At 36.1% G+C, this 72,089-nt stretch overlaps 1 protein-coding gene across 1 annotated transcript; it reads left to right on the forward strand.

Annotated features, from left to right (window-relative positions):
• The first annotated feature begins 27,985 nt into the window (after positions 1–27,985).
• LOC149960295 (uncharacterized) lies at positions 27,986–48,915 on the forward strand. The gene is made up of 4 exons (XM_090167436.1): positions 27,986–28,030; positions 28,102–28,244; positions 46,547–46,716; positions 48,542–48,915. Exons 1-4 carry the CDS (start codon positions 27,986–27,988, stop codon positions 48,913–48,915), a joined length of 732 nt encoding a protein of 243 aa, XP_090023562.1.
• Positions 48,916–72,089: the final 23,174 nt, after the last annotated feature.

The following is a 72,089-nucleotide window of genomic DNA, read 5'->3' on the forward strand; positions in this document are numbered from 1 at the left end:
TACATTTTATAGTATTTCTTTATCTATATTTGTGTATCGGAAATGTATTTTAACGTATCGAACGTAGAGTACATTTTTTTTATATTTTCTTTATATATTTGCGTATCAGAGTTGTGTGTTGTCGTATTAAAAGAAGAAAAAGGAACTTTTCATAGTGTTATTCCACCTATTTACATATCGGAAATGTATTTATATTTTACCGTATTTAAAATATAGGTAATTGTTTTTATTAGCTTGACTTAAATAAAGCGTGAAAGTTATTAGTTTCAAAATGATATCTACAAATCTTATCCACACAAATTTAATTTAATTTTAATTTTAGTGTTTTATAGTATCTTTCTGACTATATTTGTGTATAAGAATTATATTTTACCGTATTTAAATAGTAATAAAAGCGAATTGAAAGTTTGAAGAAAATATGAATTAAGTTCGTAAATAAAATCCTTTTATAGTACTTTGAAGGACTCTTAATACGTTTTCAACTTGAATAAAATTAAAAACAATAATCTAAGATACCCTTTAAAGTTAAATTCCTTTAGAGTTTATCAGTAAAACCACTTTAAGTATTTTTTCAATCCTTATACCTATATTTACATATTGGAATTGTTACAAAAGGTTCTTTTAAACGTAACTTAGTACACTAATTAAGTATTTTTAATTTACCGTAATTAAAATATAGGTAAGTGGTTTTTATCTTATTTTATACCTACGGAAGGGATAAATAAATTATAGCAATAAATTTTTGGAGTTTGGAGATGGGTGGGAAAAAAAAATAAGGCTCTTCGTTTTTCCAACTGCTTTTCTGATGTACCCAAAAATGGACCAAAATAGACCAAAAGTACCCTTAAAACGACCAAAGCCACCATTTTCGGCCCTATGCACCCCATTTCGGACCAAAAGTACCCCAAACTGGACCTATTAGCTTTATTGTAATGTTAAACTCCCATAGAGATTCCCCAAAAAGAAAAAAACTTGCGGTCCAATTTTGGGTACATGAATTATTTCGGAGAGGGAATCCATGTTTTAAATTCAAATTAACCGCGCGCCCGGGCAATCCGCGCCTCCCAGGTAATCCGCGCACGCGCGCGCTATCTTCCTGCCTAGGTTATCAAGTATCATACAACTTACATAATTTCCACTTATTTCGTACGATAAAACGCGATCGAGATATTCGTTTTAAGAAATACTCGTGAGATTGGTTCAAGTGTCAAGCGTACTACAATGATATTAAAATGAAGTTTAAAAATATTTCCATTCTACTTTAACAACGAATATTCCATGACGTCAAAACACTCTTAAATTCAAATTGACCGCGTCCCCCGGGGTAATCTGCGCACGCGTCGCCTAGGTTATCAATTTTTACATCATTTCAACTTATTCCGTACGATAAAACTTGATAAGATATACGTTCAAGTGTCTTTCGCGATAAGCAGAGATAAATGAACAAGCTGGCCTGGACACAATATGTTGATATACGAAAAAACAAATTGTCGCGAGAAATATCAGAAATACATTGACTTTTTGACGATTTTACCCTAATTTCACCCCTTAAATCCTGGATCACGACGATCCCGACGATCCCGATCCCGGGACTGACGCCACACCCTTACTTTCCCTCTACTGTTGTTAATTTTCCGGAAAAATAAAATGCGGAAAAATTTCCAGAAAAGTTTCCGGAGAAATTTCTGAATTCCGGAAAATTTTTCCGCAAATCGGAAAAATAAAAATTTGAAACATAAATTACCTTTTAAGGGTTTTTAATGTTTTTAACTTTTTATCGATATAAACATGCTACAAAACATTAATAGCGTTACATTTTTAATCAGTTTAAACTAGTCTAGAGGTTTAGTTTTACTTTCAGATTCGAAAAAATGAGGCGAAAATACCGCTTTATTTCAATTTGCAAACAATATATTAGACTAATCATGGAATGAAAACTTTTTTTTATTTTTTTCGGAAAAATACGAAAAAGTTTCCGGAAAAAAGGCCTCGGTCATTTTCCGGAAAATTTTCCGACTTACAACACTAAAATATAGTTTGTTATCCGATTTCATAGTCAAAGGGGCTAAAGCCATTTTTGTCCTTATTATTTCGAGGATTAGAACCAAAAATATCGTAATTATTTAATAGAAATGGTTTTAATAATTTGTAAAAAGCCCCAAATTCGGGATTTTCCGTCGGATTTTAAGATTTATCATCGGATTTTGGGATTTCTCGATATTTCACGTCTGATTTCGGGATTTCTTGCCGGATTTCGAGATTTCACGTCTGATTTCGGGATTTCTTGCCGGATTTCGAGATTTCACGTCTGATTTCGGGATTTCTTGCCGGATTTCGAGATTTCACGTCTGATTTCGGGATTTCTTGCCGGATTTCGAGATTTCACGTCTAATTTTGGGATTTCTTGCCAGATTTCGAGATTTGGAAAAAATATCCGGAATTTGAAGAAATTCAGGAGGGTTTACGCGAGATTACGCGAGAATACTCGAGATTACTGGAGATTACTGATATTACGCGATATTCATTATAATAACTTGAGATTACTGATAACGTATATTACTTGAGATTACTGATAACGGATTACTTGAGATGATTATTGAATTACGGATATTACTTGAGATAATTATGGAATTACGGATATTACTTGAGATTATTATGGAATTATGGATATTACTTGAGATTATTATGGAATTACGAATATGTCTTGAGATTATTATTGAATTACGGATATTACTTGAAATTATTATGGAATAATGGATATTACTTGAGATTATTATGGAATAGCGGATATTACTTGAAATTATTATGGAATAACAGATATTACTTGATATTATTATGGAATTACGGATATTACTCGAGATTACTGGATATTACTGATATTACGCGATATTCATTATAATAACTTGAGATTACTGATAACGGATATTACCTGAGATTACTGATAACGGATATTACTTGCGATTATTATGGGATTACGGATATTACTTGAGATTATTATGGAATTTCGGATATTACTTTTAGAGTATTATTGAATTACGGATATTACTCGAGATTACTGGATATTACTGATATTACGCGATATTCATTATAATAACTTGAGATTACTGATAATGGTTATTACTTGAGATTATTTTGGAAGTACGGATATTCTAAATAATTCGTGGCGAATGAGTTACATAAAAAACAAGTTCAGCAAACTAAGCTTATTTTTTAGAAAGGCCTATTGTAATGTCCAAGTTTCCATTTAACTGGAGAGTATAAAACGTGACGCTTTATATTTATAGTCTGGCGACCGTCGCTAAGCAGCAGCTGCCGGAGATGAATTTTTTTTAAAGTTTTATCCTTTGAAATGGCTTTTTAGGTTCAAAATAATGGATTTTCAACAACATAAATAATTGATCTGTTAAGCCAGCTTAATGAAAACGTGAACGCGGGAGGAGTTATGTCATAGCTTTGGTGCGCGCAAGCCGCGTTTCCCCTTTCACGTTCCGTTTATAAAATAACGAACATCGACCGACGAAAATCTGTTCATTGAATAATAGAGAAATTTCGGGAAATATTATCAGTTCAATAATAAACGCTAGGAAGATAATCTTCTTAAAAATTGATTAAAAAAACCCGTTCCAAAAAGACTCACGTAATTAGATTGTTAAAAATATTCAATGACGCGAGTGAGGTTTTTACGATAGAAAGTTGTGTGTCAAATTAATGACCAAAGATTCAGCAGTGCTACCACATTTCGGCTGCCCCATGGCAAAACCTTATAACCAACAAATTTTTTAAAAATTAGATTTTTACGCATCAGTATTACTTAGGCATTCACAAGAGTACTGTAAAAGTTTGGGGTAAAAGTCACAAATATTTAACAATTTATGACTTAAAAAATGGTTTTGGATTTTATAATTTTCGCATTAAAAACATCGTTAAAATCTTATAACTTAGCTTTTGAAAAAGTCGAATATCTCCAAATTACGTTCGTGTCGGTTAAAAGGTTTTGCAATGGGACAGCCGATTTATTCTTCTACAATTTTTATTTCACGATCCATTCCAAATAAATTTATTTTAATCTTAATGTCACTACCTTTTAATATTAGAATTACAATTTTACCCAATAAACCAAATTTTATTTTAAACTTTCCTAGTATTATTAATTTTAATTAAATTAGTTAAAGTGTGAACGTATAATTCCCTAGTCAGCTCCAAACAATTTCACTTAATCGTACGCTCTTCTCGAGTTTCATTGATTTGGATTCTGATATGGAAAGTGATGTTAAACTGTAAGGACTTTCAATGTTGTGTTCCAGAGTTACACACGCTACAAACCAGGACGTTGGCCTTGGCTCGATGCTCCTCCTTAACTATTAGCGTTTATACCGGTATTAGCCTACCTGATTATTATTATTATTACTAATCCTTACTTGCTACATTAAATGGATGCCCTGTATAACATTTCTAGATAAGGATAAGTATAGAGAATGGTCGTAATTAGCGATGGTAATCCGTGGCAGTATAACACTAATTAGAAGAATGATTTACATAGGATAGTTTGATTCTGTTTGAAAGGAGCATTCACAAATAAACAGAGATGGGCAAAAACAATTTTCAGAGCCCACACTCCTCTCTTTAGAGTCAGATGTTGGAGCTCGCACTCGCGCTCTGCTCTTTTTTCATCCGAGATTGGCGCTCGCGCTCAAAAATAGCTCTACCACTCTTTTGAGCTGAGAAGGCGCCCATCTCTGCAAATAAACACGTTTACAGTGTTAATTATTAGGAACTTGTACTAATAACTTGGAATTTTTATTTAGTTTATCCTCTCCGCCTGTTCAAAGGAACATTACGGGGGCGTTATAGAGATATATATAGCTCATCTCATCCTTAGTTATACGTTTGATGTTGTATTAGAAAGGGATATGTTAATAGATCCTTCCTAATAGCTCGAATGTGTTCCACACTACTTTTTGTTTTTAATATGCATATTTCGTTATGCTTTCGATTTTAAAGTATTACAAATAAAATCATTTTATGTGTGGATTAAACATTAATCTGGTCCTAAAATAATTTCGTTGACTTTTAGACGGTTATTCCGTGAAATTTAATTTTATAAATTGAGGCAAGTCTAGCCTCTAATCCCGTTTGGCTAGTCTGAATGGTCAAAAGATAATTAAATACTACAATTACCCTCCCCCGGTAAATTTAGTTTCATTATCGACCACACAGCGGCGCTGGGTCCGAGAAGTTTTTGAAAATCTTTCATTTTCGCGGTAATCGGACATCACATTTTCTAGACAGAGATTCCAGGTTGAAAGGGCGTATTTTGACTAAGAGGGATTGTTAACTTATGGTAATAATTATTATTTATTTCTGAATTTTAAAAACTCGACTTTACTGGAGAGCGTGGAGCCATCTATTTATGGCAAAGGAAGCTTAAATTCAAATGATAACGTCGTCAGAGAACCTTTGTAGAGTACTATAGTTAGATAACTTATACTCTATTTAGTGGACTTTAACCTAAATTATGTATCCCGTGAAAAAATATTGTCTGTAATTGGTGTAATTTATGTTATTGACTAATTTACAAAACGATCCAATCAACACGAGGGGTATACCTATCTAAGTACCGCCATTTCGATTTCGTCGCTAGTGACATCTATTGAAAAAAGAGCAACTTCACGTCGAGTTAATTTTAGGCCGGAAATGAAAGACCATTGAAAAAATAAAAACTCGCTCTCTAGTGGGAATTAAAACGGTTTTACGGACTTGGTGTTATCGAATTAATTAGAGTCGCTTTAGTATAGCGTTCGCAAATTGAAGGTTATTTTGCGCAAAAACCCCTGTCTCTTAATGATGGGATATGTGAGTTTCAACTATCGCTATAATTTTTATATTGAACGCCTTCATATGTGGAACTCAGCACCATGTCGTTACTTATAAACCATCTAAAACTATTAGCACTCGAACTCTTTTTAACTTGGTGGTACCATTCAGTTAAGTAGTTTTTATGGCAAATTCGTATTTAAGGGCTGGTACGAAACCCAACATTTCAGTGTCACAGGAGGCGAGCAAAATTAAAATTGCTTAATGGTTCTAAAAGAGGGTGCACAGTTCAAACTCCACCCGAAGTGTAATCCTGGATAGAGCCTTGTTTTAATGGGAGACCAAGGAGTTTTCAAAGGATTCAATGGGTGCTGTAGAATCCCAAGATAACACGACGGAAAATGGAAAAACCATTTTCTGTGGCTGTTAACCTTTTATCATTTGAAATCCATTAATGGGCTCTCGACATCACAAATAATAAAACATATTTGTTAGACTGATGAATTGAATGTTCGTTCAAATTTGTCCATTCTATAACAATGCTAAGATTTCGGAAAAGCAGTTTATTCAATAATGAACGGTTACTTCAGAAAAAACTGTCCAACAGTGTCCAATGAATTATGGAGTTTCGAAAAATATTATTCATAATGGACCGAGCATAATGGACGCATAGGGATTGTTCATTCAATAAAAGACCAAAATAAATGTCTAAACATTGTCGATCGAAACAGAAGAAATAGGTATAGCAAGATTATTTTATTGATATGCCATTTATGAAAATAGAAGAGTACATTGACCAATTATGTCACCGAGAGTAAATTACGTCACAAATACTCTGACTTTCATCAATAAAAACAGCATAACAATTTTTTTAATTAATAAAAAACAAAAATTAAGGTTGTTGTTTATTCTTTTACATCTACAGAAGTATTCAGAAATGAGAAAAACCAGTATTAAAGCAAGTGTCGGCTCGACGTAAATAATTCAAAACCAGAGGCTTAAAGCAACTGTCGGCTCTATCATTGCCACCTGTATTATTAAAAGGCCCTTGTTATTAGAGATGGCCATGAATCTATCCAAATCTTCGAAAAAAATGACTTTCGTGGAGAGCGTGGAGCCATCTATTAATGGGAACGGATGCTAAAATTCAAAATAGCGAAACAATAACGTCGTCAGAGAGCCATTATAGAGTATTATAATTAGACCACTTTACTCTACTTAGTGAACTTTAACCTAAATTATATATACAATATAAAATATATTGTAGACAATTACTATAATTGAAGTTATTAACAAATTTACAAATGAGCCAATCAACGCGAAGCATACTTTTATGTCCCGCCTTTTGGGTCAAAATGTAGCTTCAGCATCTTGTTTCGATTTCGAAGCTAGCGACATCTGTTGAAAAAAGAGCTACTGCACCTAGAGCCGACACTTGCTTTAAGAACTTTCTAATATGATATTCAAGGATTGAAAGAAATATAACTGCTTTATCAATTTTAGTTTCACGACGTGAGCCGACACCAGCTTTAAGCTAAATTTTGACCCAATGACGAGGTGGGACATAAAAGTACCCCTCGCGTTAACTCTAATTATAGTATTTTTAACAATAAATTAAATATGGGATATATAACAAGGACCTTATCATAATACAGGTGCCAATGATGGAGCCGACAGTTGCTTTGAATTTCTTGTATGATTTTCAATAACTTTAAAATATTATGATGTATAACCTCCTCTGTAACGTTTTGTAACAATTGGAAGCAATACGTAATTTGTGAACGCCCCTATAGTGAGTTGCAGGCTAAGAAAGACAAAATATATAGTACAGTCGGCGCAAGGATACCTCAGACCATTTCCGGCCAGTCGACCGCGCGTAATTTAAATTTGACCACTTTACAGTCAATTTCAAATTTCGTGAGTTTCATCGTTTTTTCGCGCCATCTAGGAACCGAAATTGGAATCTATTGTTTAATTTCATGTTGTCATGAGTTTAATTACTGAATGCAGCTAAAGAAGGTTCGATAATTGAAGCTCCAAATATTTTAAATAGCCCAAGAGGTTACTATAAAAAGCATGATAAAGGTTTATTGTTAACAAGTAAAGAGAAAAATATAATTTTAAACGTCTATAGCTCATTAAGACAACTTTACCCCCAAGAAAGCGTGGTAACTATTTTAAAAGAAACTGCCGATTTAACTGGTAAGACGTAGAAATAAATTTACAAAAATAAATAATTATACATACTATTTTATATTTAAGAATGATAGGAATGCCCATAGACATAATAAAGAAATAGACCCAAGATTCTACGGGGGTTAAATACGGGAGTGATAACGAGCAGACAACCGGTATTTGTTCCGTATTCCTGTGGTACCACGTTTAAGCGACGCCTGTCGATTAGGCGAGAAAATACAAAATCATCACGTGACACGTCACACATGTTCGTGTTTGTAATCTTTTAGGTACTCTGACGTGATTCGCGAATATTTTGGCTGTGAAAATTTAAAATAAGGTAAATTTTTTTTTATAATTTTTAAATAAGTCAATTAATTCTTTCAAAACCCAAATAAAAAGCAGCAGATGATCTTATAATTAAAAACATAAAATTATATTTGCGAAATGATATTTTGTCAAAGGCTTAAGTAACTATCCGGTTTGTTGTGGAACTTGTGGTTATGGCTTGTTATGGGAATATTCTGAGATTCTAAATTGTAAACAAAAGTAAATGGAATTTCGATGAAAAGGATGATTCTACTAAAGGTATGTAGCTATTGTCCTTGAAAAAAAATTAGCTTTGACAATTTAAGTCTGATGGCTTGACCCTTCATTTCTAGATTTTTGTCCTTCGCTACTTTGTGGAGTCTGAGCTTGCAATATAAATTAATAATTTTCTGAATGATGATGTTCGATCCTGCCTATAGTTATAAAAAGATTTTTAAATAAGAATGAATATTCATTGAAATAATATGATAGTTTATTCCTACTTATAAAGCGCCACTAAACTTAAGTGGCGCTTTGGACTAGGCGCCCACTGGCTCTCTGTTTCGTATCCGTCCTGCCTTCCACAAAGAATTGTCTCCGTTACGAAGCAAAGGCTCGTGGAAGCCATGACAGAGACGTTACGAGGAGTAGTGAGCGCTTGGCCTAGGCCATGTAGTACCTAACGCTTAGGAATATTTATCCGGTTTAAAATCAGACGCAAAAACTTTAGGGGTGAATTTGATAAACGGGTAGTATTGTTTCATAATTCGTTTTGGTGATTTTTTTTATTAAAAAGTTATAGAAAAAGTGTTTTCTACTAAAAATCTGGTTTTTATTTGGTAAAAAAAGGTTAATTTTAGTGTTTTTACGCATTGCAATAACAAGTAAAACAATACCGGAAAAGGTTTCATTCCATAAGTAGGATTAAATTATCATATTAATTCGATGAATATTCATTCTTATTTAAAATCTTTTTATAACGAAACCTACAATACTTTCTCAATGGACAATTGCTGTAAATCGCGACACATTCAAATCATGATTTAATTTGTAATGATCACTTTTTAAAACGGGATATACAAATTGTAAATGGCAAAAGGTGGGTCACACCAAAAGCCATTCCAACTCTGGTTTGGTTTCCATAGAATTAAAACCAGTAAAAATAGTCAAAATAATTTTTTTATTTAATTTATAGAAATTACATCCAGTTGAAAGTGAAATAGAAAAAACCGGTGATGCTAACTTCTCACCTGTAAATTTTGACCAAGGATCATTTCGTGTAGGTTTAATTATGTTATTATAATTTGAGTAAGATCTCCTTGGTTTTTAGCCAATTTTGTTTAGTTGCTCTCTATAAAAGAAATGTAGTCTAAGAACTAGAACTTGCTGTATTATGAAATATTGTTGGCATGGACATCTTACCAGATCGCCATGAACATGTTTGATCCTGAAGTTGGAATCGAACATCATCATTAAGAAAGTTATTAATTTATATTGCAAGCTCAGACTCCACAAATTAGAGAAGGACAAAAATCTAGAAATGAAGGGTCATGCCATCATCTGGACTTAAATTGTCAAAGCTAATTTTATTTCAAGAACAATAGCTACATACCTTTAGTAGAATCATTCTTAATCCAAGGTAGAATCAAAATTCCATTTTCTTTTGTTTACAATTTAGAATCTCAGAATATTCCCATAACAAGCCATAACCACAAGTTCCACAACAAACCGGATAGTTACTTAAGCCTTTGACAAAATATCATTTCGCAAATATAATTTTTTGTTTTTAATTATAAGATCATCTGCTGATTTTTATTTGGGTTTTGAAAGAATTAATTGACTTATTTTAAAATTATAATAAAAATTTACCTTATTTTAAATTCTCACAGCCAAAATATTCGCGAATCACGTCAGAGTACCTAAAAGATTACAAACACGAACATGTGTGACGTATCACGTGATGATTTTGTATTTTCTCGCCTAATCGACAGGCGTCGCTTAAACGTGGTACCACAGGAATACGGAACAAATACCGGTTGTCTGCTAGTTATCGCTCCCGAATATTTTTGGCAAATCAAACTCCGCGTAAGGTGTCTATTTCTTTATTATGTCTATGGGAATGCCTTATCTTTTAAATTTGCTCGCCACCACAATTATGAAATTAAATAATAAAGATTCCAATTTCGGTCTCTAGATGGCGCTAAAAGACGACAAAAAGAGTAAAATGGCCAAATTCAAATTTCGCGCGGTGGAATGACCGGAAACGATCTGAGGCATCCTTGCGCCGATTGTACTATATATTTTGTCTTTCTTCGCCTGCAACTCACTATAATAGCTGGAATGAAGAACGTATTTAGGCTAACATATAATACGTGGCTGCAGCTATTCGCGACCGATAGGTAGTTTTTTCTCATCGATATTCGTAAATTTGACTTAATAAATATAATTTTTGAATCGTTTGCTTCAATTTTGATCAGTTTATTTATAAGTGTAGAATATTGTTACATAAATGTGACACTTCTAATTCTTCACATTCAAAATGTTTACTGAGAGCTATTCGCAAGGCAGACTGCATTACGGGCTTTGTCGCCGTTTTGCGTCCGCTTGCTAACCCGTCACACGTAGCCTTTGACAGCCCCTCGCTAGGGGGGTATTTTCTTCTTGTGATGACGTAACTCCGTTACTAGCTCTCAGTAAAATATTACCCAAAGTGACAAACTTATGGAACAATGTTATAGACTTTTGATTTATTTAATAAAAACGTTCTTATGACTTTTTAATTTGTGTGTAGCAGACGCTAGATGTTAGGCGCTACCTCGGAGAAGCTAGCGCCGTTACGCCACCTAGACTCTTTTTTCATGATAAAAGGCAGATATTATCCGGCTATTAGGAGATAAATAGCATGCGATCGATAGGAAGTGTCTTCCCTCGTTAAAGATAGAAAGGTTTCGTAAAGAAAGAAGTGAACAGGTTGCTGCCCACATTTTCTTTGTTAACCTGAATACATTGTTTCTGGAACTAATGACCAGGATTGATTTCGCCAGGTGGTATTGAGTTAGTGGTTTTAATAGGGGTCTTCGTAAAATAAAACCACAAAACTCTAGAAAATGTTTTTCTCCGCGTCCCGACCGAGGGGCTAATCACTTCCTAAAAATCTGTACACCGATTACGTTTGGTAGTACTAAATCTGTAATCATTTACATAATCATTTAAGTACAGTCAAAGCAACAGGCTTGTACACCGATCCTTACCAAAATGTCTTACTTTAGTCACCAATTAGTCTCAATGTAGCTTTAAGGATTTTTAAACATTGAAAACTGAGACCAGACTTTTTGGTACTAAATAGTAAAACGTGAGACTAAATTGGGTTCCTACAAATAGCAAATATGGGTTTAAATCAAATCTACCAGAAATCACGTTGAAAATACGTTGAAAAGAGTCTCAAAGCGGGATCTTACATAGAGCTGAAAACGAGTGTCCAATAAGGTTAGCTCAAAGAAACCTAAATAAAACTTGATTGTATCTATATTTAAGTATATTTTTAGTCTGAGTTTTGAACTGTGGGAGACTTATTCAGGAATTATGTCATAGAGTAAGCCACTCACATAGAGTGGAAGGCTGTCAGCGAAACTTGTTAACACTGTGAGTATTCAACGTCTTGTTTTCGAGGCGTGAAATAAACAAGTCGGCCTAAAGATAATGTATCATATCTAGATATACTCTAAAAAATGTAAAAATAACACCAACGCTCTTCGGACTATATTTATTCACGCCTTGAAAACAAGTTGCTCCTTTAGGATTATTGTTTCATTCGCTTCCATTGGGATTTCCACTCTATGTGAGTGGGTTACTCTAAGGAACTGTTTTATTTGGATTACCTAGATGATAAGTCTATAAAATTGTGAAGAATAGGAAGTGTCACACTTATAAAACAGTATTATACACTTATGCTAGATATACACTTATGGTAGATATACATTTATGCTAGATATACACTTATGCTAGATATACACTTATTCCAGATATACACTAATGCCAGATATACACTTATGCTAGATATACACTTATGCTAGATATACACTTATGCAAGATATACACTTATGCTAGATATACACTTATGCTAGATATACACTTATGCTAGATATACACTTATGCTAGATATACACTTATGCTAGATATACACTTATGCAAGATATACACTTATGCTAGATATACACTTATGCTAGATATACACTTATGCTAGATATACACTTATGCTAGATATACACTTATGCTAGATATACACTTATGCTAGATATACACTTATGCAAGATATACACTTATGCTAGATATACACTTATGCTAGATATACACTTATGCTAGATATACACTTATGCTAGATATACACTTATGCAAGATATACACTTATGCTAGATATACACTTATGCTAGATATACACTTATGCTAGATATACACTTATGCAAGATATACACTTATTCTAAGTCGATAATCCTCTCTCGAGAGATATATTAAAAACTTCTAATAACGAATATTATTTTTCATAATTGACAGGTAACCAACATAAGTGGTTTTTGCCCGATGATCGTCTACCTTTCAAGCTCTTTCTCATGTTGGTCAGTCTGGTTAACAGTGGCCTTCACGGCGGAACGGTATTTGGCCGTCAATTACGTGTTCAAGCGTCTCCACCAAGGAACCAGAGAGCGCGCCAAAGCTGTAGTGGGAGTCACTGCCATCCTTAGCTTCAGTTTCAACGTCTACATCCTCTTCGTAGTGGGCGTTACCGAAAAACAAGACCAAGAAGCGAAGTGTGATATCAAAGAGGGACCAATCTAGTTAGTACTCTACTTGCGTTGATGTTTTTGGCTATCTTCTGCTATCGCAAAGGCTTATTCATATGAGCACCATTTTGGACTCGAGTTCAGACAAGGGCAAAATCACTAGTGATATTTAGAAAATTCAGTCTCACTCAAGAGTGAGAGTGGAGCTAAATAATAATCTTAACTGTTTACCACTCTCGTTTTTTGTCAACCGCCGAGTGCACTCTTCACCAAAGAGTGAAATTAGTTAAGGTCACCAATTTCAATCTTATTCTTGGCGGGAAACTCGAAATTTAAGACGATAAATTTGAGTTCTTTTCCCGTGAGCTCACTCTTACGAGTGACGAAAAAGTGAAAACCCCGCTCGTAAGAGCGGAGTTTTTGCAAGGGAGTGGAGTGAGAAAAGTGAGGGGTGAAAATCACTCACTCAAATGCTTTCCAAGTTTTGCTCAACTCAGCTCGAGTACGCTAAATACACGCTCCACGAAAGGTTGTCGAGATTTCGTGCTTTAACCAGGACCGTATGAACCCATGGCAGGGCCCCTATGCTTCGAGCTTCTTTGAGCCCCTCAACCCCTCCCTATCCCTTGTGATGCGTGGGCCCCTGCTCTTGGTTGGCCCCTAGGCTTTAGTCAGTCAGGGGAAGAGTACTGAGACCAGGAATCCATACCTTCACTTGGAATGCTTATCGCGGTAGACTTTCGTCTCGATGTGGCTGACGTTTTTTGACGTCACTATGTTAACTTAACAAACAACAAAGTGAGAGGAGAGCGCGCGCAGAGGGGATTTTTTATCTCGTAGGCGGGGCCAAGCCGTCAGAGTGATCTTACCATACGCGATACGGCAGGATAAGCATTCCAAGTAGAGGTATGGATTCCTGCTCTGAGCAATAAGCCTTTCTATAAAGTCATTACGCTTGCCGAACTTGTTTTAAAGTATCGGTTTCGTCCCGAGATACGTACTAGTTCAGTTCAGTTTTGAAGGTAAGTTCTTCATAAAAAGGGCGACTCATCGAATTTTAATTCATGTCTTGTTCAACTCGTTAAAATGTTCCACGCGCTCTTTCATATTTTATTTTTATTTCGGGAAGCACGCGCGAAATCTCTCGAGCCCATTTACGCTAAAATATCAAGACGCGCGTGGAACTTTTTAACAAATTGAATAAGACATGAATAGAGGTTATGCTAGCGTCTATTGGCTATCATAGTGAAACGTAACTTCTACGACACATCTAAACAAGAATGTTACTTTATATAAAGGCCTTTCGAAAAATTTGACTTTCTAATTCGAGTCCAACGTCTATATATTTATAGCAATTCTTTCAAAATGAATGTACAGATCAAACTGTTCTCTAGTACTTAAAATTATTTTGTAATTTTTAACCTTTTAGTTAATTTGGTATTGTTAATTAAGCAATCTAGTAAGAGAGCCAATTGTTATTGCATTTGATAAAGCCTCGAAGCTTTTAGTGCTTAAAATATTTTGGATGTAGACCAAGAAATTAATCGGGCTGCTAAATTTAATTTTCCGAAAATTTTAAGTACCCAGGAGTTTGCGTTGGGTATGCCTTTTTTAAATGAAATTGAGATTTTGGTAAAATAGAAGGTTTTTTGGCAAGATGCAGTATGTTTATCTCTCGGAGTTGCAGCCCCGGCTTTTCGACGGGAGTCAAGGGTGTGTCTAAAGAGGGACGTTTTTGGTAATCGCGTCTGACAGGAGTGGACTGAGCACTTCACTTTTTGCGACGAAAATGTTTCATTTGCGGAAAATAAGATATAAGTAATATCAGAAGTAAATGAAACCAAGTTATTGAAATAGCACTCAGAATCGGAGGGCGTTTTTCTTATGAAAATGATGAGAAAATCGAGTCAAATAAAAGCTAATTTCCATCCCCGTCGTTTGACGCGATAAATTGCACTTGGGAATTGTGGGTATAGCTACTTCTATGTATAAAAAATGCTTTCATAAAAACAAAAACTTGTTTTCGGCTTTCGAGCGAGCAAAATTTCAAATTCGAGGTCAAAATGTAACTTCATTAGGAAAACGCCTCCAACTACGGTTCATTTACTTTTGGTAATATCATACGCCGCAGCATAAATATTATTCTTACGAGCGAATATATTTTAAATTTAATTTAAGGGAAAACTATTCTAAAAACGGTTTTTGATTTAATATTTACACCTTAAACTATATTTCAATAGACCAAACAATCAAACATACTTAAGAAATAAATAAGGTTTTAGGTTGATTGGTTAAGTGGATGTAAAACCGCAACTCGTAGGGTTTTATAGCTAATTAACTATTTAATTTAAAGAGTATACTTTTAATGGAATCGATAAAACATCCTTCATGTATGAAATTCGACTCTATTCCAATTTATTCAAAACCTAGTTGAATGTGTTTTGAATCAAGTTGGATCAATAAATCAAATTAAGAGTTAGATGTAAATCAAGAAAACATTTATGGTAGCGCGGACTACACTTTGGAAATTGGTATTATCAAAAGTGACATAATTACCAAAAGTGTGACAATCCCTGTACGTTCGTATGCTAGAGATTTAACGAATGTTCGACTCGAGATCAACCACATAAAAGACTATTTATTGTCGCCTTTCTGGATCTTTTCTTAGTCTCTGGTATTATATCGTAGGTAGATGGCGTTAGCATCTCCCTAGAATGACAATACATAAAAAAAAACACTAACTTTGACCAGTGCTACTTACAAGGAGACTACCCGAGTTGTAACTCATCGATTTTGTTTAAATTCACGGATTAAGTAGACCTGCATGTAATTTAAAAAAACCCAAAGGGAAAAAATGAGATGGGCTTTAGTTTTACCATGGCAACCGCAAACGTTTTTGACAACTAAAATATTAATTTCTCTAAGTAAATTAACATGGCAAAATCGAAGTTTCTAAGGGTCCCCCCTTATGAAATTATTGATTTTTTTTAAACAACGATGGTTAATTTTGGGTAAATATCTAATTTTGGGTAAATATCTAATTTTGGGTAAATATCTAATTTTGGGTAAATATCTAATTTTGGGTAAATATCTAATTTTGGGTAAATATCTAATTTTGGGTAGATTGATGAGGGACTATAAATTGGGTAAATTCATATCAAATGTCTAAATTTGGGTAGATCAATCAGGTACTGTAAATTGGGTAAATTCATATCTAATGTCTAAATTAGATATTTACCCAAAATTAAATATTTACCCAAAATTAAATATTTACCCAAAATTAAATATTTACCCAAAATTAAATATTTACCCAAAATTAAATATTTACCCAAAATTAAATATTTACCCAAAACTAGATATTTACCGAAATTTGACCACCTTTGTTTAAATTTTTTTTTGAATAATTTCATAAGGAGGGACCCTTATCTTAGAATCTTCGATTTTGACATGTTAATTTACATAGAGAAATATAATATTTTAGTTGTCAAAAACGTTTTCGGTTGCCATGGTAAAACTAAAGCCCATCACATTTTTTCCCTTTGGTGTTTTTTAAGTTACATGAAGGTCTACCTAATCCCTGAATTTAAACAAAATCGATGAGTTACACCTCGCGGGTAGTCTCCTTGTTAGTTCCTCCGTTCCTCACTAGAAGGCATTAATTGTTGGTTTTAACTTCCTTCCTCCCCAAGGCATACTTTCCCTTCTGCCCTCCCACTTGTATTTCGCTCGTAACATTCATTCATCTAAGCAAATAGAGTACAAAGGCTGGTTATTAACGGATGATTATCATCCCGTAGCGAAAACGACGGTAAGAATTGTTTTGTCAGTGGTGACTAGTGACACAAGTTACTAGTTAGTAAATGTAGTCTGCACTCTGTAGTCATTTAAACCTGACTCTAACGCGATGCCAGTAATCAGGGACGTCATTTTTTGGGGCAAGAAGGGGAATTGTCCCTCCCTTACTGAATTTTTATGAGCTAAAAAATTCACAATTTGTTCTGTCTATTATCCTGAATTTTGGAATAGATATTTCGATTTAAAATCCCAAAAATATTAAATTTGACGCGTTTTTACCCTTTGAAAGTTCTGCCCGCTCCCGAAAAATCTTGAAATGACGTCCCTGCAACGGTCAATTGTCTGGCGAAGACGAAAAGTTTGAAAGGGTGAGCGATAAACTTTCTTCGAAAATCAGAGGGGTGCCTATTGGCAGTGGCAGAAAAAAGAGATAATCCTTTAACGTACATTTCTTCTAAAATTTTCGTAGGCCCTAGGCACTTTGCCTAGTCTGCCTTATGAATAAAGCGGCCCTGGGGGGGGGGGGTAGGGGGAGGAGGCGGTTGCTGCTGTACCACGTTAAAAATAAAGCAGGTGCTAGCGGAAATTGTAAGGCTTTATCCCATTGGAATATACTTTACTTTCCATACGCCTTTGACGAGTGTACTAGCTGACTTTCTGTATTTGAACCATCCTTGGAATATACCAAACACGAGGAGTTATCCTAAATAAGCGACAATAACTTTTTTTGGGGAGCAGGAACACAAGGTCGGTCTTAGTGACATCTAGCATTGTCAAAGATTCGAAACTCTTCACGGTTCTCTTCCCCCTTAATCTTACCTACCACCAAATATGTCAAAGGGAATATGACCTCAACACATTCTGCAGTGTGTTTCAAAAGGAAATGGAAATAATTTAAGCAGTTGCAAGGGGTGAGTTGAGAAGTATGCCTGTTTTCATCCCATTTCCCTACAATAAGTTAAAAGAGCGCCAGAGAGCTTCAATGTGTGGCCTACTAGCCCCTGGAAGTAGGCCTCAACAAGCGCAAAACCAAGCAGCAGGGAAATGCGAATCATTAAGGTTTGGGTTCGTGTGATCGGTAAAAAAGGACTTGAAACACCCTGTAAATGGAGGACACCTTACATGTTGAGCGATAATTCACTAACTAGCGCCAGAAATATCTAAAACCATAAAAAGGAGTGGCCACTATTGGAAGTGTTGATGTTTAACACCAAATACCCAAGGTTCAATTCCCTTTAATAAAAGTATTTTATATTAATATTATTGTTTAGTTTGGTTCAATCAAGAGGATGCATACGGAAATTAATTTATTTATATATTTGGAGCTCAGCCTTGGTGATAATAACAGGTCAGTCTTTAACAAGTTGGAAAGCCAAAATATACCTAATTTCTAATTTTCAGTGAAGCGTAACATTTATCCGTCGTATTCCAAGTGTATACCTCTATAGTTTCCTGGTCCGATTGGTTAAGGTTTCCTTCCCGATTGCGTATTAGAAAAACCGTAACAGTTGTTGAACGATTTTACTTCTTCCGGTTGTGACGTCACGATAGGTATCGGAGAACTATCAAATAGTTAATTTTATAAAGAAACGTGGCCTTCTTGTTGAAATGTTGCTCTTACGTCACAGTCTCTTACTTGTACAAGTCTACGAGCGCGCGCTACAATCGCCAGAGGAATAAAGGCCCATTTTCATGCTCGCTGGTAGCGGATAAAAATCGTCAAAATTCGCTTCCGCCACTCGCAAGCGTGAAAATAAAGCTAAAATATCTGTTTGAAACAGATCGACGCGGAAAGTGAAAAAGTGTGTAGCGGAAGTGGATTTTGTCGATTTTTACCCGCTACCAGCGAGCATGAAAATGGGGCTTAAGGGTCTGTCTAGCGCGCGTGCAAATTGCTCGTGCCAATTATAGGTGTTTTTTTTTCGCCTGTTCTGGGTTTTTTGAGAAGGTTAAAAAGTGTAGCCATATGACGTCATTTTACTTCAATTCTGTCTTGACGAAAAAAACGAGTTGGAGTAGGAAGGGAGTAGTTAAAGGTTAAAGGTTATTTACAAAAAGTTTCCCGTCATATTTTCGTGCAACGAAATGTAAGCAGACGACAAAACTAGATTACTCCCTCTACACCTCCTTTCGAGGAGGAGTAAAAAGTGTAACCCTAATACTCCGGAACAAGCGAACAAAATTCGGGACAGGGTAAATCTTAAACCCGAGAAAAGGCGAATAAAACGTCTTAGGGTAAAAAGTTTACACTTTTTGTCCCCGGACAAGCGAAAAAAACCACCTAATATACTAATAAAACGTATTATCTTGTGACGTAAGAGCAACATTTGAACAAGTTGGGTAACCCAGGCTTAGCGTTAAATTATAACTGGAAATTAAAATAAGTATATTTTCGATTGAGCAAATATATGTTAAAATTATGGTACACACTTACATTATGGTTATATACAAAGATTGTAAAATATTAAGCTTAGTCAATACCCAAGGCTCCACTCTTAAGAACCAGGCTTAGCGTTAAAATATAATATAAAATTAAAATTTGTATCTTATCGATTGGACAAATACATTTTAAAATATGAAAAGGTAATTTCATTATGGTTATATACAATGATTGTAAAATAATCAGCTTAGTCAATACCCAAGGCACCACCGTAGGCCCAAGTCATCTTTTTAAAGTATTTTTTAAAGAATTACGGGTAATTTCCTTCGCCGGCTAAGCTGAGAATTCGCCGGTGCTTTTCATCGGGTGATACAATTGAAATATCCCGCGCTGCGGCTACGATTTGGAGGATTTTAAGCGTAATTCTATGGAGCTGCCACTTGCTTTGAGTAATGGCAAATAAGCTTCTCTCGGGAATCAAGCTTGAAACACACAAAGATGCAGATTTTCAATTCAAAATTGCCGATTCTTCATTAACCTAGTTTTCGATTAAATATTTACTTTTCCCCTTTCAAAATCCTGACGTCACAGTATCATTACAACCAATTATAGGACAATAAGCGCTTCTCCATATTTCAATCACGAATATTTCTACGCGTTGTAATTTAATTTCTTTTGAAGAAAAGTCAGCTAGATAAAAATGACTGACTTAAGAATTTGTAATTAGCAAACATATTTTCCAAAATAAATCATTTAAAAGTATGTAATTTTTAAACTATTCCTGGAATTTTTTGACTGCTTGCCATTTTTCTCTGATCATCGTCGCTTCTGAGGGGAAAATTTCCTGGTTCGGAAAAGCAATAAGAATGAGATTCCTGAATTTCGCGTAAGTTTCTTTAACGTATTTAATTTTGCGAAAGGAACGAATCAACATTTTTGCTTAAGATTGATCGAAAAATTTGACGTAGACCAAGAAGTTATTTTTTTTTATATTTGGGGATTATGATTCTGTTGAGACGGTTCGTGGGCGTCATGGTCTTGTGTCCCTGCCTCGAGGGGGCAAGGAAAACAGTCTCCAGCGAGCGCATCAATCGAGTTGGAAGACGTCAGATTTAGGCAATCAATGAGCAACTTGGCTGATTTGATTTTGTTAAGGGCTAACTAATTGCTTTGGTCCCATTGGGTCGGTGCCCATTGCGTCGATTCTCATTCAACCGAATCCTATTCGACCGACTGTCCCATTCAACCGACTGTCCAATTCGACCGACATTTTGTTTGCTCACAAGAGAAAGCATGAAACCTAACCTAACCTAACGAAATAAACTGATTTCAATTCTATAAACTTTTTTGAATAAATGAGATTCGACCCAATGGGATTGCAAAATTATAATTCGATCAATTGGGAAAGTATATTTATTTATTCGATCCATTGGAAATTCGACCCAATAGGATTCTATCCAACGGGAATATACCTAACTAATTTACTCTTAGAGCTTGAGGGAGTTTGGGAGCAACGCTTAACATAATTATTATCATGCGCATTGTAACTACCTGAGTTAAAGGCTTAAAAGATGACTTGTAACTTTCTAGATGACTTGAACCTAAGGTGTGTATTCTTACTCTGTTAAGCTCCGGTAGGGTCCGAAATGTTTTACTTAACGTCTATAATTAATACAATTTTTTCTTTTTTTATCAAGGGAGTGAAATGACCTAGGTTTGCTAAGTACACTTAAAACGTTTCATCGATGAAGGTTTTTTTTTGGTTAATTAGTCCCAATAAATGGTACCATGATTTTTATTTTGGGGACATTCTTAGAAGGATTTATTAGCCTTTTTTTCTTTCCTAAAGCAAGTAAAATTAGGAACGGATTAACTACCTCCCTGGTCCCAAGGCTTAAGTTTTTATTGGGGCATAATCTCTTCTCATGAAGTTGCTCTTTTTTCAACAGATGTCGCTAGCGTCGAAATAAAAACAAGATAGTTAAGCTTTATTTTGACCCAAAAGGCGGGTTCTTATAGGTAACCCTCGCGTTGTAAATTGATCAATAACATGAATTACAGTAATTTTAAACAATATATTTTATATGGGATTTATAGTTTAGGTTAAAGCCTACTTAATAGAGTATAAGAGGCTAACTGACGACGGTATCATTTTGCTCTTTTAAATATTAGCTTCCTTTTCCATAAATAGATGGCACCACGCTCTCCAGTAAATCGTTTTTTTGAAGAATCAGATAGATCCATTGCCACCTCTAATAACAGGGGCCTTTTCATAATACAGGTGGCAATGATAGAGCCAACAGTGGCTTTAAGCGAGGGGCTAACCACTGTCAGATGGCCTGTACACCGATTACGCGTAGTCAACACTGATAAAGGTACAGACTCTAAAGATTACGCGTAATCTCATTAGTACAGTCAAAGGTACGAGCTTGTACACCGACTACGCGGAGTGACTAGCCCCTCGGCTTTAGCCTACTCAGCCTATTGGTTAATCCACCACTGAGCAAATTATGTTTAATCATTCTGAATATATCAATTTCTACGCTTCCTGCATTTAATTTCAGTTGATTATTAAGGATTGTTAAAAGTTAACACTCCAAAAGTGTTCGGCAATTTTACCTTTTTGGCCCCACTGAAATCGTTCAGAGAATTTAAAGTAAATGTTTGTGTAAGAGACCAACAACGATAGATTACCATAAGCGCTTCATCTTTTCTATTATTCAAAACTTTAAAGCAACTGTCGGCTCTATCATTGCCATCTGTATTATGAAAAAGCCCCTATTTATGGCAAAAAAAATTAAAATAGCCAAATGATAATGTCGTCGGAGCTAGGAGAATGGAAATTATGGAGTAGACTCGGTAGGTATGCTTGGCAACGTTAAACCTTTGAACTTAATACAATATAGACATCTAGCGGAAATAGTTTGATCTGAAGATAAATAAAAAAATCTTTCTCGGTGAAGGAAACTTTTTATGAATGAATAAAATATTCACGCGCTCACTACAAAATCATTTTGTTGAGGCGCGAACGCGCTATTTATTCGTTACCATGGCGATTATTTCTTTCTTTTAGGAAATAAGTGAAAATAAACTTTACTCATGGATAGTAGATTTTAGAGGATCGGTAAAAAGCCTGGATTTTAGCCCCCGTAAACCAATCACACTAAGGGAGTCGGCCAAGGTTATTTGAAAAAAAAAAAAAAAAAAAAACAAGTATCGCTGAGAGTGGACGATACTGTTCGAAAAAAGGAAAAAGATAAACACGAAGTACATTTTTACGTCAAAAGGTATCTTTTCACGTTTTTATAGATTAAATATCATATACTAAATATCAGTTGATAGTTTTTATCGAATTAAAAAACCAAAATTTCGTAACAATATCAACCGCATTAGATTGCCATTTTGAAATTTTAAGGTCACGGGGTACAAACGACCTTGCAAGACTCCCTCGGAGTCTCTCGAGCTGATTGATACGCGATGAGAAATAAAATGCACTGTGGAAGGGTATCGAAAACCTGTCCTCTTAATTTACTGTCCATGCTTTACTACACCAATTAAAAAATCAGATCAGATAATCGCCATGGTAACGAAAAAATAGCGCGTTCGCGTCCCAACAAAATGATTTTGTAGTGAGTTTTTTTTCCCGAATGAAACCGTTAATTTACGTTAAACTATTAAAATTAAATCAATTGTTTCGTAACTTCAAAATGGTGGCCTAATTCGAACACCCTGTATATATATATCGAGTAGTGGAACTAAAAACCAATAAATAACTAGATTATTTTACCAATATAAGGCACCGTGTGATCAAAAAGAGATGTCGAGATACTTGTTGTAAACCCGTTTTGGGAAGCATCACGACTTCAGAGTGGGTAGCTCTGATGGATAAAACATTTTCTTTCTATTTGTGTGGTATAACAGGGTACTCTGTTAGTTAGGGCTCGGCATTCGGATAAGAAATTTTCCGTTCATTTCTTTTCTATCCCTCTCCGAAATTTATCCGAATAAAAACTTATTTTTTTTTGCATATTAAATCGAATAATAGTCATTAATAATATCCACCAATAAACAGTTCATCGATTTTTTATGATTCATTGAAATTTTTGTGGTTTATTTATCCGTTTCCCCGAGCTCTACGGTTAGTGACTCCAGATAGCGAAAATGAAATATCCCTTCCGCGGCGTTAATAATTCCGTTTTCAAAGCAAATATTTCCAAGTTTTCAAAACCATTGAGATATCCATATTTACCTAAAAAATTTACGCGAGTAACCCTGGGAAAAATAGCTTTCATTGATTTCAAAATAATTATCCCTGTAAGCCCGTATGGAGAAAATAAAGCGTCATCTATATTCTCAATATCAAACTATATACCCTTAATTAATCTCTAATAATGTTTGACTTTTCAGGTTAGTTCTTAAACGAAAGCTTAAAGCAACTGCCGGCTCTATCATTGCCACCTGTATAATGATAAGGCCTTTGTTATTAGAGATGGCAACGAATCTATCCGATTCTTTGAAAAAACGACTTTGCTGGAGTGCGTGGTGCCATCTATTAATGGCAAAGACAGCTAAAATTCAAAATGGCGAAACAATAAAGTAGTCAGAGAACCATTGTAGATAATTATAATTGGACAACTTATACTCTGCTTAGTGGATTTTTATTCTTATTTATATATCCCATATAAAATATATTGTTAAAAATTACTTTAATTTAAGTAATTGTGAAATTTAAAAACGAGCCAATCAACGCGAATGGTACTTTTACGTCCCGAATTTTAGGTCAAAATGTAGCTTAAGCATCTTGTTATGATTTTGACGCTAGCGATATCTGTTGAAAAAAGAGCTGCTTCACGTGGAGCCGACACTTGCTTTAAATGAAATACCAAAGCAAGATTGCAGTGATGCTATCTCTAGAACCGAATTCGACCGAAGCTTTACTATCAATTGCTTATTTTATTATAATTGTGTTATCAAATTTCCTTAGATTTATGAGGTACAAATTTCCTTAGATTTACGAGGTACAAATTTCCTTAGATTTATGAGGTACAAATTTCCTTAGATTTACGAGGTACAAATTTCCTTAGATTTATGAGGTACAAATTTCCTTAGATTTATGAGGTACAAATTTCCCTAGATGTATGAAGTTTCCCTCGATTTCACATCTTTGTGGTACACGAGGAATAACAACCTGATTGGGCGGCACTACAACAATTGAGAAAAGGCCTTTACTTCAGTCGTGTGACCATGGTTACAGCTAGGAGCAACAAACACAGCATCCCACACAAGGAGAACGCAACCCGTCAAAAGTCGTGCATTTTCTGGTGTATCGTTTTCATTGGTTATAGGCTTTAGTGCCTGCTGCCGTCGGAAGGGGAAAATTCGGAAATTGTCTTCCCCCGCCCGTAAAACGTTCAGCGTAAAGGCTCGTCCAATGACATTTGTACACAACTCTGCGTTAACATGTTTAAAAGCTAGCTTCGTTCTCCTTGTGTTTGTTGCTCCTTGGTTACAGTGACTTCGAAACAGTCATGCCCCGTTTTATTGCCCCAAAAGTAAACGTAGTTTTAAAGAATCTGAAAATCATCCTTTCAGCAATAACAAATAAAATGTAAATACAGTAAAAATCTCTCGGGGCAGGGCACAAACTCATTAGAAGTTTTTCGCTTGCGAATGCTGGATTCCCTAGGCTACTATATCAATTCGACGCGAAACTGAAAAATTAGGATAAAAGGGATGCGTTGAGCGAATTTTCTCTCGGGGCTTTCATAAATGTGAAAGATAAATACTTGAGGAAAAATCTATTCAATAGGATTTCCACTATCACGACCCCAGCTAAAAAGCAGACAAGTTGTGAGTACCGCTACTGACCAATTCTCACCTTATAATATTTTCTTGTGTAGTTTTAAAATAACGTTTTTATCTTCTTCGGCAATACGATATTTTTTGGGATTAGATTATATAAACTTTGTTATAAGGGGATTTTAAATAAAGGAACTTCAAATAAAAGCTATTCGTTGCGATGAATGAGTTTGAAATATCCCCGTTTCAAAACTAAAATCAATGGCATAGTGAAGAATTAATTTACGCGATAAAGAACTAGGAGCTAGAGACGAGTCGGGTCCACTTTTTTCCAGCCCGACACGACCCGACCCGAAAAACGTAAAAATAAATTTTGGCCGATCCGACCCGACCCGAAATAATTAAAATAAAACTTTTCCCGACCCGACCCAACCCGAAATTTTTTAAATTAAATTTAGCTAGACCCGACCCGACCCGACCCGACCCGACCCGATAAATTAAAAAATCGATTTTTCCCGGAAACGCGACAAGACCCGAAAATAAGTTAATTCCAGAAAACCCAACCCGACGCGACCCGGAAACACGTTAAGACCCGTAGAACCGCCGCAACCTATAGCATGAAGCTTTTTTTAATTTTATTATATAGGGGTCATTCCATGTGAACTCACCCAGTGATGTCACCATGGGTAAAGCGATTTTATTCAAATTTTATACACGTTTTATCCAATATTCAAAACTACTAATTATAAATTGTGTTCAACGAAATCGCCCCCTTGACAAAATGTTGAATAACTTTCTATTAAATCATTATATTTAGATGAAATTTTGGATATTAGGGTATATTTAGGTGCGGAATCGCATGGTTATGCTCAAAGGTTTGTAGACTCTCTAGGTTATATTTTAATGACCCATAAATTGAAAAATTTTGTTTTTTGGGGGGGTAGCGTTCGCTGCGCTATATAGTGACGTCGACAAAAGAAATACAATATTTTTAAAATATCATTTTAAAGTTTACAAAGAGGGCTTTCTATGGATATCAAAAAATCTTTGCGTTTTAAATTTTTCTTCATTTTCTAGACGAAATACTGATATTTTAAGATTTTACAAAACTACTACTTTTTCTGAACAAAGAATAAAACTGGTTTTATTTTTTTAATTTTTATCAACTTATTAATTTTAAACACTTAAATTTCCAATTATTTTATATATTTTAACTGTTAGTAATTGTAAGTATTAAAACCATAAATCAAATCAAATTTACTACAATTATGGTTATTTTTGATGGACTCATTTTTTGCGTCCGCGTCGGCTGGAAGGGTGGGGTAGACAAATTAAATGCTTCGAGCCACTCACGGAAGAACACGTAGCCGAGCGATTTCTCGAGAGTTTGCTATTTTTGCATTAGTATAGATGGTATTTGGTTTTCGCGTCTCGCCTGTTCATAACGCATAGTTGACAGTTGTAAAATAACTAAGAGTAATAAGTATACCTCTTATTAAATTTTATTTACTCTGGTATTTTAACGGTTTAAAAATCAATGAAAGTTTTTTACCACGATATGTTCTATCGGTAAAGTTAATAACGAACCTTGTCACAGAAATGGGCACACTAAGAAGACGGGTTTTGTGGATTTGACTAAAACTGACAACGAAGACATTTGCCTTATTGCGAAGAGGACAAGCATCGACAAAAGTTGTATAAAAACTATATGTTACCATCATTTCGGTGCTCTACTAAAAAGATATTCGTCACGACAACTGAAATGTTGCGATCCCTTTGATGTTCACAAAAAAACAATATCTGGGGCTACTATCAGAAAGGTCATATCCTCGGAAGAGTCAATTATCATCAACCAAATCACGGATAAGGACATAAAACCGGGTCAAAAGCTCTGCACAAACTGTTGCGAGAAATTTTATACCCTTAAAACATCTAGTGCTACTACAGAATTAAACTCGTCACAGAGCGAAGTAACCGATAGTTTAGGTGGAGAAAGCCAGCCACTTTCAAACACAGAAGAGGATAAAAAATTAGAACTCGATGCCTTGAATGAGTCCTTACATGCCTTCGATACATCACCTATAAAGTTGCGTGGTTTATCATCACATCAGAGAAATCAGTATGGGAAACGAAAGGTTATGCAGACTTTGGGGGGGATCAGAACGAAAGTTTCTAAAGTTCTGAATATTGGAGAAGAGGCTTGCGATACGCGTTGTTCTAATTCCAGTGATATTAATGCATTTGTTAACGACTTGAAGGAAAAGGTTCGACATTCCTCTACGAAAGACAAGTGCCAATTGCTTACATTAGTCCCCAATTCTTGGTCGATAGCTAAAGTTTCGAAGGAGTTTGACGTATCCGAACACCTGGTTAAAAAAGCGCGTGGACTTAAAAATAAATTCGGAATTTTACCAGACATAGATCAAAAACGTGGAAATAAATTATTATTTAGAAGCTACAGCGTCTTCTTTTTACGAAGAGGACGAGGTTTCTAGGATGTGCCCTGGAAGGAAAGAGTTTGTTACGCTCCGACAAGGTGGTATTAAAATTCAAAACCAGAAAAAGCTTTTGCTATCCAACATACGCGAGATCTACTTACAGTTTAAAACAATTCACCCGGACTTAAAAATTGGGTTTTCCAAGTTTTGTAGCCTACGACCAATGTGGTGCGTAACTGCTTCGTCCAATGGAATTCATAACGTGTGCGTCTGCGAAATTCACCAAAACATAAAGTTGATGACACTCGCTCTACCAGTTAAAATGGATTACAAAGCTCTTATATTGAAACACGTTTGCACCACAGACGAACGACAATGCATGCTTCACGGATGTGAAAGGTGTCCTGGAAATGAGTTATTTTCAAAATATCTAATCACACTCTTTGAAGACGCGGAAGTGGAATTAGATGATGAAATTACATTTTAATTGTTGCTACATGTGGATGGGCGAACAAAATTACTTGACGTTAAAGAAAGTGCCAGTGATTTCATTGCTAATTTTTCCGAACGTATACAGAGAGCAATTACACATCATTTCATTGCGAAATCGCAGGCTTCTTACCTAAGAAACCTCAAAGAAAAATTACCAGACAACCACGTTGTGACTCTCCTAGACTTTGCTGAAAACTATTCTTTCATCGTTCAAGATGCTGTCCAGGGTTTCCACTCTGAGAACAGTCAAGCGACCTTGCATCCGTTTGTCACATATTACAAATCTGGGACGGAATTGAACTGTATAAGCTGTTGCATTGTTAGCAATGAAATGGACCATGGTGCGGGCACAGTCCACTGTTTCATCACTAATTTCATAAAACACCTAATTACACTTGTACCAAACGTAAAACATATCCACTACTTCAGTGACGGCGCCGCGTCAGAATACAAAAATTGTAAAAACCTCCTAAATCTTGAATTGATTAAAACTTTAGTACAACAACATGTTCAAGGAACAAATATATTCCAAAATTTTTTTTTCAAAAATATTTTTATAATAATAATAATTCTTTATAACAACAGTTTAAATGTTACAACGTCTTAGAGGAACGACTTTTAGATCCCAATATTTTAAGAGTAATATTTGTTAGTTATTTTAAAATGTTAAATACATTTCTATATAATAACTTTATTAAATTTATAATTATTAAATATTTTAAAATTATTATTCATTGTTTTATACAAATAAATAGTAATACTACTACAGAAAAAAGTAGTAGTTTTTTAAAATCTTAAAATATCGGTATTTCGTCTAGAAAATGAAGAAACATTTAAAACGCAAAGATTTTTTGATATCAAAAGAAAGCCCTCTTTGTGAACTTTAAAATGATATTTTAAAAATATTGTATTTCTTTTGTCGACGTCACTATATAGCGCAGCGAACGCTACCCCCCAAAAAAAAAATTTTCAATTTATGGGTCATTAAAATATAACCTAGAGAGTCTACAAACCTTTGAGCATAACCATGCGATTCCGCACCTAAATATACCCTAACATCCAAAATTTCATGTAAATATAATGATTTAATAGAAAGTTATTCAACATTTTGTCAAGGGGGCGATTTCGTTGAACGCGTAAACCAAAAAACTGGGGTTAGTGACTATATGGTCGTATTTTGAAAACTACTTATTATTTTGCTCTCAAAATTGATAATTAGTAGTTTTGAATATTGGATAAAACGTGTATAAAATTTGAATAAAATCGCTTTACCCATGGTGACATCACTGGGTGAGTTCACATGGAATGACCCTTAGTGTAGATTTAGATATGCAATACAAAATATAACAAGAGGCATTTATTTATTGAAACAATTTTTGTGAAGAAAAGTTAGTAGCGAAAAATTTGAACCTTTTAAATTTGTTCTTCGAGGACCAAATGTCAGTCCCGTGCTGGAAAATACACGTTCGTCACTAAAAAGCCCGATGCAATCGGGGGACCGACTCTTCTCTAGGAGCCAAGTTAGTTTTTACTGCCATCCAATTTTATAAATTTCTTAAAGCAAGTGTCGGCTCTAGTATTATTGCGTTCTTTATCGACATATGTCGCCAGCGTGCAAATTTAAACAAGTTGATTAGGCACATTACCCAGCATAATTTACTCATATGGCGTGGCGAAAAAGCATGCTTTTAGCTCATTGGGTAATCGTAATCACGTATCAGAAAGGACTATTTGTAATCACGTGCTCATTCGACCTCGCTTGGATTGGCTTTTCGGCAAACACGTAATTGTCGACTTGAAAATAAACGACAAAACGTTTTTCAAAGTCGATACTAGGTGGAAGCACCTTCCCGGCGATCTGAGCAACCATAGCCATCTTTGATACATAGACCCAATCAAAAATAACTTAGGCAATGATAGAGCCGACACTGGCTTTAAAAAATTTTTAAAATATTAATTAGTAATCATTAAAATTACGTGAAAATAACTAAAATACTACAAAATTATATGAATGAAATTTAATTTTTATGCGACATATCAATTTTATAAAATATAACTTACTTATTAATAATATTAATTAATTAATATAATAATGTTGGTGAAAGATGTTTCATGTTCTATTCATGAGACCATATTTTTGTAACGAGCCCGATATGAGATTTTAGAATTTTTAAGAGACGTTTATGTGTCCGTTTTTGCACGATTATGTTTCCCTTGGCCACTGGGGAGCGCTGTGGCGCAGAGAAACACGTGCCGTAACCGTAAATGTTCCTTTCTAACCAACTTTGATTACGTGCTGTTTGCGCTATAGCTATTTAGCAGCGCGAACAGCGCGTGATCACAGTTGGCCGTGTCGCCCTTGAAGAGACCTCTGGCCTTCTGGGTTAATACGGAATTTACGAAATTGCCTATTTCGGATAACATGGTTTAACACAGTCGTTTTCTGATTGGTCCAAAGTAAAGTACCTTATAGAATTGTTGTAGTAAAGAGAGTGCCAGGCCTGGTCACCCGGCTGTTTCGTTTGACTTATGATTTATACATCAATATGAAAAAATATTAAGACTTAAAAAAGATATGAAAATACTGGAATGAGCCCCGCGAGTTATGCAAATTCTTATGAGACTGAGACGAGCCCTTGTTAGTAACAGAAATAATTATGAGCCCAAGAGAAGCTCAAATGTGTAGGGAGAGGAATTGTGAGTTCGATACAAGCTCAAATGTGTAGGGAGAGGAATTGTGAGTTCGATACAAGCTCTTGTGTTTAGGAGAAAAATAGGAGCCCGAGACGAGCTATCGCGTTAAAAAATTTAGATTAATGAGACCGAGACGAGCTCTCGTAGTTAGGAAAAAAAAACTTATGATCCCGAGAGGAGCTCTCGTAGTTAGGAAAAAAAAACTTATGATCCCGAGACGAGCTCTCGTAGTTAGGAAAAAAAACTTATGATCCCGAGACGAGCTCTCGTAGTTAAAAAAAAACTTATGATCCCGAGATGAGCTCTCGTAGTTAGGAAAAAAAACTTATGATCCCGAGATGAGCTCTCGTAGTTAGGAAAAAAAACTTATGATCCCGAGACGAGCTCTCGTAGTTAGGAAAAAAAAACTTACGATCCCGAGATGAGCTCTCTTAGTTTGGAAAAAAACTTATGATCCCGAGACGAGCTCTCGTAGTTAGAAAAAAAAAACTTATGATCCCGAGATGACCTCTCGTAGTTAGGAAAAAAAACTTATGATCCCGAGACGAGCTCTCGTAGTTAAAAAAAAAACTTATGATCCCGAGACGAGCTCTCGTAGTTAGGAAAAAAAAACTTATGATCCCGAGATGAGCTCTCGTAGTTAGGAAAAAAAACTTATGATCCCGAGACGAGCTCTCGTAGTTAAAAAAAAAACTTATGATCCCGAGACGAGCTCTCGTAGTTAGGAAAAAAAAACTTACGATCCCGAGATGAGCTCTCTTAGTTTGGAAAAAAAAACTTATGATCCCGAGACGAGCTCTCGTAGTTAGGAAAAAAAAACTTATGATCCCGAGATGAGCTCTCGTAATTAGGAAAAAAAAACTTATGATCCCGAGACGAGCTCTCGTAGTTAGGAAAAAAAAACTTATGATCCCGAGATGAGCTCTCGTAGTTAGGAAAAAAAACTTATGATCCCGAGACGAGCTCTCGTAGTTAGGAAAAAAAAACTTATGATCCCGAGATGACCTCTCGTAGTTAGGAAAAAAAACTTATGATCCCGAGACGAGCTCTCGTAGTTAAAAAAAAAACTTATGATCCCGAGACGAGCTCTCGTAGTTAGGAAAAAAAAACTTACGATCCCGAGATGAGCTCTCTTAGTTTGGAAAAAAAAACTTATGATCCCGAGACGAGCTCTCGTAGTTAGGAAAAAAAAACTTATGATCCCGAGATGACCTCTCGTAGTTAGGAAAAAAAAACTTATGATCCCGAGATGACCTCTCGTAGTTAGGAAAAAAAAACTTATGATCCCGAGACGAGCTCTCGTAGTTAGAAAAAAAAAACTTATGATCCCGAGATGACCTCTCGTAGTTAGGAAAAAAAACTTATGATCCCGAGACGAGCTCTCGTAGTTAAAAAAAAAACTTATGATCCCGAGACGAGCTCTCGTAGTTAGGAAAAAAAAACTTACGATCCCGAGATGAGCTCTCTTAGTTTGGAAAAAAAAACTTATGATCCCGAGACGAGCTCTCGTAGTTAGGAAAAAAAAACTTATGATCCCGAGATGAGCTCTCGTAATTAGGAAAAAAAAACTTATGATCCCGAGATGACCTCTCGTAGTTAGGAAAAAAAAACTTATGATCCCGAGATGACCTCTCGTAGTTAGGAAAAAAAAACTTATGATCCCGAGACGAGCTCTCGTAGTTAGAAAAAAAAACTTATGATCCCGAGATGACCTCTCGTAGTTAGGAAAAAAAAACTTATGATCCCGAGATGACCTCTCGTAGTTAGGAAAAAAAAACTTATGATCCCGAGACGAGCTCTCGTAGTTAGAAAAAAAAAACTTATGATCCCGAGATGACCTCTCGTAGTTAGGAAAAAAAACTTATGATCCCGAGACGAGCTCTCGTAGTTAAAAAAAAAACTTATGATCCCGAGACGAGCTCTCGTAGTTAGGAAAAAAAAACTTACGATCCCGAGATGAGCTCTCTTAGTTTGGAAAAAAAAACTTATGATCCCGAGACGAGCTCTCGTAGTTAGGAAAAAAAAACTTATGATCCCGAGACGAGCTCTCGTAGTTAGGAAAAAAAAACTTATGATCCCGAGATGACCTCTCGTAGTTAGGAAAAAAAAACTTATGATCCCGAGATGACCTCTCGTAGTTAGGAAAAAAAAACTTATGATCCCGAGACGAGCTCTCGTAGTTAGAAAAAAAAAACTTATGATCCCGAGATGACCTCTCGTAGTTAGGAAAAAAAACTTATGATCCCGAGACGAGCTCTCGTAGTTAAAAAAAAAACTTATGATCCCGAGACGAGCTCTCGTAGTTAGGAAAAAAAAACTTACGATCCCGAGATGAGCTCTCTTAGTTTGGAAAAAAAAACTTATGATCCCGAGACGAGCTCTCGTAGTTAGGAAAAAAAAACTTATGATCCCGAGATGAGCTCTCGTAATTAGGAAAAAAAAACTTATGATCCCGAGACGAGCTCTCGTAGTTAGGAAAAAAAAACTTATGATCCCGAGATGAGCTCTCGTAGTTAGGAAAAAAAACTTATGATCCCGAGACGAGCTCTCGTAGTTAGGAAAAAAAAACTTATGATCCCGAGATGAGCTCTCGTAGTTAGGAAAAAAAAACTTATGATCCCGAGACGAGCTCTCGTAGTTAGGAAAAAAAAACTTATGATCCCGAGATGAGCTCTCGTAGTTAGGAAAAAAAACTTATGATCCCGAGACGAGCTCTCGTAGTTAGGAAAAAAAAACTTACGATCCCGAGATGAGCTCTCTTAGTTTGGAAAAAAAACTTATGATCCCGAGATGAGCTCTCGTAGTTAGGAAAAAAAACTTATGATCCCGAGACGAGCTCTCGTAGTTAGGAAAAAAAAACTTATGATCCCGAGACGAGCTCTCGTAGTTAGGAAAAAAAAACTTATGATCCCGAGATGAGCTCTCGTAGTTAGGAAAAAAAACTTATGATCCCGAGACGAGCTCTCGTAGTTAGGAAAAAAAAACTTATGATCCCGAGATGAGCTCTCGTAGTTAGGAAAAAAAAACTTATGATCCCGAGATGAGCTCTCGTAATTAGGAAAAAAAAACTTATGATCCCGAGACGAGCTCTCGTAGTTAGGAAAAAAAAACTTATGATCCCGAGATGAGCTCTCGTAGTTAGGAAAAAAAACTTATGATCCCGAGACGAGCTCTCGTAGTTAGGAAAAAAAAACTTATGATCCCGAGATGAGCTCTCGTAGTTAGGAAAAAAAACTTATGATCCCGAGACGAGCTCTCGTAGTTAGGAAAAAAAAACTTATGATCCCGAGATGAGCTCTCGTAGTTAGGAAAAAAAACTTATGATCCCGAGACGAGCTCTCGTAGTTAGGAAAAAAAAACTTATGATCCCGAGATGAGCTCTCGTAGTTAGGAAAAAAAACTTATGATCCCGAGACGAGCTCTCGTAGTTAGGAAAAAAAAACTTACGATCCCGAGATGAGCTCTCTTAGTTTGGAAAAAAAACTTATGATCCCGAGATGAGCTCTCGTAGTTAGGAAAAAAAAACTTATGATCCCGAGACGAGCTGTCGTAGTTAGGAAAAAAAAACTTATGATCCCGAGACGAGCTCTCGTAGTTAGGAAAAAAAAACTTATGATCCCGAGACGAGCTCTCGTAGTTAGGAAAAAAAAACTTATGATCCCGAGATGAGCTCTCGTAGTTAGGAAAAAAAACTTATGATCCCGAGATGAGCTCTCGTAGTTAGGAAAAAAAAACTTATGATCCCGAGACGAGCTCTCGTAGTTAGGAAAAAAAAACTTATGATCCCGAGACGAGCTCTCGTAGTTAGGAAAAAAAAACTTATGATCCCGAGACGAGCTCTCGTAGTTAGGAAAAAAAAACTTATGATCCCGAGACGAGCTCTCGTAGTTAGGAAAAAAAAACTTATGATCCCGAGATGACCTCTCGTAGTTAGGAAAAAAAACTTATGATCCCGAGACGAGCTCTCGTAGTTAAAAAAAAAACTTATGATCCCGAGACGAGCTCTCGTAGTTAGGAAAAAAAAACTTACGATCCCGAGATGAGCTCTCTTAGTTTGGAAAAAAAAACTTATGATCCCGAGACGAGCTCTCGTAGTTAGGAAAAAAAAACTTATGATCCCGAGACGAGCTCTCGTAGTTAGGAAAAAAAAACTTATGATCCCGAGATGACCTCTCGTAGTTAGGAAAAAAAAACTTATGATCCCGAGATGACCTCTCGTAGTTAGGAAAAAAAAACTTATGATCCCGAGACGAGCTCTCGTAGTTAGAAAAAAAAAACTTATGATCCCGAGATGACCTCTCGTAGTTAGGAAAAAAAACTTATGATCCCGAGACGAGCTCTCGTAGTTAAAAAAAAAACTTATGATCCCGAGACGAGCTCTCGTAGTTAGGAAAAAAAAACTTACGATCCCGAGATGAGCTCTCTTAGTTTGGAAAAAAAAACTTATGATCCCGAGACGAGCTCTCGTAGTTAGGAAAAAAAAACTTATGATCCCGAGATGAGCTCTCGTAATTAGGAAAAAAAAACTTATGATCCCGAGACGAGCTCTCGTAGTTAGGAAAAAAAAACTTATGATCCCGAGATGAGCTCTCGTAGTTAGGAAAAAAAACTTATGATCCCGAGACGAGCTCTCGTAGTTAGGAAAAAAAAACTTATGATCCCGAGATGAGCTCTCGTAGTTAGGAAAAAAAAACTTATGATCCCGAGACGAGCTCTCGTAGTTAGGAAAAAAAAACTTATGATCCCGAGATGAGCTCTCGTAGTTAGGAAAAAAAACTTATGATCCCGAGACGAGCTCTCGTAGTTAGGAAAAAAAAACTTACGATCCCGAGATGAGCTCTCTTAGTTTGGAAAAAAAACTTATGATCCCGAGATGAGCTCTCGTAGTTAGGAAAAAAAACTTATGATCCCGAGACGAGCTCTCGTAGTTAGGAAAAAAAAACTTATGATCCCGAGACGAGCTCTCGTAGTTAGGAAAAAAAAACTTATGATCCCGAGATGAGCTCTCGTAGTTAGGAAAAAAAACTTATGATCCCGAGACGAGCTCTCGTAGTTAGGAAAAAAAAACTTATGATCCCGAGATGAGCTCTCGTAGTTAGGAAAAAAAAACTTATGATCCCGAGATGAGCTCTCGTAATTAGGAAAAAAAAACTTATGATCCCGAGACGAGCTCTCGTAGTTAGGAAAAAAAAACTTATGATCCCGAGATGAGCTCTCGTAGTTAGGAAAAAAAACTTATGATCCCGAGACGAGCTCTCGTAGTTAGGAAAAAAAAACTTATGATCCCGAGATGAGCTCTCGTAGTTAGGAAAAAAAACTTATGATCCCGAGACGAGCTCTCGTAGTTAGGAAAAAAAAACTTATGATCCCGAGATGAGCTCTCGTAGTTAGGAAAAAAAACTTATGATCCCGAGACGAGCTCTCGTAGTTAGGAAAAAAAAACTTATGATCCCGAGATGAGCTCTCGTAGTTAGGAAAAAAAACTTATGATCCCGAGACGAGCTCTCGTAGTTAGGAAAAAAAAACTTACGATCCCGAGATGAGCTCTCTTAGTTTGGAAAAAAAACTTATGATCCCGAGATGAGCTCTCGTAGTTAGGAAAAAAAAACTTATGATCCCGAGACGAGCTGTCGTAGTTAGGAAAAAAAAACTTATGATCCCGAGACGAGCTCTCGTAGTTAGGAAAAAAAAACTTATGATCCCGAGACGAGCTCTCGTAGTTAGGAAAAAAAAACTTATGATCCCGAGATGAGCTCTCGTAGTTAGGAAAAAAAACTTATGATCCCGAGATGAGCTCTCGTAGTTAGGAAAAAAAAACTTATGATCCCGAGACGAGCTCTCGTAGTTAGGAAAAAAAAACTTATGATCCCGAGACGAGCTCTCGTAGTTAGGAAAAAAAAACTTATGATCCCGAGACGAGCTCTCGTAGTTAGGAAAAAAAAACTTATGATCCCGAGACGAGCTCTCGTAGTTAGGAAAAAAAAACTTATGATCCCGAGATGAGCTCTCGTAGTTAGGAAAAAAAACTTATGATCCCGAGATGAGCTCTCGTAGTTAGGAAAAAAAAACTTATGATCCCGAGACGAGCTCTCGTAGTTAGGAAAAAAAAACTTATGATCCCGAGACGAGCTCTCGTAGTTAGGAAAAAAAAACTTATGATCCCGAGATGAGCTCTCGTAGTTAGGAAAAAAAACTTATGATCCCGAGATGAGCTCTCGTAGTTAGGAAAAAAAAACTTATGATCCCGAGACGAGCTCTCGTAGTTAGGAAAAAAAAACTTATGATCCCGAGACGAGCTCTCGTAGTTAGGAAAAAAAAACTTATGATCCCGAGATGAGCTCTCGTAGTTAGGAAAAAAAACTTATGATCCCGAGATGAGCTCTCGTAGTTAGGAAAAAAAAACTTATGATCCCGAGACGAGCTCTCGTAGTTAGGAAAAAAAAACTTATGATCCCGAGACGAGCTCTCGTAGTTAGGAAAAAAAAACTTATGATCCCGAGACGAGCTCTCGTAGTTAGGAAAAAAAACTTATGATCCCGAGACGAGCTCTCGTAGTTAGGAAAAAAAAACTTATGATCCCGAGATGAGCTCTCGTAGTTAGGAAAAAAAACTTATGATCCCGAGATGAGCTCTCGTAGTTAGGAAAAAAAAACTTATGATCCCGAGACGAGCTCTCGTAGTTAGGAAAAAAAAACTTATGATCCCGAGACGAGCTCTCGTAGTTAGGAAAAAAAAACTTATGATCCCGAGACGAGCTCTCGTAGTTAGGAAAAAAAAACTTATGATCCCGAGACGAGCTCTCGTAGTTAGGAAAAAAAAACTTATGATCCCGAGATGAGCTCTCGTAGTTAGGAAAAAAAACTTATGATCCCGAGATGAGCTCTCGTAGTTAGGAAAAAAAAACTTATGATCCCGAGACGAGCTCTCGTAGTTAGGAAAAAAAAACTTATGATCCCGAGACGAGCTCTCGTAGTTAGGAAAAAAAAACTTATGATCCCGAGACGAGCTCTCGTAGTTAGGAAAAAAAAACTTATGATCCCGAGACGAGCTCTCGTAGTTAGGAAAAAAAAACTTATGATCCCGAGATGAGCTCTCGTAGTTAGGAAAAAAAACTTATGATCCCGAGATGAGCTCTCGTAGTTAGGAAAAAAAAACTTATGATCCCGAGACGAGCTCTCGTAGTTAGGAAAAAAAAACTTATGATCCCGAGACGAGCTCTCGTAGTTAGGAAAAAAAAACTTATGATCCCGAGATGAGCTCTCGTAGTTAGGAAAAAAAACTTATGATCCCGAGATGAGCTCTCGTAGTTAGGAAAAAAAAACTTATGATCCCGAGACGAGCTCTCGTAGTTAGGAAAAAAAACTTATGATCCCGAGATGAGCTCTCGTAGTTAGGAAAAAAAAACTTATGATCCCGAGATGAGCTCTCGTAGTTAGGAAAAAAAACTTATGATCCCGAGATGAGCTCTCGTAGTTAGGAAAAAAAAACTTATGATCCCGAGACGAGCTCTCGTAGTTAGGAAAAAAAAACTTATGATCCCGAGATGAGCTCTCGTAGTTAGGAAAAAAAAACTTATGATCCCGAGATGAGCTCTCGTAGTTAGGAAAAAAAACTTATGATCCCGAGATGAGCTCTCGTAGTTAGGAAAAAAAAACTTATGATCCCGAGACGAGCTCTCGTAGTTAGGAAAAAAAAACTTATGATCCCGAGACGAGCTCTCGTAGTTAGGAAAAAAAAACTTATGATCCCGAGATGAGCTCTCGTAGTTAGGAAAAAAAACTTATGATCCCGAGATGAGCTCTCGTAGTTAGGAAAAAAAAACTTATGATCCCGAGACGAGCTCTCGTAGTTAGGAAAAAAAAACTTATGATCCCGAGATGAGCTCTCGTAGTTAGGAAAAAAAACTTATGATCCCGAGATGAGCTCTCGTAGTTAGGAAAAAAAAACTTATGATCCCGAGACGAGCTCTCGTAGTTAGGAAAAAAAAACTTATGATCCCGAGATGAGCTCTCGTAGTTAGGAAAAAAAACTTATGATCCCGAGATGAGCTCTCGTAGTTAGGAAAAAAAAACTTATGATCCCGAGATGAGCTCTCGTAGTTAGGAAAAAAAACTTATGATCCCGAGATGAGCTCTCGTAGTTAGGAAAAAAAAACTTATGATCCCGAGACGAGCTCTCGTAGTTAGGAAAAAAAAACTTATGATCCCGAGATGAGCTCTCGTAGTTAGGAAAAAAAACTTATGATCCCGAGATGAGCTCTCGTAGTTAGGAAAAAAAAACTTATGAACCCGAGATGAGCTCTCGTAGTTAGGAAAAAAAAACTTATGAACCCGAGATGAGCTCTCGTAGTTAGGAAAAAAAACTTACGATCCCGAGATGAGCTCTCTTAGTTAGGAAAAAAAAACTTATGAACCCGAGATGAGCTCTCTTAGTTAGGAAAAAAAACTTACGATCCCGAGATGAGCTCTCGTAGTTAGGAAAAAAAAACTTATGAACCCGAGATGAGCTCTCGTAGTTAGGAAAAAAAAACTTATGATCCCGAGATGAGCTCTCGTAGTTAGGAAAAAAAACTTATGATCCCGAGACGAGCTCTCGTAGTTAGGAAAAAAAAACTTACGATCCCGAGATGAGCTCTCTTAGTTTGGAAAAAAAACTTATGATCCCGAGACGAGCTCTCGTAGTTAGGAAAAAAAAACTTATGATCCCGAGATGAGCTCTCGTAGTTAGGAAAAAAACTTATAATCCCGAGACGAGTTCTCGTAGTTAGGAAAAAAAAACTTACGATCCCGAGACGAGCTCTCGTAGTTAGGAAAAAAACTTATAATCCCGAGACGAGTTCTCGTAGTTAGGAAAAAAAAACTTATGATCCCGAGACGAGCTCTCGTAGTTAGGAAAAAAAACTTATGATCCCGAGATGAGCTCTCGTAGTTAGGAAAAAAAACTTATGATCCCGAGACGAGCTCTCGTAGTTAGGAAAAAAAAACTTACGATCCCGAGATGAGCTCTCTTAGTTTGGAAAAAAAACTTATGATCCCGAGACGAGCTCTCGTAGTTAGGAAAAAAACTTATAATCCCGAGACGAGTTCTCGTAGTTAGGAAAAAAAAACTTATGATCCCGAGACGAGCTCTCGTAGTTAGGAAAAAAAACTTATGATCCCGAGACGAGCTCTCGTAGTTAGGAAAAAAAAACTTATGATCCCGAGACGAGCTCTCGTAGTTAGGAAAAAAAACTTACGATCCCGAGATGAGCTCTCTTAGTTTGGAAAAAAAACTTATGATCCCGAGACGAGCTCTCGTAGTTAGGAAAAAAACTTATAATCCCGAGACGAGTTCTCGTAGTTAGGAAAAAAAAACTTATGATCCCGAGACGAGCTCTCGTAGTTAGGAAAAAAAACTTATGATCCCGAGATGAGCTCTCGTAGTTAGGAAAAAAAACTTATGATCCCGAGACGAGCTCTCGTAGTTAGGAAAAAAAAACTTACGATCCCGAGATGAGCTCTCTTAGTTTGGAAAAAAAACTTATGATCCCGAGACGAGCTCTCGTAGTTAGGAAAAAAAAACTTATGATCCCGAGATGACCTCTCGTAGTTAGGAAAAAAAAACTTATGATCCCGAGATGAGCTCTCGTAGTTAGGAAAAAAACTTATAATCCCGAGACGAGTTCTCGTAGTTAGGAAAAAAAACTTATGATCCCGAGACGAGAAAAAGTTTTCGAATTGCGGAAAATTTTCCGCAAATCGGAAAAATAAAAAAATTAAACATTAATTACTTTTTGAGGGTTTTTATTTTTTTTTACTTTTTATCGATATAAAATGTCTAATAACAGTAAACATACTACAAAACATTAATAGTGTTACATTGTTAATCAGTTTAAACTGGTCTAGAGGTTTAGTTTTACTTTTAGATTCGAAAAAATGAGGTGAAAATGCCGTTTTATTTAAATTTGCAAACAATATTAGACTAATCATGGTATGAAACCTTTTGTTTTTTCGGAAAAATACAGAAAATTTTCCGGCAAAAAGGTCTCGGTCATTTCCGACTTACAACACTAGTTTTCACAAATTTGACTGTATTTGAAAAGTTTTTACACGTCTTTACAGAGTTCTTAGTTTTATAGTTAATTTCTGGAATTTTCCTGAATTTTCCATAAGCTTTCTGTCAAACTTTCGTCAAACATTTCAAAAATTCTTTTCTTGAGTTTTGACAAATTGGATTAAAATTGAAATTATGTCATTACATTCCATTTCTCGTCAATATTTCGAGAGGAAGCCAAGCAAGATCTCGATTAACAAATTGTGTCCTAACTTTATAACGACTTAGCACGTTCTAAATTATGGTTTCCAACTTGCATTAAGAGGAGTCGGAAACCATGAAGGTCGCCTGAGTTGATCTAAGGTTTATTCTGCCAGCGTACCTGTTAATGGACTACGACTAATATTTGAAGAGACAGTGTAATGAGGTTCTGCTATTAACGCCTATATCTATGAAACCGTAAGTTCAGAATATACTAGCTCCCTATAAGTATGAATCCGCCATTAATCTAACGTTAACAGCGATTTATCCCATAAAAAATCAGAACCGGTATACGTGACTCCCGGCGGTAACTTTTTGCCCTATTTTTTTAGTTTGTTCAACTTCCGTCGATAGCGTAAACGGCTATCTCCATGGATACGAGACGAACAGTAGCGCGTGAAGTTATCACGTTGAGCTGAGGTAGCCCTAACGACGCTTATTTCAAATTTTACGCGTTTGTTGGCTGGCGAAATCCTTGATTTGGAAGAAATTGAAACGAAACAAATAATGAGTCAACATTTTTTAAGAATATATAATTTTTTTCAATATGAACAGGTATTGTCGTAAAATATTAGTTTAAAGCTTATCTCTTCGCGACAACTCGCGTTAGGCTTAACCAGCTTCGGTCCCGTCGTTGAAATGAAACCGGATTTCACAGGCAAACTTTTATTTCGATTTTTCGCCATCAGATGGCGACACGCTACGACTTCGACGTCTTGGGGAAAATCGCTGTTAAAGCGCAAGACCATGGACCAATAATTTAAGGGGACTCACTTTTCCCTATATTTTGACACGGTAGGCGAGGCCTAAATCGGAAGGCTTACTGAGGTACATCAGCCGCTTGAAGCGCCTCAAGAATTCTGTTCAACAATATCTGTAAGTTGGGGCTTAGGAGACAGTACGTGCGATAAATTTAGGTTAGACTGAGTTCATTAATTTTTTTTATATGGATTCCAATAAATGTGTTTAAAAAACCTCAGTCATACGCGGCTTACTGGTTATTTTTACTTAACACTATGGTTAATTACCATTACTTCAACTTTTAAATTCCCAATTTCAAAAATAAAAGGTCAAAAACTTATTAAGCCTAATCATTTAACCGAAAACAGCGGCGCCATTTTGTCAACATTGAATGTGAACGCTCGAGCTTCTCTATGAAACTACGCTGGAAATCGACTTCAGCGACACCAAGTTTGTCCACATTGAACTAAAATTACCCGTGATTTTCCTTTTCCCAGTATTAATTCGTGCTTTTTAAAGTCTAACCAGTGAGTCCCTTTAGATTCTTGGTCCATGACAAGACCCAGTTTTAATTGTATAGTTTTTGCACGAGCAATTTTCACGCGCGCTAGAAAAAGCTATATTCCCCTGGCGACTGTACAGAGCGCTCGTAGACTTGTAAAAGTAAGAGACTGTGACGTAAGAGCAACATTTAAACGAGGAAGCCACGTTACTTTATAAAAAAAACAATTAAAATAGTTTAAAATGTACTTTGTCTACAAACATACGTAACGTAATCACTCGTAATTAGGCCTGTGTAAATATATAATTTAAATGCGATGATGGCTGATTGAGCGAAATTTCCCACATCTAGGGAAATTTTGGTTCAAAAAAGGGAAATTTCAAGGGTAGGAAAGGGAGATACCATTTTTGCGACCTGGCATCACTGCTTGGCAAAGGTACACTCTAGCTACCTGCCAGTAATTTAACCGTAAAATAAAATGTATAATTGTTCATTAAAATTCATAGATCTATTAAAACCAAATTTACGACAAGGATACATTTAAAATAACTGAACTACTACTAAAAATTTAATTGTCTATCAAATTTTACGGGAAAATTACATAACAATTTACAGTTATTATACCGTTAGCTTAATGTTCTCCTACAAAATTAAATGCAGTTATATTTCTTTCAATCCTTGAATATCATATTAGAAAGTTCTTAACTCTCGTAAAATATTTCTATTATCCACTCTCTAATGATAAGATTAATGCGTAACCTATAAGTTTTCGATATTATCTAAATTTTCCTATTTTCACAAGACCATATTTCGATTGGCAAACAAAATGTTTATTTTAAACCTTCAGATGAATTACAGTATATAAGCAACACACGCAATCAACTTCTAACAAAGACCAACCCTCGCATTCAGAATCCAGAGCTGGATTTATTCAAATGTCTTCATTTTAGTGTCAGTGTTGGCAACTGATGAACATATTTTAATTGTGGTAAACGAAAAACATCCCTAACATGATGAGGTATTACAATTTTTAATTTTGAAAAATTCTTGTGTACTCTGTAATTAATATTATAGATCTATTAGGATTAAAATTCATTAGGTTATATATTTTTCGTTTACAACGCACTTTTATATAAATATTCGCTTAAAAAAATTGGTAAACCTAATAATCTTTTAAAACAGGAACCATGCCGTCGAATTTACATATTTATACCGTGAATAATTTTATAACATCAAGTGTTGAACTCACTTATTAAAAGTCGCTAGATGACTTGCGTCTAAGGTGGTGCCTTGGGTATTAGCTTGATTATTATTATATTTTTATTATTAGGCCTACTTCGCAATGCCCATGTTCCGCAATTAGCTCACGGACATTACAGTACACAAAATCCCCCGATGTGCTAAATATGTTTTGAATATTAAATTTAAATTTAAAACCATCATTTTGTACATTAACTTCATAAACGTACTTTAATAAGCAAAGAAGAATTTTGTCGACAATGAGGTTTCCTCAACCACATTGAATATGAAAAACATTGTCTCAATCACCCTTCAGTTTAACATAACTAACCCACTAAGCCTTATCAGCCAAAGAGTAATTTTAACTCCAAGAAAAACCCACGACCACGTTTTATTTATCCATTAATTATGAACAATATTTCAGTCACCCTGTACATTAATTATAAACAACATTTCAGTCACCCTGTACATTAATTATAAACAACATTTCAGTCACCCTGTACATTAATTATAAACAACATTTCAGTCACCCTGTACATTAATTATAAACAACATTTCAGTCACCCTGTACATTATTTATAAACAATACATTAATAACCCTTTACATTAATTATAAACAATACATTAATAACCCTGTACATTAATTACAGACAAAATTTCAGTCACCCTGTACATTAATTATAAACAATATTTTAATCATCCTGTACATTAATTATACAATATATTTTAATCATCCTGTACATAAATCATACAATATATTTTAATCATCCTGTACATTAATTATACAATATATTTTAATCATCCTGTACATTAATTATACAATATATTTTAATCATTCTGTACATTAATCATACAATATATTTTAGTCACCCTGTACATTAATTATAAACAATACATTAATAACCCTGTACATTAATTACAGACAATATTTCAGTCACCCTGTACATTAATTATAAACAATATTTTAATCATCCTGTACATTAATTATACAATATATTTTAATCATCCTGTACATAAATCATACAATATATTTTAATCATCCTGTACATTAATTATACAATATATTTTAATCATTCTGTACATTAATCATACAATATATTTCAGTCACCCTGTACATTAATTTTAAACAATATTTTAATCATTCTGTACATTAATCATACAATAGATCTTAATCATCCTGTACATAAATCTCAAATAAAAACTCATGAACATGCTTTATTAATTACCCTGTCCAATGTCCATTGATTATGAACAATGATAAATCACCCTGTAGATTGAAATGAATAAGAGCACTATTACAACCTAAGTATAAATTTCATCAAAATATCAACCACCCTGTAGAATAACTCAATCTACTAATTCTTGACAACCGAAGAGTAACTTGACCATAAAAAATATAATTAATCTACTAATTCTTGACAACCGAAGAGTAACTAATTAATCTACTAATTCTTGACAACCGAAGTGTAACTAATTAATCTACTAATTCTTGACAACCGAAGAGTAACTAATTAATCTACTAATTCTTGACAACCGAAGAGTAACTAATTAATCTACTAATTCTTGACAACCGAAGAGTAACTTGACCATAAAAATATAACTTAAATGCTATATCAATCACCTTGGTCCTTAGGAACATTATTTAAATCACCCTGTACATTAACTTGATAAACACCCCAGCTAACACCCGAGGGGCTAACCACTTCCTGAAATTATGTACACCGATTACCGCGAGTACAGGCTTTGGTAGTGCTAAATCTGTAATCGATTACGTAATCACTTTAGTCAAAGTTACGGGCTTGTACATCGATTACGGATAGTGGTCAGCCCCTCGAAAACACCAAAGACCTTATAGAAGTACGAAAAAGATACACTTGTTATTAACGTAAAAGAACAAATCAAAATCATATTATATACAATACTTTCGATAGAATAAGTTTGTCAAAAAAAACTATAGAAATTTAGAAAAATAAAAATAAGCGATGATGAGGACTAATAATAAAGTTATTTACAATATGTACAGCTCAAATATCAATGCATTTGCAAGAGGTTTAATTCTTAATTGTCCCCAGAATTCGTCACGACCAGATCTTGCCATTTCGCACTCCCCGATCCTAAGCCCAAAAGATACACCACACAATCGTCCGACTTTTCCAGTGCGTTAGCGTAAATATATAATTTTCGAACGTTTTCGAATCTCGGACACTCAACTAGGAGATGTCCAATATCTTCGACTGTCCAACGTTATAGTTAGTGTTGGGAGCAGTTGTATCGCGTTGCATTAAGAGCTTTCCACCACCCTCCTAACAAATTTAACCCGGGCACCTGAATTTATGGCATTAAAAGCAGAGTTGGGCAAAGCTCGGAGTGCATTTGAGCGAGTGGTTTTTACCCCTCACTTTTCTCACTCCACTCCCTAACAAAAAACTCAACTTTTTTATCACTCGCAGAATGCGCTCGCCAGAAAAGAGTGAAGGTAGTCAAGCTCTTTCACTCTTATCGATATTCAAGGCTATTAGAAGAAGGTGGGGAACTCATGTTTAAATTTAATTTAATTACTTTACTGGAGAGCGTGGTGCCATCTATTAACGACAAAGGAGGCTAAAATATACTTATTGGACCGAATTTAAATTTCCCACCTTAAATTTCAAGTTTCCCACCAAGAAAGAAAATTGGTGACCTTGACTATTCTCACTCTTCAGGGAATAGTGCACTCGGTGAGTGACAACAACCGAGAGTGAGAAACAGTTAAGATTATTATTTAGTTCCCTTCTCACTCTTGAGTGATACTGAATTTGTAAATATCACTAACGATTTTGCCAATGTCTGATTAAAAGTTGCTAAATGACTTGGGCCTAGCGTAGTTAATTATTATTATTATTAAATTGCAATTATATTTATCAATTACTTTTCAATGCCTTTCCAATTTATTTATACCTGGATTTTTTTAATGAGGAAGGAGGTTAATGTTAGACATGACACGGTTAGGAGCAACGCTCAAGATTGTCAATATCCCTTAGTTTAAATAATTTCATTCTAGTCACTGTGATTCAAAAATATGAATTCAACGCTTATTTGAAATTGCTTTTACTTTCAGCTACCGGATAATGTATTATCTGAATATCATCGACACCATTCTGACTCTCATCATTCCAGTCGTCTCGATCATTTTCATGAACACCAGAATCGGTATCGCTCTCTATCAATTCTACTCGAATCGAAGCAAAGAAAGCATCATGTTCAATTCCAGGAACACTAAAAAATCAAGTACACCGATTATATATTGTGGCTGCGTTCAGTAGCTCTCAACGAAGTATCTGACAAATTATTTTCGTTGATACCGTTGCTAACGTAAAGTAGGATCTTGGCTGTGTTCTATAAAGGCTGGTTTTTACTTGGAGAAAAACGCCACAGCGGTGAACGTTGACGCAAAAAATCTCCGTTAGGCCAAATACAATTTTTACGCGTCGAAGCTTGCCGTCGTGCCGTTTTGGTCCTAGCGAAAACCAGTCTTTACTCTAAAAAACTTAGTGCTGAGCTCAACGGCCAGCCTTTTTGCCTGAACGGGTTTTTTGACGTCACGTTGCCCGTCCGTAGAGAAACGAAGTCATCGGCTGTAAGAGCAGCTTTTTCCGTTGCTCAACGGTCACGTGACGTCGCAGCACGGTGTAAGGCTAGCTGCTGACGCCGTGACAGACGAGGTTTTACAAAATTAACAACAAGCGTAAAAAGCGTTCACATTGGAATTTCTCATAACGCTCACATTGGGGCTAGAAAAAAATTTCAAAATAATATTATCTAGTCGATTTGCCGTCAGCGCTTTCAAGTGAACGAACTTTTCCGCCGCTAGAGGTCGCGGCGTTTAAAATTGAGGAGGCTAGCGCGTCGATCAGCCGATTTCGCTCATCATAGCGTGAACAATCACTGACTGAGCGAACTATTCAGCGCTCACGCTGAGCTGGCTCAATTACTCTTTCTCGCTGAACAATACCCACTGACCATCGTATTTAAGTGCTCGCTCGTTCCTCGATGATTTTAATAAAAGAGCACTCACAATTTTTTCCCACTTCTTTTTTTAGTGTGTACAATTCTCATTGACTAGACTATTTAGCACCTGCCACCGTCGGAAGTGAAAGTTCGGAATATGTCTCGCCCCCTCGCGTTTAGCCAATGAGAAATGTACGTACGAAAATGCGCGATTTCCTTGTGAGGGGTGTGTTTGTTGCTCGTAGGTGGGTTAATCATTCCTGCATTAGCTTCAATTTCGAGCAAGGAAGAAGATTTTAACTCCTACTACGCAACACTAGGAGGATTTCCCACTTCTATTTAATAAAGGCTCGCGACGCACGCTCGCTAGCACGTTCCATTTATCACGTGCTATGGATTATGAGTCCCGGCCCGTTATTAATTGGAAGAGGGAAAGCTGCCTTGTGTGGTGTGTGGCGCCGTCTTCAGCGCAGAGTTGGGCAAAACTCGGAGTGCGAGTTATTTCCCCCTACACTTTTCTCACTCCACTCCCTAACAAAAAACTCCACTCTTACGAGCGGGGAAAAGAGTGAAGGTAGTGTAGATCAGCTCTTTCACTCTTATCGATTTCAAGACTAGTAAAAGAAGGCGGGAAGTTTAGTTTTAAAACTAATTTAATTATTTTACTGCAGAGCGTGGTGTAATCTTTTAACGGCAAAGGAGGCTAATATATACTTATTGGAACGAATTCAAATTTCCCTTCTTAAATTTTTTAGTTTCCCGCCAAGAATAAGAGTGAAATTTTTGACCTTGACTAATATCACTCTTTGTGGAAGAGTGCACTCGGCGAGTGACGAAAAGCGAGAGTGGCGATGACTGAAGATTTTTATTTAGTTCCACTTTTACTCTTGAGTGAGAGTGAGTCTCTAAAACTCACTAGTGAGTTTTCCCATGTCTGCTTTAGCGTAGTGTAGTAGGAGTAAACGTCTTCCTCGTTGCGTGGCCTTCGTTTCATTATGGCGAAATTGCCAACGAAAATTTAACCCGATTCACGTGGAAGCCTACATTGATATTGACAGGGGAAAAAAACGTGGAATTTCTTCTCATTATTTTCCTATTTCCGCAGATATTTGTAACGCGTCAGACGACAAAGAAAGTCAATGGCCGCCGGCGACTCAAATCAACATCGCTCGAATGCTTCTGCTCGTTTCCACCGTATTCATCGTGCTCAATTTGCCCAGTTACGTCATACGGATTCTAGGATTCATTATGGAATTCCAGGGCAAAACGACTCTCGACGAGGTCATCTACGTGCTCCAAGGCTATTTCATGTTGTTATACTACACGAATTTCGCTATTAATTTCGTGGTCTACAACATCTCCAGTCGAATGTTTAGGCGCCTTTTGGCGCAAAAATTCACCACTTGTTTTCGGAAATATTACGAACATTACGTGGCCCGCCAGACTTCCAATACGGACAAGTCTAAGTTTCAAGCGTAATAATTAAGAGGTTAAACAAATCATCGCCGAACGCTTCGAAACGTTCAATACTTCGTGTTCGGAACGTCAGGTGCGTTGCCTTCCAAGTACGTTTCGTATGAAAATTGTTAGATATTATAAAGGCAGGAATCCATACCTCTACTTGGAATGCTTATCATGCCCTATCGTGTATGGTAAGATCACGCTGACGGCTTTGGCCCTCCCTACGATAGAAAATCCCCTCTGCGCACGCTCCCCTCTCACGTTGTTGTTTGTTAAGTTAACATACATGTAGTGAGCCGCGAGTAGTGGCTCACTCCTGTAATCCCAGGCAGAGTTTGTGGATGGCCGTGTGAGGACTACCACCAATCCCCCAACGGGTGGTCGGAATACTTCCGCCACGGGTGTCCCCACCTCTGTCCCCACGTATCCCCCGTTGGCGTGGCCGTTACACATCTCTCGCCCTGATTAATCAGATGGTGTCTTCGCCGGGCTCGCGGTCTTCTCAGACTCAAATCAGCCCTTTCTTCTTTGAATAAAAAAAAACATACATGTAGTGAAGTCAAAAAAAAACCATCAGCCTCTTCGAGACGAAAATCTGCCGCGATAAGCATTCCAAGTAGAGGTATGGATTCCTGATAAAGGTTATATCGTTGTAATGTTAATTGTACTTATTTGTATGATCTAAATATAATATAAAACGCTAGACTAGGAACTGTCTGTGATCCAATTATAACATTACCTTTTATGAAAATAAATTATTTTTATCGTTATTTTAAAAATTAAATTAGTGTGTTATTTTAATTTCAAATGAATTAGTTGCACGCTCGAAGCTCCGTAAGCATACGTCGTAGCTAAGCCCCGCCCTCTAACAGCTTCCTTGACATTATTCTACGTCACAGATCACGAGTTCATTATCACTTGAGTTACATGATGTGATTTTTTTATATAAAATGCTGATGAATTTATGATTCGCCATATTCGCCATTATTTATGAATATTTAGGTAAATGTTTCACTAGTCAAATTGACTAGTGAGCCCCCAGATTTCGATAAATTTTAGTAGTCAGAGCATTTATTTTAGTAGTCAAATGCCGTGACTAGTGCCTTATGTCCAACCCTGCCCACGATGCTGTTTGGAAGATTACCATGTGACTACCATAGGCTTCTTAACGTCATGGCCGACACAATCTCGTTGCCATGGCAATAAAGCTTGGCCCCACTCACTACAAGATGTATTAATTATATTTATTGGGGCATTTGAGTTAAGCGACTTAATAATGTTAACGGGGTTCTATTAATTTCTTACGGAATACTCAGGAGATATATGTAATTAATAAAGATTAACTGAAATCAATAAAAACAATACATAATTTATTACAACTTAAATACATAAAAAGTTGGACACAACGTTTCGAGTCTTACTAGGCTCTTTGTCAAGTGTTATTGTTACCACCATGACCAAAATCAGCGCCTCCATTTGACTTAATAATGTTCTTTTTTAGTTTTCGACTTCTGTTAACTCATACGGACCACTATAGGAATGAAAGTTTTTACAGTTATTGTGTCCCATTAAATGAATCTCAGAGATCATTCCAATTTTGTTAGCCAATTGACAAAAAAGTGTATTATTAAATTTTATTAAAAATATAATATTTTAGATATTTTATCCAATTTTTATTATTTATGTTTTTCATAACGTATGCCACAGCATTACAACAAATCCTAATGAAACATAATAATCTAATAAAAAGGGTTATTTTCTTTAATGAAACTTTGTTCATAAGACATTAAATTACTATAACGCGTCATCAACTTTAAAGATGGGTAACGGAAGTTAGTTAAGCTGATATAATTGCTCGCACGTACCTGGCTTTGACAATCTTTAGTTAAACGCGTTAAACCAAATTTTTGATTTACAGATTTTGGTTTTAATTTCACCTTATTTTATACGTTAAATTCAATTTTCAACTAATTTTCAAATTCAAAATTTTTGTTCTTAGAGAAATGACTTGTTGCAAAACGCATTATTTTAGGTTTTGGCATTATTTTCAAACCCAAAACGCATTAAGGTGTTTATTTTCTTCAAAAGTCAAATCAAGACGCGTTTTAAGACATAAATAGTCCAACATATACGTGGTAAAAAGCATTTTTTTTATTGATATTTCTGAAATATCGTTTGGCCGTAAATTGTTTAGTACCAGAATATAATTTGAGTTGAAAAATATAAACTTGAAAGAAGTAAGTTGGGGTATCTTAAGGCAAAGAAAGTTTGAATTTCGCGGGTTTTCTCTATATTTTGGTTTTGATCGTTAATGCTTTTGTGCTTTGCACGGCAGCGCACTATTTGTATGTTCAGCGTGAAACAAGGTCTCATTGAAATTGTTTGAATAGAGTACGAACGATTGACGCGCTGCGCCTCTAGGGGCGATCACGCGCGTAACTTGGTTAAAAATAAACTACAATTACCGTTGACGCTAATGTAAATGTAGCGATGATATAAAGTAAATTAACAAATCGTTGTTAGAAAAAATAGTTGATTAAGTGAATTTAAAAGAAATCCAAAAAAGTCTTTAAGATATATTTTATCGTTTTATTTGCGAAATAGGCGGGCTCAAAGTTCATGCGTATGCCTAGATATACAACTAGGAACAGAGTGATTCCTGGTGAATTTTAAATACTTCTATCTTGTACAACCTAGAGTAATCTATAACTATTAGTCTTAAAGTTTGTCCTTTTATTTATTAATTTACTAGCTTTAATACGCGGCTTCGCCCGTGGTCTTAGTTTTATTGAATTAGATTTGATTTGTACCTAAGAAAGGTAAACGCTGTAGCAAAAACGTAACACGCGTACCAAAAAGTCCTGAACTACTTAAAAATCCCAACTACGAAGTCCCTTTTTTTCAAACTAATTCCCCTTCTACGAATTTCACACTAACCCGTTAAAAAAGTTTAAAGGTCGGGACGGGCGCAAGGAACTCAAGAGAGGATATAAGGGCAGCAAAGGGGTGGAAATTCCAAGTCGAGTAAAATAAAATTGAATTGAATTATGAGTAAAATTTAATTAGATTAATAACCATGTCTGGTATTTGGAATTAGGCGCGTTTAGTTGGAAATCAGACCCTGAACATTGAGTTAAAATTTCAAAGGTCATAGATTTCTATGTCATGTTCCTCAAAACTCGACAACGGTTAGCTACCCTGATGACAAAACTCGCGAAAAGTATTAATATCGTTCCGAATTACAACCTACTTTCTAAAATCTGATTTTGCTTTCTAATAGGCGCGTTGACAAACTTTACCTTAACTAGCAGCTGTTCGATTATCTACATGGCGCTTTAAAAATATTATTTTTGAATGTTATAAAGCCATAAACGATTTTTCATATTAATATTACATTTAAGTTCATATAAACAGGAAAAATTTTCAGTATAATACTTCTTATATCATTTGGTAGGTTAATTAACGTTTAATTATCGCCAGCTTTACATTAATTTCAATGGGGCGGGGAAAAAACTTTTAACCAAGTTACGCGCGATCTCGCCACGAGAGGCGCTGCGTGTCATTTCCGTTTAAAACCAACAAAGCCTATAGACATGTGTTTTAGAGGCAGTCATGGGCCCAATCGCTAATGAGCTTTGGAGATGAGTGGAACTAAATAAAAATCTTAACTCTTTGCCACTCTCGCTTTTCGTCACTCGCCGCGTGCATCTCTTCTCTAAAGATTGAGATTAGTCAAGGTCATCAATTTCACTCTAATTCTTGGCGGGAAATTTGAATTCGGTCGCAAAAGTATATTTTAGTCTCCTTTTCTGTTAATAAATGGCACAACGCTCTCCAGTAAAATAATTAAATTAAATTAAACTTTCCACCTTTTAATAGTTTTGAAAATCGATAAGATGGAAAGAGCTGACCTAGACTACCTTCACTCTTTTGCAGCGAGCTCACTCACCGAGTGATGAAAAAGTTAGGGAGTGGAGTGAGAAATGTGTGGTGCAAAAATCACTCGCACAAATTCACTCCGAGTTTTGCCCAACTCTGTTTAGAGGCATACTTATGACAAACTTTACCAAAAAAATTATAAAAACAATTTAATCATTCAAGAAAATTTTAATCTTAATGTTTTTTGACACAGTTCAGCTCGCTGTAGCTCCAAAAATAAAATATTTTTAGAAAAATGTTATTTTTTAACGGGTCATCGTCATAAGTGGTTAATTGCCTAACAACGTCTAAAATGTGTAGAGGTAATATTAGAGATGGCCATGAATCTATCCGAATCTTCGAAAAAAATGTTTTTCGCGGAGAGCGTGGAGCCATCTATTAATGGGAACGGAAGATAAAATTCAAAATAGCGAAACAAAAACGTCGTCAGAGAGCCATTGTAGAGTATTATATTGGGACCACTTTTACTCTACTTAGTGAACTTTAACCTAAATTATATATCCCATATAAAAAATATTGTAAGCAATTACTATAATTGAAGTTATTGACAAATTTACAAACGAGCCAATCAACGCGAAGCATACTTTATGTCCCGCCTTTTGGGTCAAAATGTAGCTTCAGCATCTTGTTTTGATTTTGACGCTAGCGACATCTATTGAAAAAGAGATACTTCACCTAGAGCCGACACTTGTTTTAATATACAATGGATTTTATAAATTTGAATTTTCCCGCCGTGGTAACGCAGTTGCGCCATCTATCGCTAGTGGCGAGGAACGCCAAGTGACTTTATCCGCTCCGTATCGGGTCTCCGTACGGCCGGCTTTTCTCGAGGCGTACTACCGATTATTTCGAACGTGTGTACTCTGCTCCGCGCCTTTGGCATTTGCTAACTTTACCGAGTCCAATAGTGTCGGTTTTTGGTTTGCTTATCTTCCTATCACTGTTTGTATATGCTTTTGTTGTCTAATTCTGTATGATGCACATGGTGTGAAGGCCTTCGCTGCCATATACACCAATAAAGTCTTTCTTGTTTTTGGAAAAGAATAATACATTTACCTAATCGAAAATATTTTGGCGGTGATTGAGCTAGTTATTTCCTTTTTAATTATTTACGGTTCGAATTATTAACTAGTGTTTACAAATCGCTACCCCTTCTTTTGGTTGCCGTAGAAATCTAAATTGGTAGCATATTAGCAGACGCTCTTAGTGTTTGATACAATAAAGATAAATATAAAAATGGTTGAAAAAGGGAAATTATTCTGGGCATTCCCTTACCAAAATGTGAGTCTTACTTTAGTCGCCAATTAAGCCTCGTTAAATGTTTTAAAACGGTTTCGAGAGATCAAATTAAATATTTTCGATGTCAACTGTATTAATAGGCATCCGATAAATACATTCGACACCAAAATTTTATATTTCCATCTTTCAAAACCGTTTCAAAACGTTTCCAAAGTGTGTAGTGTGAACGCGGCTTAGTCTCAATGTAGGATTAACGATTTTCAAGTATTATAAAATCTATTTTAGTATCATTAAAGAGGTTTATCGTTATAAATTTAAATGAAACTCATTTTAGTCTCATTTGGTAAGACTGTAACCCTTCAGTTGCAAATTCCCCCGCATACTTTTATTATTAATTTACTTTTGCCATTAAATTTTTCCTCGCACTCTGGACCATTTTTTGATACTAATTTAGCTATTTATGGATAGTTAATCTTAAGTATTCTGTAAGTCCAATATACCAAATATCTTAGAATTCAAGGTTCCATTTATTAAAAATTAATCCCAGTTGTAATATATAATTAAAATCAATGTTAAACTAAAAACTTAAATAACATTTGAAATCAAAATACGAATTAAATATAGTTTATACAGATAATAGAATTCGATCTACCATCGCTATAAAAAATTAAGTGAACCATGTTCTTAAACTAAATTATAAACGAAATCCCTGCCTTCAGCAAGGTTAAAATTGTGTATTGCGATCACAAACTGTGTAGGCGCCGCCGCCGCCGCCGCTGCCGTACACACGATTGCTCGCGGTACGTTAGTGGTACAAAGGCGATTGATATCTTCATCGGTAGGCACTATTATAGCCTCGACGGGATTTTCAAAAAAATACGCAGTCTTATAATTTTGGATAAGGTTGACTTTTAAATTCCGTTTCGCTTTTAATCCATATTACTGCTATCCCACTACACTGTGTGCAAGTTTCGACTCTGTAATTTAAACGGAGGGCGCTACATCCCCCCTTTTCTGATTTTGAGCGTTGATTTACGAATTATAATTATTACCGAACTAAGTGACATAACAAATTCTTTTTTAAAATACGTATTTATCTTACTTTTAATGGTGTGCCAAGTTATGGCGCCCTAGAAAAATGAGGGGCCCTTGGGCGCCACTTAAACCACATTTCCGCTGGCGTTCGTTTTTGCCTTACGCAGAGTGCGTAACTTACTTCTCGATGCCGCGTATGACCAGAAGAAAAGAATAAGTGTGTCACTTACGCAGAGTGCGTGACTTACACATAGAAGCCGTGTATGGCCAGAAGCATCAAATATGTGTGACACTTATTTATTGAAGCCGTGTATGGCCAACGCTATTCGCGTAAGCTAGATTGATACAGGCGTTTTATTTGTATTTATCCATAGCCGAAAATGATCCGATTTAAAAATATTTTTGGCATATTAATTCGTTTTATAACCGCGAATAATATTCAATAAACAGTTACACGAAATTTTTATGAATAATTTAAATTTTGGCCGTTAACTTTTCTGTTCCGCCGAGCTCTATACAGGCGCCATCTAACTCGTTCACGTTTCGCTATTTATTTCCAAAACCGGGCAACTCGAAAAATTCATTTTGTCTAAAAATTAATTTAAATTAATGTGTTCCATTTCGCTACCTTATTTCGAAAACCAGGTAACTCGGAAAATTCGATTTGTCTAAAAATTAATTTAAATTAATGGGTTCACGTTTCCTTACGTTAATTCCAAAACCAGGTAACTCGAAAAATTCGATTTGTCTAAAAATTAATTTAAATTAATGTGTTTACGTTTCCTTACGTTATTTCCAAAACCAGGTAACTCGAAAAATTATATTTGTCTAAAAATTAATTTAAATTAACGTGTTGACGTTTCCTTACTTTATTTCCAAAACCTGGTGACTTGAAAAATTAGTTTGGTCTAAACATGTATTTAAATTTAAGTGTTCGCGTTTCACTACCTTATTTCCAAAACCAGGTAAATCGAAAACTTCGTTTTCTATAAAATTCCTCTTGGGTTTATTAAATTAAAGTACAAGATGATCGGAGATTTGTTCAAATATAAATTTAATATTTGAAATGTAGTTATTACATCGGGGGGAGTGTGTGTACTTAAATGTCCGTGACATCTTGTTCTCTCTGTCATATGGCCATGGTGCTATACATTCCGCTCCCTTCCCAAGCCACGATATTTCCTAAAACTTTCCCGAGGCATGCGCTGGACAAAAGGACAAAACTAGCAACCTTCCCTCGGGTCACAGCGACCCCATGAAACCCTGTTCATGTTCACGAGCCTTAGGCGTACCCCCAGGTAACAAGACCCCAACAAAAGCGCGATATTCCAATGCTGCCGCCACAAGGTCGCGGGAGCGCCCAGAGTTTCCGCTTGGAGACGAAATTAAAAATAATCCCGAGACCCTCTGGTAGATTCCACCCCGCAACCACGAGCGAACCTTCCGAGGCTAGACGACGTCACCATGGCATCACGGGACACGAGTCTTAAGTGCACCAATGACCCAAAACAAATATTAGTTTTTATTTCAACTCAACCCCACAACCCCCAGAACAAAACCAGAATACAGAGCCCCAAAAGGTCAGAATTCTGATTCTCAAGGGTCGGACAGTTCGAGTGTCCGAGAATTCTCAGATTGGTTGTCATGACAAAAAGTTTTAGAATAATTGAAATCCGTCGTTTAACGAGCTCAAGCATGTATCGTAGTCGACGGTGGCATAATTTAACCATTGTAAACTATTCAGTATTTATTTGATTTAGTCACATTAAAACAAACCGAATTCATTATCCTCCAATTTATCGGCTTCTGATTGGTCAAATTTGGTCAAAGTTATTTGAATTAAAAATATGGCGAGAAACAACTTTATAATTGGAAACAAATCCGTAAACCCAACGGTTCTCGAGATAGTTTTTAAATGACCTTGAAGACATGGCTCAAGGTCATTCAATTTTACGCTAGTAAATGTCCCCCTTCACGAGGAAGGTTCCATAGAATATATAAATATTTAAATTAAATAATATTTAATAAGATTACTATAGCGGACAAACAAACAAACACTCATCTTTATATATTAGATTACGCTTGCCAAACTTTTTTTAATGAATCGCTTTCATCACGAGATACGTAGGAGTTCAGTTCAGTTTTGAAGGTTAGATCTTTATAAAAAGGGCGACTCGTCGAATATTAATTCATGTCTTGTTCAACTTGTTAAAATGTTCCACGCGCTCTTTCATATTTTAGCGTAAAAGGCTCGTGCATTTTTTTTATTTCAGGGAGCACGCGCGAAATTGCTCGAGCCTGTTTACGCTAAAATATCAAGACGCACCTGGAACTTTTTAACAAGTTGAATAAGACCAAAATAGAGTTTATGCTAGCGTCTATAGTGGATATACCTAATTATTAAATTAATTCAATTAAATAAAGTTGTTTTGCCAACCGTAACCGTCGAAAAACACAATGAGATAGTATACCAACTGTGGTCGATCTAAGTTGAAAATTGTAGATTCCTATAGCGGACAAGCAAACAAACAAACACTCATCTTTATATATTAGATATATATTTTGATATATATTTCGATAATAAAAAGAAAGAAATAAATAAAAGGAAAACTATGTACAAATTTAGGGCTTCTAACGCTGATCTGGTGTCTGATGCTTTCACAGATGAACTGGATTATTTTTAATCCGATACCTTTAGCGGATAACAGATTTTTTACTCTAACGGCAGTACGCGGATACGCTTTTGCGCTTGTCTGACAAGCCTATATGGCTTTCACGGGTTGATCGGTTTTTTAAATTGTATCTTTAACCCGCGATAACGGCGGATATACTTTTTCAGTATATCTTTATATTGACGTCTTGGAACTAAGCCATTTTTTTGTTGCTATTCAAAAATTTAAAAGAATAAAAAACATTCAACTAGATGTCGGAAAGTAGACATCATATAGACAGATATCTACGCGCTTATCAGATAAAATAACTGCTTTCTATATCTGTGGCCTCGTCGGTTACCGAAACGAGATAACAAAACTAGATTGCCGCGGGTCAGATAAAAAAAGGAACAGGTAGCCAGTGAATTCAGGTTTTTTTTCGCCGATATATCTTATATGATAAATAGTAATCAGATTGCCTTATTCAGATCATCGTTAGAAGCCCTATACAAATTATTTACAAGTCTCAACATATGACTTTGCACGTATTACATTAGTTCTTTTAAAACACCACCTATTTTTTTCGAAATCACCTATTCGAATAGATAATAATTAGTTAGGAAGGAAAAAAATTAAGATTGGGATTATTTTAAACAATCTTGTCCAAGCAATAGGTTTTATAATGTCAGCCGTTGTATTTTCCGGGATGTCGTCTCAATAAACGCCGCTCTCCTTTCGCTTCTCCAACGACGTAGTCACTGATCTGATATATTTTCGGTCGGGTGGTAACAGGGTTGCCAATTCAACCGGTAACCAACCAACCAACCAACTTCAATTCGACTTGTAAAATACATTTTGCGTCTCACTTTCACCATGCTTTCACAGAAGAGACAAGCCTTTGCACACGTGTTCGTCCTGGTAAATGATAAATTTTATATGATATAAAGGTAAAATTTTATATTTTTTAAACTTTTAAATAACTTTTACCGCCTAAAATGTGGTCTTATTTTCGGCACCGCTTCAGAACCAAGAGATAAGGACTAAATAAAACCTAGCTTTCCATTCTGCCGGGAGTAGTGGCTCACTCCTGTAATCCCAGGCGTCCGGGAGGCAGAGTTTGTGGATGGTCGTGTGAGGACGACGACCAATTCCCCAACGGGTGGTCGGAATACTTCCGCCACGGGTGTCCCCACCCCTGTCCCCACGTATCCCCCCGTTGGCGTGGCCGTTACACTTATCTCGCCCTGATTAATCAGATGGTGTTTCGCCGGGCTCGCGGTCTTCTCAGACTCAATTAGCCCTTTCTTCCTTGAATAAAAAAAAAGCTTTCCATTCTACGCTCTCAGTGCTATTACTCCTTGGGGACTCGCTGATCTGCTTTTATTGAGATGCCTAAATTTACACAAAAAGTATTCCAAATGGTTTTTTCATATTATTATTATTTATAGATAACTATATCTAACCAAATATGTTAATTTCCTTTCATCTGGATAGATGTGTTTCTCTATTTAAATGAACCTTTTGTTAAACCATCTTAATATTCAGCATCTTTCATCTTTCGGATATCAAACAATTTTGCTCCCAGATGTAATGAAGCTCTTTGGAAAATTATATTTTTAATTGTATAATACATTCCGCTGATTTGAATCCCAAATTTCGATTGAAATTTTTTCACAATATATAATTAAATTGCATAATGAAACTATTCATAAATATTTAAATTGGAAATTATGAAGAATATTTCCATTATCAACATCTATACGCTGCATCGTCAGCTTATTTGGGAAATATTGCTACGTAAAAAAAGTTTATGAGAAAATAAAATTTCAACTTGTAAATTGGTTTCAAAATAAAGGTTTTATTATATTTTTATCGCAGCATCTATTGACGGTATCATAAAAATTATACAAGAAATGAGTTTTGTCCATCTCTAGCTCGGAGTCAATGGTCAGTCAGTGTTGCCAATGTGTGGGATAAATCCCACATTGTGGTATTTTTGGCGATTTTTTGGGCTGTGTGGGATAAAGGGATTTTTAAGCGAAAATCATTGATTTGGTGGGATTTTTGGCCTGAATTTTTGAAAAAGCGCATGTGCGCCCTTGCCCCCCCTGGCTACGCCACTGCTTTTCGACCGCTAGAGCTTACCTGCGGGAATACATTTGCAGACTCTAGTGCTTCGCCATTTAGGACACCTTTCTAAACCTTCCCCCTGGGCCCTGGACCCCCTCCTATCTTTTTACGATTTGGCTTGGCCTCTGTTCGTCTTCTGTCGAAACATCTGATCCAAGTACGTCATCTTCCGGAACCATTTCGTTTGGGTTCCAGTCATGCGACCGTAGTCGAAAACCGTTTTCCCGATTATATCGTGGTCCGTGTAAAGCAAGCGACCTAAATAATTAAGTTTACCTTTAGCCTCCCGTTCTTTAAAAGAGGACCATGAAAGGTATCCCCTGATGGATGCCTTTGACGTTAGGAAATTTCCACCCACGGCCGTCAGATACACGGTGTTGGACTTGATCCAAATGTTTGAGGATGACAGGGTCGATCTTTATAACCTCGTTGCCATATGTCTGAGAAGATCACCAACTGTAACATTCTCTAGTTTTATATTATTATATTGATTTCTTTTCAAAATTAACTTGCGGCTCGTGACAGAAAAGAGAGCGCGCGAGAGGAGAATAAAAAGGCAGTTTGTATCAAAACTCCGGACTGGAGAGCTGTTAATAAAATTCCGTTGACTTCATGTTGTAGACTTATCTAATTTCGTTAACTAAATACCAGCTAAACTATTCTCTAATACGATAAGTTAAGTTAGAAGAGACCACCTATGGACTGTGAGAAGGATGATAAAATACGCGAAAAAGTAGATTAGTCCATAATTAAAAGGGATAATATATCTAAATCCTAAACAAATTTGAAGATATTAAAAAACTTACTAATAACTCGTACCCATAGGTCTTCGAGCGAATCTCGGATCAAATAGATCTTCGAGTAATAAACTACATAAAAACTAAATAATATAGCCAGAAATTCCAACGGTAGACCGGTTTCGTTCTATTTGGAACTCATCAGTACCGTGCGGGAAATCTGGCTGGCGACTGTTATATCGAAAAGAGAAACTAAGCCTAAGCATTAAAAATTTCAAAACGCGTTGCATAGCAACGGAAAGCCGAAAAGGGGGGAGTGTGGTGGAGAATAGTATATACGATAAGTTAAGTTAGAAGAGACCACCTATGGACTGTGAGAAGGATGATAAAATACGCGAAAAAGTAGATTAGTCCACAATTAAAAGGGATAATATATCTAAATCCTAAACAAATGTAGTTTATTACTCGAAGGTCTATTTGATCCGAGATTCGCTCGAAGACCTATCGGTACGAGTTATTAGTAAGTTTTTTAATTTCTTCAAATTTGTTTAGGATTTAGATATATTATCCCTTTTAATTATGGACTAATCTACTTTTTCGCGTATTCTCTAATACCAATACTTTCTGGAGATACTACACCAACGCTCTTCCCGACTGTGCTGGTAGTTGAGTAGATGTTATAAGAGTGAAAACTCACGTGGCGCGTTACTTTTTATAAGGTTTTTGCGTCTTCAGAATAAGTCTTTTGGCTTAGAGAGGAAGAAACTAAACATTTTATTTATCTATGGTTTGAGAACTGTCTCTCAGCCTCAACAGAAAATTACTAAAGTAATTAGTGGAGAGAAACGTGTTAACTACAAAACAATGGGAAACTTCCATTTTGAAAGGGGCTTGTTCCTTTTACCGAAAATGGCCCAAATTTTGGCCTGTCAAAGACGCCAATTTCAGCTTTTAGCTCCAAAAATTGCCTTCAGCTTATTAACTTCGTGATCTCGTTGGGGTGGTTGAGCTGTAAATTTTCTTTCATAACAGGCATCTCATTTGACATCTTCTAGAAGAACATAATAAATTTACAATAGGCTTCGACAACAGCAATTCCCAGCAGCTCGAGACGTCTGACGGTGTCAAAAGTAGGTTATCTTTATTTGAAATCTATCAGTGTTACCTAAAATTATAAAATTGTCTGTTTCTAGAGCTTTCTCTCAATAAGAACAATTATTTATGCCCATTGTGTAGAGGACTAGGCAGTATAAGCAATTGCCCAGAGCCCGCATGGATTCTAAAGGTAAGGCGTCCTTACGGTTATCTTTGGAAAAAATAAGATGGTACATTGGGGCCCGTATTGAAGATTTGTCCAGGGCCCAAATTATGTTTTACGACAATCAAGATTCTTCGCCTTGTTCTTTTAATTTTGACATTAAAATTCATAAATATATTTAGTTAATATTTTTATAAAAGGGGCGGTTTTCAAATAACGTAACGTTAAAAAATCATAATTTTAACTGACCCATAGAGTAACCCACTATGGAAGCTCATGTAACATTAATCCTAACGGGACAACCTGTTTTCAAGGCGTGAGTAAATATAGTCCGAAGAGCGATGGGGTTGTTTTAACATTTTTTACAATATGAACTTATTTTTTTATCCGGCCAACTTGATTATTTCACGCCTCGAAAACAAGACGTTGCGTACGAAAAGTGTTAACCACATTCGCTGATAGCCTTCAACTCTATGTGAGGGGTTTACTCTATGGGTAGAAAGTTCTTACAAAACTAAACCTAATTTGATTGTCTTACCTCATGACCAAAAACTATCGCTACGCCCTCTTTGGTTCGCCATTGAAACCTAAATAGGTAGCGGCTAAAGCAGACGCTATTAGTTTTTCCTCATCGTTATTCGTAAATTATGGACAATCAAACTTGCATTTTAATATAATTTTTGCACCGTTTTCTTATATTTTGATAAGATTATTTAATAAAAAAACGTCCTTATGACTTTTTAATTTGTCTGTAGCAGACTCTAGATCCCAGGTGCAACCTTGGAGAACCTAGCGCTGTTACGCCACCTAGACTCGTTTGGCAACAATTACTATTATTAAGTTCAAATATTCTAATTTGCATTTCAGTATAGAATAATGGTATTTGACATAAAATTTGATTGAGCTGGAACTGCTGGCGTCTGGGAGGCAGATTATGTGGAAGGCCGTGTGAGAACGACCACTAATCCCTCAACGGGTGGTCGTAATACTTCCGCCACGGGTATCCCACCCTTTTCCGCACGTATCCCCCACCCCTGTTCCCAATTCGATTTAAAACAGTCAATCCTGATTCGAAGTGTATCGAAAAAGTATGTTCGTTGTCCAAGGCTTAGCTGAATTTTCGAGTTTCTCTAAATTATGAATTATAATTACATGAATTAAACGAAAAGAGGCTGTTTTTGAATTAATCGCACCACGTGTGAATATTTTACGGATTTTCTAAAACGTGATCAGGTCTGTCCTCGCTGCAATCGACGGCTACACCCACACAACATCCATTTATAATTATACTTTGTCTCAAACTCGCAATGGTTATTACTAGATTCTTCATTCATTACGCTTAATTTCGTATTCCGAATAGGTTTAAACGTGAAAGGGAATATGTTTAATACATAAAATGCGTCTTCAAATATGAAAGATATCGGATTTAAAAGCTTTATTTATAAATTCAGAATACTGCCAGTAAAACGTGACTTCCTTGAGCGTGAATTTAGTTGTTTTATAATGAAGATTAATCTTTGAAACGCTCTCTGGACGAGGAATCGAAGTTTGATGTTTAATTTCTAGCTGCGGTACGGTCGTATTTATGGGACACGAATGAGTGGTTGGATGTTGATTGGCTTCCATTCGAAAATTTTCGGTTTGGAAAGCAACGGGACCGCTCTATTGACCCGTGGAAATTGTCGTCAGCCCTAAGGTGAAACGCTGTGAAAATCCATTTTGTGGTCGCTTAAATTAACATATGATTGTTTTGTTTGTTGCAACACGAACAACAATACACGCCCTCTAGGTTACGGAGGCTACTGATTAACTCTTTAATTATATGTTTTCCAAGCCTGAAACCTGCTCGAAATTGTCAGATGGAGACTACCCGAGGTGTTTATCTCCAATTTCGTTCAAACTCGCGGGCTAAGTAGACCTTTGTGTAACTTGAAAATCCTTAAAAAATTAGACAAGAATGGCCTTTCGTTTTGCCATGGCAACTAAAAAGGTTTTGACAACTTAAAACAATAAGCCTATCAACCCTCTCTTACTAAAGCAGCTGGCATCATGCATTGCGAGACGCGTTACGTTTCTCTTTTCCGCCACCGGGTGGATTTAGCGCTGTACTTTCGACAGTCGTACGTTAGCTTGAACCAACACTGCCTTTCGATTCAAACTTAGGGTTGATAGGCTTATGTTAAAACATGAATACGAAATTAAGCGTAATAAATGAAGAATCTAGGAATAACCATTGCGTGTTTGAGACAATGTATAATTATAAATGGATGTTGTATGGGTATTGGCGTCTGTTGCAGCGAGGACAGACCTGATCACGTTTTAGGAAATCCGTAAAATATTCACATGTGGTGCGATTATTTCCAAACAGCATCTTTTCGTTTAATTTATGTAATTATCATTTAGAATTTTAGAAACTCGAATATTCAGATATGTCTTGGACAGCAAACATATTTTCTCGATACACTTGAAATCAGGGTTGACTGATTTAAATTGAATTGGGGGCAGGGGTGGGGGTATACGTTCTGAAGGGATGGAACACCCTTGGCGGAAGTATTATGACCACCCGCCGTTCACCTTCTCTGCCTCCCAAATATTATGTCACATACCATAATTCTACACTGGAATGCAAATTATATTTTTTCTAACTTGAAAGTAATTGTTGTTTTCTATTCGTGACCGAAACGAGTTTAGATGGAGTAACAGCGCTAGCTTCTCCGAGGTAGCGCCTATGCAGTGACGTAGCTAGGGGGTGCGTGATTTGGGGGTGACACCCGACCGTGAAACAAATAAAAACTTACACAAAATAGAGACTAGTAAGTAGCACATCATGATATCCGGCCCGGTTGTCACCCATGCTATGATATCCTCCCCGGGTGTCAGTCATGCTATTATATCCGGCCCGGGTGTCACCCATGCTATGATATCCTCGCCGGGTGTCACCCATGCTATTTTATCCGCCCCGGGTGTCACTCATACTATGATATCCGGCCCGGTTGTCACCCATGCTATGATATCCTCCCCGGGTGTCAGTCATGCTATTATATCCTCCCCGGGTGTCAGTCATGCTATTATATCCGGCCCGGGTGTCACCCATGCTATGATATCCTCGCCGGGTGTCACCCATGCTATTTTATCCGCCCCGGGTGTCACTCATACTATGATATCCGCCCCGGGTGTCACCCATGCTAATATATCCGCCCCGGTTGTCACTCATGCTATGATATCCGCCCCGGGTGTCACCCATTCTAGCTACGCCACTGCGCCCATGATCTCGCGTCTGCTACAGACAAACTATAAAGAAAAAGAACGTTTTCAAAATATAAGCAAACGATGCAAAAATAATATTAAAATGCATGTTTGATTGTTCAAAAAGTCAAAATTATGAATAACGAAGAGGAAAAACTAATAGCGCCTGCTTTAGCCGCAACCTATCTAGGTAGCGATAGTTTTTAGTCGCGAATTATAGTAGAAGGGTTATTTTTCATGAGGCAAGACAAACAAATTAGGTTTAATTTTGTAAAAAATTGTTACCCTTCGTTATGAGGGGGAAGGGTCAGTTGAAAAGGAGGATTTTTTAACGTTACGTAATTTGTGAACCACCCCTTTTATAAAAATATTATCTGACATTATTATTGAAATAAATATATTTATGAATATTAATGTCAAAATGAAAAGAACAAGGTGATTGATTGTCATTATGCATAAAAAAATCAGCTTCTACAATTAAAAAGCAACCAACATCAATCAGGACAGTTTTTCTGTGCACTTGGCAAATCTTCAAACTGGGTCCCATTGTACCATCTTATTTTTCCTAAGATAACCGTAAGGACACAAGTCTACCTTTAGAATCCCAGCCCTTCGAAATTGAGGAACCTATGCAAATGCTTATACTACCTAGTCAGTTTCACAATGGGTATAAACCATCGTTTTTATTGAGAACAAGACGGCCTAGGCCGAAATATTAGTTTCACATTTGACCTCCGTATTACAAATCCAATAGGAACTCCGAAGATAATTCGTGTAGGCTCTATAAGCTTTGGCGCGTGTAAATATGGATAAGCATAGTGCCAAACGTAACCACCTTTACCTATATTCAAAGTTTGAGCCCCGTATCTCAAACGCCCACATTCGGAAAAAGGGGGATGTTGCGCCCCCTATTTCTCTGAAGGAGCTGAAACTTTCACGCAATGTAGAGGTTTAGCAGTAATAAAGATTAAAAAGAATCGACTTTTAAAAGTCAAACGGTTCCCAAATGATAAGAGTGCGTATTTTTTCAAAATGTTTTAAGGGGGCTCGGATGAAAGGGGCTGACAAATCGCCGCTAACTACTTTTAACAAGCGACACCTGGTTTGGCGGGTAGCGATTACCCTATTAAGTATATCTTAAATAAATGGTATTGATATGGTGACTGGATAAAACGATATGGAAAGTGTTGCAAATGGGGACGACAAACAACAACAACAACAACAACACTTCACATATATCTGACGAAAACAATAGTTCCACTGTATATAGATGTGGAACTAAAAAGTAAACGCTTCACTTTAGACATCTTTTTCAACGCGTATATCGACTGAAAAATTTTGATTTTATATTCATTTTATGTTAATTTACTGTCTTTGCGATGGAGATTTGTATTATTTTAAACTAAAGCAGTTGTGTGCCGTTCATATTCGCTTCTGGTACGAACCGAATTAAATTCATCTTAACACGGCAATAAAGTGCCGTCTAATATCAGACTCCATTATTAAAAATAAGCAGATTTTAATCTCAAATTACTTCATTTTGATTGATAGAGTTTTATTCTAAAGTGTTGGTTGACCAGTTAGTCTTCTAAAAATAAGAAATTACTCAAAGAATAATAGCCGTTAAATTATTCTTAACTTTCGGTAGCTTACAATGCAAATGAGAGAGTTGGCTCGCCTGAGACATTACAAAGGCATTCTACTTTAATGAAAGCAAGTATTTTAATAATTTCAAACAGTTATTTTGTATGCACGTGGATTCAGGTAACAAGTTATTAGCAAAAGAATATAATATATCTTTTGAAGGAAAGTGTGATCTCCATAGAGCGCGAAACATTTTGGCAGGCTCCCACCGATTTTATTACAACCTATTCGATTAAAAATATTTTTGGGGTAAAATACGCCTTAGTGCTTCCATTGGTCCGATTTCAAGGTTTTGTAAATGTATGATCTTGTGGAAACAAATCAAAATAAAAAGTGATTAAAATTTCAAAAGGAATTTAATCTGATAATTTGTAAAATCCTTAACTGTGAGGTATCTTAAATCTGCTAATTTCTGTCTGTCTGTTTACAATGAATTTAGATTAGTTTAGAGCTTAGACAACCTGGTTTGCATTTTGACCAGTATCAACTAGTCTGATAATATCATAAAAAAAGCGCGATATCAAGCTTCAAAAATTGGAAATTTGAACAGTCCTTTTCTAAAATGTACTTTATGTTATTGAACATTGGATTGCTACTACACCTGACGTGTTAATCTCAAACTCACTAACTAGAAGAAAAATATCATCTGCAGAGTAATATAATAAAATAATTTTATATCTGTAGCTATAGTGCCTCAAACTCGAATAGCGGTTATCTGTTATTTTATTTGATAGGACCACGATCTACGTAAAAATCAGATACATTTTTTAAGCCATCTGCAAATGACAGTTAGCTGGCTAACTGAAATATGAATGAACGATTAAAATAAAAATGAATTCAGTTTCTTGAACCGCATTAGTAATATGTTTATCATCCGAAATATCGCATCAGAAAGTAAAAGTTTTCAAAAGTTAAATAGCACTTTCGCCTCGCGGCAAGATGAGCCGGGTTGGATCCCAGTTTGTGGCACTGGTTGAAAACGGGGAACCACTCCTTCTGCGTTGAGTTTGCACGTTCTCTTGCCTCTAGTTAAAGGGGTTTCCCCCGAAGCCTTCAGTTTCCCCCTTCCATAATAAATTGTTGAGGATAACGGTAATAGCATATGTAACATAATCACTCATAAGTATGCCATAAAAGCATTTTCGTGAATGAAACGTTGTTCACGGGATATGACGTAAATTACGTCACTTACAACTCCGTGACGAAATACGCGTCATCAACTTTACTGATGGGAAACGGAAGTTAGTGAGAATTCCTCGCGCGTTTCTGGCTTTGCCCATGTCAAGTTTAGCTCGTGCCTCGCGATCACATGATTTCATTTCCATGGTAACCTTTTCAATAGCGCAAGGTTTATAAGCATTTTTGCATTTTTGGGTCCGCTCAATGTATGTTCCGCGTGAAACAAGGTCTCATTGAATTTTTTTCAATGGAAATATTATACAGAGGCATACTTATGAGTAATTATTGTCAAGATCTGTTGGCTCGGGTGGCATGAAGAGCTTGCCACCACCCTCCTACGCAGTTAGGAATCCCTACCTCTACTTGGAATGCTTATCCTGCCGTATCACGTATGGTAAGATCACACTGACGGCTGTGGCCCCGCCTACGATAAAAAAATCCCCTCTGCGCGCGCTCCCCTCTCACGTTGTTGTTTGTAAAGTTAACATAGTGAGGTCCCAAAAACCGTCAGCCACATCGAGATGAAAATCTGCCGCGATAAGCATCCCAAGTGGAGGTATGGATTCCTGTCGCAGTATATCCCGACCACCTAAATCTCAATAAAAGTCACTAGAAGACTTGGTTCTAAGGTGGTGCCTTGGGTATTAGCTTAACTGATTATTTATTATTTTTTTTAAATAAATATTCTTTATCTTAACGTGTTTTTACAATATTAGTAGCGTATCTTTGATTAATTTATTTCATTAACTTTAAAAGCAGATAAGTGAAGTAATTTAGATAAGACGAACATATTTGATCTGATCGGTGAAGAGAAAGCTGGTGTGCACGATTTTCCTGTTTTTTTTCATCTGTATAAAAGAAGAGAATGAAAATCAAATACAGCAACTCCTTCACAGATAGAAAAGTAAGGGAATTTAGTTAATAATTAAACCGGCACTTACCGAAACAATTCTTTGAGATTGATTATGCTTTGTTTCTTTGCTAAAAGTAGAAAACAGCCCTTTAAATGTAGAATATAACGTTCAAAGCTAAATCTTCTGTAACTTAGTTATATTTTAGTCGTTTAAATGTGAAACTTAATAAAATGTTGAGACGTCCTTTCTAACTAATTAGGGTAAAAGTACCCACTTTAACAATTCTTCATCTATCTTGGTATTATCAAGAACGCATCGAAGTAAATAAGAACTATGAAAACTTTTAATGCTGGCACCTAGGAGCAACAAACACAAGGAGAACGTGGTGTTGTGTACAAATTTAATTGGACGAACCTTTATACTGAATGTTTTACGGGCGGGGGGATGACAATTTCCGAATTTTCCCCTTCCGAAGGCAGCAGGCGCTAAAGCGTCTAACCAATGAAAACTGTACGCAAGAAAATGCACGACTTTTGACGGGTGGCGTTATCCTTGTGTGGAGTGCTGTGTTTGTTGCTCCTAGATGGCACCATGAAGTTATAGAGCTCTGACACTGGCCATAAGCTCCACCTCCGTTTCCAAGTCGAAAGGGAAAATACATCCAAAATTGAATGGAATTTTCTTGATGCTGTGTGATTGGAAGCATTAAACCTGTACGCTATATCTAAAAAGTCCATATTTAATCTCAACTTCATTAGAAAAATAATAACTGGTTCAAATTTCGCTAGACAAATTGATTTGGTTTGACAATGTTGAATACAACCATCAGAGTTTCACAACTTGATAAGCCAGTATAATATTTCACTTTCATCTAGAAAGTTTTCTTCCGTAATTGCTGTAGCTTTGAGTTTCGCGGTAGTTTTTTGGAATTAAGTTTTGGCTTCTAAGATTTCTTATTCAATTTTGACTATATCTTTTTCACACAAATCCGATTGAGTTGAAGCATCTTGAATGTTAGGACAAACTGAATGCATTTAGGCTCAACTAAATTAAAACGTTTCAGAATGTGTCTGGCTTGTAATATTTTTGTGGAGTGTTATTAATGGAATTTAGAAGATTATCAGCAATAGACGAAGACTCTTCATGTTCAGGTAAAGAAATGATATCTTCAAGAACCACCTCTTCTTCCGAAACCATAAGGGTGTCTTTTGGCTCTTTAGGCGTATAATGGGTGTTAACAGTGACGGCGATCCTGTGGGGGCTCTGGGGCTCGAGCCCCCACAGGGAAAAACAAACGGGGGCAGAGCCCCCACAGAAACAAAATTGAGGAAAATATCAATCAGGGAAAAATTTATAATCTCACTGCCTTTATTTAAGTCCGAATTCAGTCTTTTTACAGAAGTTATTTTGAGATTGCAGATGCGAGTAGCATTAAGGCGATAAAGGAGTAAAAATGCTAACAATTAAATTTCTCGCCTTGAAGGCCTATCGGCCGAAGTACCGCTTATTTTCCCCCAATAAAGCTTAGTTTTCTCCCCCTCTTCGGTCTCTTTACTTGTTCGCGTTTTTACTCGTAACTCTCTGGACCATTGGTGGTTCTCGTGTTTTTGCATTGAGATGATATAACCGTAAAATTGATTTCGATAAATTCGTCCAAACAAAAAATCGCCCCGTCGTGTACCCTATTTTACCTAAAATCCCTTCGTAATGTATTTGGCCAGGAAAGGCTCAATTATCTATCTAATCCATGTACACAGATATTTTTCTTAAGATAACGACTTAACTTTTATTACCAATATATTCATTGACGGTGATATATTAGAAAGAATACTTTAAAAAAATATTTATAATGAGAAAAATTTTGAGCTGTACATTTTCGTTCTTAAGTTTTAGGTATATGGATTTTTGGATAAAAAATTAATTGCTCGTGCCCCCACAGAAATGTTTTCCGATCGCCGCCGCTGGGTGTTTATCTTTGATTTAGTAATTTATAATCTTCGCAGTAATCTTTCTCTTCTATCCATAATCTTTAAATGCTTATTGGAATTTTGAGATTTGTTGTAACCCAAATTTAAACTTGGGATCCAATCTCTGTTACCTTGGTCTAACAATTTGGCAGGGGCTCCTGAAACCACTATTCGTTAATTTACCATTATTTACTTAAATTTTAAAAGAAACATTTAAACTCCCCTGTGCTGAAATGAAGGGAACATATTATTGCACTTTTATTTTTTTTTTACTTAGGTATTTCCCTTTTAAAGCTTGAATCCACCTTTGCCTCCTTTTTTTGAGTTTTACTATGCCTTGGTTCGTATTCTTTTCGTTTAATGATGGAAAGCGATAAAAAGATACCTTATTGTCGTCTCGATTTCCGCGTATCGTAAAAAGCGCAAAAATTAATTATTTTTAACTTGTTAAATAGATAATTTCACGAAATTAATAAGAAAATAAGAAAGTTTATTGTAAGCTATATGTGCAAAAAAATTGCCAAAATGGTCTTGACCCCTGAAATAGGCCAGTAAATATCCTTATGTCAATTTATTCGATTTTAATGAAACACACCTTGATTGAAAGACATTATGTTGCACATTCCATAAATAATTTTCGATCTTTTTTACATTAGACCCTTGGCCATTTTAATGTAAATGGTCAATGTAAATGGTAAATTATTAAACTATTTTTGCTGTTGAAAAGGTTACCATGAAAACCAAATCTCGTGATCGCGAGGCACGCGCTGAAGTAGAGACTGTCAAAGCAAGAAATGTGCGACGAATTTTGGGCGTTTTCAAAACCCTCAACACCAACTTTACAGATGGGAAACAGAAGTTAGTGAACTAACTTCTCTCGCGTTTTTCGTCACCGAGTTGGAAGTGACGTAATTTACGACAAATCATGAGAACATGGTTTCATTACAGGAACATTCTATTTTTGGTGTAATTCTGTGGCATACTGTTTCAAAAGCTATTACTAAGAATTTAAATGAATATCTAAACTATTAATATGATTAAATATAAATATTTTATTGACATTTATATAAAGTTTCTTCGTCACTTTTTAGTTAAATGTCCATCAATGAGATGAAAAATGTGAAATGCAAAAATTTGCTATTTTATATTTTACCTCTTTACCACCATCTATATTTATTGCGAATACCAATTAAGTTTATATTTAGAGAAGAACGCTAATTATATTTGTTCCATTATTTTCCGAGTTTTAAAACATTAAATGTTATTTCGTTTCTTTATTATATATACTCCATGGCCGTAGATTATATTTAGAG

Source organism: Leiobunum rupestre, chromosome 2, assembly GCF_980474605.1.
Source record: "Leiobunum rupestre chromosome 2, qqLeiRupe1.1.hap1, whole genome shotgun sequence".
NCBI classification, from domain to species: domain Eukaryota; kingdom Metazoa; phylum Arthropoda; class Arachnida; order Opiliones; family Sclerosomatidae; genus Leiobunum; species Leiobunum rupestre.

Bases quoted from the DNA above. Each gene is read 5' to 3' on its own strand.
- LOC149960295 (XM_090167436.1), top strand. From the start codon at position 27,986: ATGTGGATGGGCGAACAAAATTACTTGACGTTAAAGAAAGTGCCA. The intron at 28,031-28,101 runs GTGATTTCATTG...GCGAAATCGCAG, and splicing joins TGACGTTAAAGAAAGTGCCA to GCTTCTTACCTAAGAAACCT. The intron at 28,245-46,546 runs GTTTGTCACATA...TTTTACTTTCAG, and splicing joins AGTCAAGCGACCTTGCATCC to CTACCGGATAATGTATTATC.